The sequence below is a fragment of the Pinus tabuliformis genome, chromosome 6 (assembly GCF_031772625.1).
Source record: "Pinus tabuliformis cultivar Carrire ecotype Pingquan chromosome 6, CPIR1, whole genome shotgun sequence".
Taxonomy (NCBI): domain Eukaryota; kingdom Viridiplantae; phylum Streptophyta; class Pinopsida; order Pinales; family Pinaceae; genus Pinus; species Pinus tabuliformis.
In genome coordinates this window covers 1,405,562,518-1,405,634,606 of record NC_142292.1, presented here as the reverse complement: position 1 = coordinate 1,405,634,606, position 72,089 = coordinate 1,405,562,518, and positions in this window count along the sequence as shown.

Sequence of the window (72,089 nt, the reverse complement as noted above, 5' to 3'; positions counted from 1 at the left end):
CTCAGATTGGATACATATTCTGCAAAATGATCTTATTAAGCATCTGATAGTCAATACAAAGTCTCTAGGTATTGTCTTTGTTTTGTACCAACACGATCAGGCTCCCATAGGGTGATGAAATTGGCCCAATGTTCCCTTTTTGCATCAACTCCTGAATCTGAATATTAATTTGATATTTCTATAGAATAGAGCATCGGTACATTGGTACGTTGGGTAGCAGAGCACCAAGGGTTAGATCAATGTAGTTTTTGACTTGAAAGTATAGGGGTACCCCTGTGGGTGAGGTGAATATGTCCCTGTACTATTCCACATCCTTTTCCATCTGTTGCTTCATTGCGTAGAATGCCTGTCTAGAGGATGTGGATGTGACCACAATATTCTTATAACCCTAAGGGCGAATCATAAGGAAGAAAAATTTCCCGGTCTAGGAAATGATCTTACTGCATTGCTTTGTAGATATCAAAGAGATGGCGGTAGGCGATGTTATATATGGTATCTTGTATAACTTATTTCCAAAATAAATAATGACAGTGCGAGGCCTAGACTCATAAACAACATGACACTTCCATAAGTATGGTTGGCCTAATAATACATCACAAAATTAAAGAGGAGAAACATCACACAATACCTCATCTTTGAAGGGATTGATGTTGTAGGGAAGGTGACACTGTTGTCTGACACGAAGATCTCACCCACTGTTGTCTGATGTAGATATCTCACCCTTCATGAAGCCACCAAATGGTGTACATTGTAGGTGTGATGTGGTTGGTAGGCCCAACAGATTCACGACCTCCATAGAAATGAGGTTCTTTTGGTTTCCACTATCGACAATGAACTGTAGTGGATGAACCCTTCACCCACATCTATGAGTGTAAGAGTTGCTCCCCCTTCTCTCGATCTTCGGCCTCAATCTTCTGGATCTTACTGGTGGAAATGGTGGGAATAGGCTCAACATCAATAATATTCTTCCCTTTGTCATTCTCATTATCAGTTTCTAAATTAGAGTCAAAAGATGCAATTAATTCGGAAGCCTTTTTCTCGACCACCAATGACTGCTTGGCTCGACACTCACTTGTGTTGTGAGTGGGGATGTTATGGAACTCACACCATTTTCCTGTTTCCTTCTTTTTCTTCATGGTTTTTTTCTTTGCTTACAGCTTCGATAGGTTGTCTTGGGTCACCCCTCCTCAGCTTTGTACTTTTTTCTACAATTTGGGGGTGCTTTTCCGTTGCTTTAGATTCACAGATCCAAAGTCTCACTTCTTTTGTCTAAATTTTTACTCGATCTTGAAAACATGTCGATAGGCAGTGCCAAGCAAGGAGATGTTTAGGAACTCAATTTCATCCTAGATGTGCTTGTGTAGACAGCCGCGATACTTGAGTAATAGATGCCACTTAGAATCCTTGATACCCAACTTCATGTGAAGGGTATGAAAAATATTTGTGAACTTTAGACACATCTTGGGCCCTTCCTCACCACATCTTGGTCCACTTTATGTATTTATCTTCGTAGCTCTCGACAGGGTAATATTATTCCTTGATGGCATCTCAAAAATAATTCCAAGTGTGTGTGGTTGAAAACGGTGAGGATTCTCTCTCATCCTTTTGTTCACAGTAGGTTTTGCATGAGTCCTTGACATGGGGGGTGACTTCGAGGAGTGCAAAAGTAATATTTTCCCAATTGGAAAAGTCAATAACTGAAAATATCCTTCCAACAGATTTAACCATCTATCTATGGTGTATGCGTCTATTTGGCCTTCAAATATAGGAATTTCAAAGTTAAATCGTACCTTAAAAGGAGTGGTTCCTCTAGAGTGGCTGTTGGATGAAGATGTGTCACCTGTGGGTAGTCACCGAAGGATTTGGGACAAGTTATCCATCATCATGTTCCTCTCTCGCTCAAGTACTTCATCGAGAAATATTTTGAAAGGATATCCTGATCCCTCATCTTTATTTTCTTCCTCCATGGGAGGTCGTTGAGGTTTGTGAGGCTGGTCCTGCAGAGGTTCAACTAGTTCAAGCCCTAACTCCTTATACCTTGACCTCGTTGGAGACACGCAAAGAAAAATAGAGATTTAGCATACACTCTAATACCACTTATCCAAACTTATTTAGGAATGCAACAAAACATAGATATAAACATAACAATAGAGATGCAACAAAATAAAACTTCATTTCATTAATATCAAATAATTAAAATATTCTTACATACAGAATGGAAATAAACTACCTCGAGTGATGGTAGCTTATCTCTGAGAAGAGATGCGGTGGCTACATGCCTCTAAACTATGTTATAATGAGGCTCAAGGGCCTTTTTATTATTGAACAACAAAGGAAAACCCTAAACAACCAAAACCCTAACCCTAGGAGATGAAATGCCAAGAGTTTGTGGGCCCCGTTGGGGTTAGTTTGGCAGCCAACTTCTTGGGGTCCTAACTTGGTCATATCATCTCCATTTGGTGTATATGATTCCTCATTGGAAATATATCTCTAAGTACTACAATATTGTCTGTAGGCTCCTACCTATTATTACAAGCTTGCTGCAGATCTCAAAAAAAGGTCATTTAGGAGGTCAAAACAACTCTAAAAGTTTAGGGCCCAAAAAAATGCTAAAAATAGTAAATGTTGCTATAATTAAGGAAACAGATGAAACCTATTGGAGGTCTAGATGGAATAGGTGTGTGGCCACCAATATCCACCTAGATCAGCCCTACTACCTATAACCCTTCTACACCTTGGTATTTATTTTACCCTTAATCCCTAAAATTATTAACACAACATATCACCCCAAAATATCTCACCTAATACCTCTAATTAGATAGCCATTGAGACCTACAACCTCTATCTAATAACCTTTATAACGCATAACCTCCCTTAAATTCAAAACTTTCCATGTAACCCCTAAACCCAAACTGTTATAATATCTTGCACTTATAATATCTAATATATTACCCATACCACCCTTAACACATATTATATATAAATTTAAATTGTTTTGAAATTCACTTCTAGCCACCACAACCACTAACTCACATCCTAGATGTAATTATTTAACCTATAAAATTTACCAACATATTCTCTGACCCCACATTCCTATAACCCACCACATGTATAACTATTAACTCAATCCTATCACCCCAAAGATTATCAAATATGAATTCTACAAACCATAGCATTTTACTGCATGACCTAAAGAACCCTTATCTTATAACCACTATAACCCTAACCCCTAATTCCATAACCCCTACAACTTTTAAACCCAACTAATAACCATTATAAATACTAAACTATATAACACTTCTCCATAAATTATCAAATGTGTAGGTAAATTAATTCCTAACCGTCATCACCCCATACCAACATAATATAAAATAGATATATCATATAGAGCTTAACCCCCAACCAATAACTAATAAGCCCCATAACTCTAACTCTTATCCTTGACCTATATAAATTTTAATCATTATAATATGCGACCACTAACACTTAACAACTATAAATGTTAACTCATGAAATCTATAATCCATAACTCATAACCCTAATTATTATCTTCTAAAGATAATTATAACCACCTATAACACTTGTAACACATAATATTTGGCAATAACTGTAATCAATAATATTTGGCAATAACTATAATCCATCGTATGGTCTTTTTCATCATCATCACCTTCAAAGTTTGAATATTCAATTTTCATTTAATATTTAGTGCGAATGCATTGATTTCTTGTGGGGGATTTGGTGGAGTATTGTTCGTCGTAGCAGTTATTGCCACTACTACCTTCTTTGATGTGTGCGAGCTACTCCTATGGTTTTTTTCTACGGGTGAGTTTATGTTGTTGTTTATTCCATGTTGTCGTTCAAACACTAAAAACTAAACATTATAGCCCATAATTCATATAACTACCATTCCTTACAAATGCGTATCACTCTTAACTAATAACACACATACATTAACCATTATGACCCCTAACCTTTAAGAATATTACTTCTTAACAATTATGTCTCTTAATTGATAATTTGTATAACCCAAAACAATTATAACTCATAACTCCTAACACTTGTAACACATAAACTGCCATCTTTATATTTGCAAAACTTTAACCCTTACTACCACTAAATCTCATTCCCTAAAATCCTACCCCTAAAACTTATAACACTTTTCCGTTATAAACCATAACATGCTTGTTCACAACTAAGCACTATAACCTTTAACCCATAAACCTATCATATTTTTCTCTTATCCTCAAAACCATAACCCCTAAATTATATAACACCTACCCTAACTTAAACTAGCTTCCACCAAGCCCTTAGATATTATATGCTGTGTTACTCCTACGCATTAGAAACCCCCACTTGTATCACCCCTACACCATCAACTATGACCATTATCACTAAAAGGTGATCACCTAATAAAAATCACTAGGTGGAGTGAAATATGCCATTAGTATAGGTTTTACGTTCACTTGTAAGGAAATAGCCCAAGGAACTACTTTTCTTAAGATATTTCCATTAATTTAATTATTTACATGAGAATAACCCACAAAGTCATTAATTTTATGTTATTCTTGTAATTTTGATGTATGGTGTCTTGGATATATACTTTATGTCATGCTTTAATTCGATTATCAAATTAGGTTCCTTCTTAGGAGGTAACCTTGGAAACTGTTTGGGAAAAACATCCTTGAATTCTAACAAAACTGGGTGTTAATATAAATAGGTTCCCTTCCCATCACTTGTGCCTTTACTACATAGAACTTACATCCCTACCTCAAGAAAAATTTCACTTTCATTGTTGATATGGATCATAGAGAAACTTCCCTCTTAATACCATGGATCTTAATTAATCATTTCCATTATCTAAATAAATAAATTTATTCTTAAAGTATTCTATAAAAGCTCAATGACCTTCTAGCTAATCCATACCACTAATTAGATTGTATTCCCCTAGGGAAGTGACATATACTTTAAAGCTAGTTGTATATGCTCCTACATTTATAAATAATTTGTAAAAACTAGGTCCAACTACTTTCTTTACCTTAGAATGCATCTCAACCTAATCAAATTATTCATGGTCATAGGATTCCAACCCACATTTTTCTAATGCATATGGTGAAATAAAAATATATGTTGCACTATAATAAAAAATGATTTTAACTTTGACATGATTTAATGTACCTAATGACTCCACCACACTGAATTGATGTTCTAGCTCATAGTTATTAACCACTATATAAATTTGATCATTACCAATTTTTCTTCTCGTCAAGAACTTCACTTCTCTATGCATTCTTTTGCCCTGTGACTTAGAGAAATTGTATAAAATGTGTTACTTCCCAAAGAACTCTTTCCCCTACTAACAATTCCTTTAGAATGTCTTAGACACACATGATTTCTTGATGATACCTAGGATGTTACATTGGCTACCATTGAAACACCTTCCACAACTACTATAGGTGCAAATGTGTTTCCATACAAAGATGGCCTAGAACTTCCTTCCCCAAAAAACTTGGTTGTTATGGAATAATAGTTCTTAAGCCCCTTTTTAATATATATTTTTTCTATGTAATGGGAACTTTCAACTACTTCCACAAATGATCTACCTATCATAGTTCAATGTCCACATATGATACATACTTAACTAGCTTCGTGAACCTTATCTCATACTCCTCCACTATTCAATTTCCCTCAACTAGAACATAAAAGTATCCCACATATTGCTCCTCATAGTACAAAATAAAATACTCTTTATTAAACCTTTTTGTGAGCATCTCCCATGAGATAGTGTCTAGAGTGAGGTTCAATTATATTTTCAAGTTACCACACTAGTTCAAGACACTATCACTAAGTGAAACATTACCATTTTTAATTTTGGGGTGGAAGCATAATCGTTTAGTGAAAAAAATCATGTCATTCCTTATAACCATGCCTCTACATCTTCACTAAACAATCTAAGGAAACTCTAAGAGCATAAGTTTTTTGAAGCTCTCTATTAATGTCCTCAGGTAGAGGCCTCTATTCCAAGTTCATTAACTCTTTTGAGTTTCCTAACCTATACGGGAGGACTCCACTTCCACATCTATGACCTCGATCTCTTCTAATATGTCATACATTGCCTTTGGTGAGCACACAATGAAAGCTAGTTTGGGTGATGGTGGTTGTAGTAACAACACTAATGCTCCTTATGGTGGCATTCCCTATACCTAACCATAATGATTCACTAATTTTGCATCACAACCAAATTTTTATTAGTAAAGTTCATGAAATTCCAAATTATATTCAAACACACACACACATATTCAGGGGTAAGTGTAAGTTTTCATTTTTCTTTCTTATAACAAATGTCACTCACTTAAGGAAAAGTGGTTATAGGTTAGATGTCAAAATCATCTAAGCTCAGTAAATTCATCTAGTTATATTACCATCTCCCTAGCCTTGATAGCTACACTAGTGCTATTATGTACACTTCACAAATACCCTTACATGCTTCTTTAATGTGTATCTAGATCTCTACCACCCACCACCCCCCCCCCCCCCCCCAAACAATACAGTTTAGGGTATGTATACAAGCTTAATCAACTTTGATGATGTCATCCCTCCTCACCTTGATGCTTTGGTAGACCAATTCCAAGAGTTTTCGATGACACAACATGCTAAGTATTTGATTTGCGGGCATTATATAGGGAATTGGGAAGGAATGAGTAGCAAGTAGTTTCTATACATTTAGATGATTGTATTAGAAACGAGACTATGGTGTGGATTCCCATGGAAGAAATATGCTATCTACTCAAACCAAGTATGTGAAATTTAGCAAGTTGTTAGTCGTATGAGTACCAAGCAATTTCATTTTAGGAAATATGATTTCTCTAGTGTTAGGATTATCATTTTCCTTGATGAAACTCACCTTCATTTTGGGAAGTTGTTCCAATTTGTTAACTGGAACGATTTGGATATTATTTGGAAAATTAAGCCTAGAGTGGTGACTTTATCTTAGGTACCTCTTTTGAATTATGAAGTGTGTCTAAGACCAAAAATTTTGAATTGAGAAATTTACTTTGGGTCATTAAGTAATTCATCTCTAGAATTGTGCTTCAAATTTTTTTTATCTGAGTAGGAATTCAAAAATTGTGGTTTCTCATCATTGATGGTACAAGACTGAGTTTGGAAGGGAATTTGTTGTATTCTAACCTCACTATTTATTAGTTAACCCTAAACTTAGAAATAAAGGAATGTTGATCATGACTAGGAATATAGGGATATCAATCTCATGTGTTCATAAAAATCACAATTTGGTATGAAGTCTCATATTTGTGCTCTATAGGACCCTAGAATTTAGTTGCTTTATGGTTTCATGGGATTGTGGATATTTTCGTCAAATTTGGTTTAATTATGTATTGTGATTCAATGAGATTATTTAGTGGCGGGTTTTGACATGGTGTAAGTCGTGGTTGTATGGATCAGTGCTAGAATGTATATCAATTCCCTTTATGGTTTGAACACATTGGACCATCTTGTCCAAAGTTTCCTTTTCATGCTTTATGGGATTTAACATTTAGTATCTTTTTCTTAGACAAATTTTTGAAGAATGTGGCCAAATTAGGTTTAATCATTGTGACGAGAGGTGAATTCCACAAACCAATATGAGGGCAATGTGTGATTTTTTCCATGCTCAACATGGAGTTGACACGTGCCCTTCTTAAAATAAAAATGAAATATTTTTTAAATACAAAATCAATGTTAGCTATAACAAAAAACAAAAATGAATATTTGTATTTAATTAGTTTTAATTAGAAGAACTATAAACATTAATAATGGCAACCTCACTATGGTCACTTGATTTGTTGTTGTTACAACTAGCATATATCTATCTTAAGTCTAGATCTATTAAGCACCAAGAAAGATTAAGTCCCTCAAGGTGAAAACCTATTTTTTGAGTGCAAAAATTGAGAAAAGGTTTGCACATGGTGGGATTTGATCCCTCTCGACACTTAATAGATCTAGAGTTAAGATGGATCTATGCAAGGGAAAATTTTAAGGATGAAAATTTATCTTAAAGTTTAGAAACCTTGGCGAATCTTACTAGTCTTTAACATACAAACTATAAAATGTTTAACGATATGTTTGTAAAAATATTCAAATTTCTAATGATTTTATATAGTCTCTATAAAATTTTGACGATTTTAATAGTAAAATAATTTTATGATATAATATTTGGGTGAATATTTTTTAGGAAAAACGAAAATTGGCAAATCTTTTTTTTTGCAAAAAACCAACATAGATCAATCTTAATTTTGGATCTATGAAGTTCCAAGAGGAATCAAACCTTTGAAGACACAAACTTCCTTTTGAGTGTAGAACTTGAGGAAAGATTTGCACCTCGAGAGATTTGATTCCTCTTATTGCTTAGTAGATCCCTAGTTAAGATTGATTTACGCTGGTTCTTAATAATATTATTTATATTAATATAATTTCTATATATTTTTAATTTTATTAAAATATTGATTTAATCCCTATGGAATATCCACATAATATTTAAATATATCGCAAGAGTAATTATAATCTTTTTTATTTTATATTTAATTAAAAAATGTTATAAACTAAAATTAAAATAAAATATTTATAAAATATTTTGAGTGTGAAATGAGTTAGAATTTTTGGTCATATAGTACCATCACATCGTAACAAATTATATCTACAAGTTAATAATATCTATGGTAAATTGGGGGCAAATATTTATGGTTAAGAATATTGTATATTTTAAGTATTAAGTTTTTTTGTGCTTATTAATTAAATTTAAATATGGTTAAAAATCATTATTTTAATTCATATAGTAAAATGGATCTTAATTTATAGCTACTATTTATATGTTATATATTTTATGTGATATGTATATTATGATTTTCTTTTATCTGAAAATTTATTCGTAATTTTATTAATAAAAAAGAAATTTACAACATTACAAATTGAATTTTATTATTTTTATTGTTTTTGACCTTTTTTTAACATATCGATTAATTTTCTATTATATGAGTTGGATTTATGGCCATAATTATTTACATATTCAATTACAAATATTGCTTCTGTACTACCGACATCTTCAACATTCCAGTATATCCTTAACAAATACTTTTTTCCTCTTTGGGCCCTCTAGATTATAGTTCTACATTAATACCTTCCATACACTCCACAAAATTGACCCCAAAAAAAAACAGATTTACAGTACATTGACTATAATAAATTTAAATGGGCTTTGAAGGCTCAGCCTCAACAACTCTTGACTAGAGCACCTATTTCCCTTGATTCTTTCCATCACTTGATGTAGCGCCACCAGCTTGCTCCTAACACACCTCTGCATCAAGTGCTAACTTACCAAACATGAGCTATTCCACACCTACAAGGAGATCAATGTCTGAAACACTGACCTTGTTTGATAGCAATTCTGCCTCTAATCTTGCAAATTTCCTCTCAATTCTTGCTTCTGACCCCTCAGACTCCTCTTCTGTCAAATTGGCTCTGATCTCCCTCTCACTTTCCATGAGGTCCAACCTTCTAAAGACGAGCTCCTTCCTTCCCATCAATAGCTTAAATAGTATCTCCACAAATTTCTTCTAGAAAACCAACTTAGGCTTGAAAGCTTGAACCTCCTCTGAGACCATTACTAAACACTCCATTTTTAAATAGAGGTGATGAGAACACTAGAAAACAAGAGAAGGTGATGAACATATGCCACAAGGTTTCTGCATAAATAGCGAGTCCTCATCATTTCTCTCACGATTGAACAATGTTGCCTCCATCAAAGACATATCTCCACCGATCCACTAATATGATACAACCTTGAGTTTTACAATTCTCCAAACCAGCATTCCTCCTTGTGAATTTAAGAATATCATAGTAAGAGATTATGATAAGCTCTATGATAGTAATGAGCCTAGGTGAACTCCATTAAAACTAAATGACGAATCCATCCATCTTTCCAACCTCCTAGGATTTAAGAGTTTGGGAAGGAGTGCAAGGTATAATGGTTTACCACGTGAAGACCTAATTTCATTAGAGCCTCCAGGTGGACGATCCTTGATAATCTTATGCTGGCCTAAAAATATCTGTGGCAATTTAATAGTTTAATTTTCCCACAAGGTGAAAATTAGAACAAAATACCCCCACCAACATGTTAGGGCCTCTTCGTGGTAAGAAGTCCCAAGTAGACTTGAGGCCATTTGGAGTAGGAGTCCCAACAGTGAGTAGTAAAGCTATGCCTTGATTGTGATAGCACGCAAAGGTATGTGTGATATCTTTGTCAGAAGCATAGCTTTACTACTCACTGTCAGGACTCCTACTCCAAACAACGTGAGGTCTAGTTGGGACTTCTTACCGGGGAGATCCCTTGACATGTTGGCAGGTCCAACACCATTAACATTTCTGGCTCTAGAAGGAGGGCCAAATGACAAGCTGAGTCCTCAAAGTTTGTTTTGAATCTCTACGCATCTCTCATTACTAACTATACACTTTATCCTATGAGGTGTCTTTCTTATGGAAATGATTTTGAAGTCTCGGAGGATCTCTGCAATGACTTGTCACATAACACATATGATGGTGAAGGCATAGAAGCCTGGCTTAGACATAGAGCAACCTTTGTAGCCTTCTGTGTAAGGCATGAAATCCATGAAGATTACATTTCCTTCTCACTTTTCACATTTACACTTCGATGGCATCCACTGCAATGGTGTGTCACATTTCCCACAACATCCATTCACTCTCTTCATCAGTTGTTTGGAGAATTGGATCGTGCTTTCAATCCATTATGATTGTAAAACACTCAATAAAAAAATTCTGGAATTACAGAAAGCACCTAATGGATCTCTTGATAAATTTCACAAACACTTTCATAATATTGCATTTCAAATTCCAGAAGATGAAATTGATTGGAAATTTCTCAATGAAATATTTCAGTATATTTTTCACATATATGAGAATCCGCATATCTTAGAATTATTAAACCCCTACCATCATACCTCGGTGTTACAGCTTCTAAATCTAAGATGGACAAGGTTGTTGTCATAAGTGATCATTTGTCCTCTTCTCATTAAGTAGCTCTTGCTCTGTAGTGTGAGGTGGGAGAAGGTACACACACCACTGTTGAAATGCCACATCCTCCCACCCCACCTGCTCTGGATATCTGCACAGATTTGGCTTGAAAAACTATTGGTTGTCACAATGTCTCGTTTTCTCAACCTCCATCCTCTTGTTTTGTGGATCCTCCGGATTGTTCTATGGTGTGTTCTCCCATTCCGGACTCCACACTTGTTGTTCACAAGGATCAATTTGTCGACATAGTTGGTGTTAAGAAGCCAACCTACACTATCATTTATGATGAGTATGTGTGGGAATCTAAAGAAGAACTCGTGACGAATGAGGACCTCCTTTTGTCTGCACCTCATCTGCTGCTTCCTGAGATCTTTTGTGACTCTACCATTTCTGATTTGTCTTGTGAAAATACATCCCTGGATGTTTTTAATTCTCATCATTCACAGAACACACTAGATGTCAGTTTGTCATTTGATTGCGAAGAGGACACACCTTTCTTTGCAAATCCATTCAATATGTCATCTGTCATTTCCAGAAAAGTAGAGGGTGAACATTCTTATTTTTCATCAACCCCTCTATATGATTTGTTAGATCATGAGGATGCCAATGAACAAATCAAATTTTCTAATCATGGTTGTCATGATTTCTTCTCTCCTCCATTCGATCACGATGTTGATTTATTCACTATTGATCTTTATAAGCCAATCGTCTTTGATGATCTACCTGATGATGAAGTGGAAACCCCTCAAGCTATCGAGGTACTTCAAACCATGATGATGGTTATGCCAGGCCCGCTCTGTTGTAAGGTTGGTCCCACTTCTGATCAAAAGTTTGTTGAAACACCAAAGGTTCATCATAACTCTCCTATTTACATTGAAGATCAATCTAGTTCACATATTCCACATCCTCCACCTAAATCACATGATCTCATCGCTCATGCATTGGAGGAATTATATACAACGAGCACTCTTGTGGAACATAAGTTTTCTTTCTTTTTCATGTTTTCTCATTTGTCACGGTCAAAATAGTGTGCATGTTCGTTGTCTGCACACAATGTGTTGCATAACCATGATACATTTGTAGAATGCTTATTTTTCACTTCTATTCTTTTCTTTTCTATGGACATTTTTAAATTCAAAGCATTTTTGCCTTCATTGTTTTATCTTTATTTTTTTCTAGTTTACATGCTTATATTTCTTGTTCACCAAGCCTTCACCAACATGGGTCAAACAATGCGCAGGTGGCTACATTGGAAATATTAATTTACGAGAATAGACCCATTCATTGTTTAGTTTAGGAGTAGGAATATTGTTTTCTTTTGACTACTTTGTTCACATGTTTTCTTTTCTTTGTATTTGTGTGCTCTCTTGCTTGTTTACTTGGTTTTCTTTCTTTTACTTCTTCTCTTTTCTTTTTTGTTTATTTATTGCTATGCACCCATAGGTTTAGTTTCTCATGAAACCATGCGTGGCCCTAGAGACAAGCAAGATGAAGTACAAGAGTACTTATACAACTATCAACACTTGGTTATTTATTGTCCTCTCCCTTTATGAAGAGATTTTCAGTCGATGATACCCTGATGGAAAATATGTAATGTTCAGAGTGAGTCTTAGTGAAAGCACAATGCTTGTACTTTTAACTAGTACCACTTACTCTAATCGGTTTGTTTCGGGTTAACCCTTGTCAGTTCAGTCAAGTAGAGTAAGGTGAGGGGGAAAACCTTAACAAGTATCATCAGAGGTATATATAACATACTTCTTTGAAGGGATAACCTCTTCAGCTCTCAATTTTTTAGGATCCCTCTTCTACCACTAAAATAAATAAGTGCCTATGCACGATTCTTTGAAAATGAAAAATTAAATAAAGGCGAAAGAATAGAAAGGCTTCATGCATAGAGAGGTGATGCATGTAACTCTGCTGGGGTACTACCCAGGCTCTCTGGAAGTGGAGCGATGCTTGTGTTCCTATGTGACTCCATCAGGGTACTGTGCAAGCCTGCTGGAAGTAGAGCGACACCAGAGATGAAACTAAGACACTGATATTTATATTATTTGTGCACCAATATACCCCTCATCCCCAATTGGAACAACTTATTTGACTTGGAGTTGTATGTGTGTAGACTGATCAAGGGAATGGTAGGGACTATATATTTAACTCAAGCTTAGTGCTGAAGCCATGATGATCAGAGAATCGAACAATACTTCCAGAGGAGTTAGACTCACTTTACATGAAATAAGGTCCATATAGAGAGTTGTAGTTCTACATGTGTGTCGCCAATGTTGTAGCGACTACAACCACCCTCCAAAATTTTTCCTTCACTTCATTTTGGAGCCTCCCTCCTCAAAATCTTAGAAGCCATCTTATACTACGTGGGTACTTATGTTTCTGTTGATTTTATCTTTAGCTTAATAGCTTGTGTTCACTTACTCGTTCTGTCGACGAACCAAAAGTTGACTAGGCACTTGGTTCACAACCAATCTTGTGTTGTTTGGGAAAATTGCATCATCCTAGAGGGAACTTTCCTTGCACTCAAGAATTGCATAGAGTAACCCAGTATTTTCCCTGCACTCAGAAATTGCATGAAGCAGTCTAGCTAGCACTGCTCTCTAGAAATGCGTAAAGCAAGCCAGCAAGCACGACTCTCCAGAAATGTGTAGAGCAGGCCATCTAGCATTGCTACCCATAAATGCGCAGAGCAAGCCAAGAGCCTTTCTCTAGAAAATTGTGTAGAGTTGGCTAGCCAACCTCGGCCACCCAACCGAGAAACAATACAAAAGTTTTCCCCTCTGTTGTTGTCTGTTGCATGTGTCAGTAGGTTGCCGCGTTCCCTCCAGAACAGCACAATTCTTCTTTGCATGCATGGTAGCTTTACCTGAGAAAGAAAAAACCAAAAAAGTGAAAAAGCATCCTTAGATTTTAGGGATTTATTTTTATCACTGAGAGTTACATGCAAAGTTGATTTTAGAAAGTTCCCACCAAGTGTCACTTTTTCCTAGATTTGTGGTATGCATGTCATAAACCCTAAAAATTTTAAATCTATTTAAACGACACGCCAGAGCTCATTCTTCATATTCAATTTTATATCTCTAGCATTCTTGAGGCATCTAGGAACCTTCAGCATAGTCGGCACAACTTTTCCATGTAAGTTTTGCTTTTCATGTATTTTGCTGCTTTTTCTGTCGCTTTTGATTTCTTAGCGTGTGAGAGTGTTGTTTCCCTTGCTTTATTGAATGACCACTGGTGTTTCAATGTTTTTTTAACTTGTAGAAATGTCATTTCAAGTTTTTCATTGCATTTCCCTAGTGTCACATGCATGACACTATTTTTGCACTAACAGTCGCTGTTGCAACAACTCTCTTCATGACCTTTGTTGTTTTCCCGTTTGATTGATTTATGCACTTGCTTGGATTACATGCATGACTATTCACTCAGATCTGTACCATATTTTCACACACATTCAATAATTCCCATTTTTAGGTTACCCTTGAGAGGATCTAAGCTCCCTTGGCCCATATCTTTCTTCTACCCTTGGGAAGATCTGAGCTCCCTTGGCCCATATCTTGCTTCTCCCAGCATGCACTGTTCCTGGAAGTCAAGTCTCTGTGTTGCCTCCAAGAATTGCACAGAGGATGCCCACACTAGCTCCCAGTTGTGCTATGTGCAATCTTGAGAGGCAGTGTCCCAGTCCTACCTTGCTGAACTACGCATTGCACAGTTCCAGTGCTTAATCAACCTCTCTGGACTATGCAATGCATAGTTCTAGTCAGTATCAATCTTGCCCAGAAGTCACCCAGTTTTCCACATGATTAATTGCTGATTTTCTTTATGTTTTCAGCTGATGTTGGATTTCCGTGAGTGTCTTCTCTATCTCTAGGTACAATAGGTTTTTGAACAGCTTATCAGTAGTATAGGTATCATGGCCTCCAAGAGAGTTGGATCAAAAGACAATTGAAAGCAATACTAGGGATGTGGTTGAGCAGGGGTCTGTGAGCTTGCCCGTGTACACAGACACACTCCTGTTCATTGAGAAAGACATCAAGATCACATGGAAATACATCACCACTATTTTCTCAGGCAACTTTGAGGAGAATCTGAAGGACTGATAGGTCTATGTAAATATTCATAAGTCAGGATTGTACAAGGTTGTATGCAAGTTTCTCGTATTCCCATGTGAAGATGTGGTTCACTAGATTGTCTCATACATTGATCCTGAGACGATGATACTAAGCCGTGTCAGTGGAGCAAATCTTGGTACATTTAGGGCGAAATATTATCATCATATGTATCATTTTTCACTGCTAGTGAGCAGGATGGATGCATCGTTCTACACTCCCAACAACAACACTAATATAAGATACATATTGAAGTGTTGTGTAAGGGAGCTAACAAAGTTCAGGATGGAACCCAACCAAATATATAGGATGAAGAAACTCAAGTAGGCTTACCAATTCTTGGTCATCTTCGCATGCCTCTTTTATGGCCAAGGGAGTATAGAGACCTTCTCGTAGAGTTTGGTTGCTATGTTGGATCAGTTGGCAAGTGAAGGAAAACCTTTCAACTGGTTCGACATGTAGTCTCTCCAGCTAAAAGTGCATGTATCGAATGCCGAGAGTCCACCCAAAGGACCAAAAATAAATATTCTTCATGTCTACCTACCTATTCGATGCAATCTGTGCCCATCAATAGTTTCCTGGCATGGGCACCTTCAGAGAATGTTGTGAATGTATATTGCAAGTTTCTCATAGAGCGTAGCTAATGAGGAGTCATGGCTAGACTATATGACCACTTCATTTCTCCTTGTACATAAATATATTTGAATAAGATCTACCTTGAATGTCCCAAGCAGTAATGGAGGCGTTGCTGAACATGGCATATTGGTACACCTCACCCGATGGCACCTTCATCATGATGCATAGTGCAGAGAAGTCTCTGCATTTGTTGCTGAAGTTTTCCATGGAAAAGTTGGTCATGTAGAAGGTTGCATACCACATCTCGACAGGTTTATTAGCTAGACTGCACAGGAAGAAGAAGGCGTCATGGCCTATCCTTCCTTTGTGGATTGGGTTGTACACGATCTAGATTTTGAAGGAAGTGGATGGTGAGGTCGAGGAGTTCAAGAAGTTTCATTTCGACACCAAGAGTTTCAATCTATACAATCCACATGGCTTATTGAGGGACCACTAATCAAGAGTGTACTATCCTTAGATCCATGGGGCGTGTCATTTTCTAGAGGAAGACCCTTTGAGATATTGTTATAAATTCTCTAGGCTCAATGAACCAGACAACAATGCAGTAGAGTGGCTAGTAGCACTCAAGGAAGCTACACCAGAGAGAGCAACAAAACTAGTAGCAAACTTGTGCAAGGCAAAGGCAAGAGGAAGATTGTTGAAATTGTAGAGGTGGATCAAAACTACAAGTTCAAGGAAGATCCACTTGTTGAGATAGTACTGTTGGAGATAGAAGCAAGGAGGTGACAACACAACATGAGAGGAGCACGTAAGAGGAGAGATAAGAAAAGAATGGAAGAGATAGAGAGGAAGCTATAGGAAGTAGAGTAGAAGCTCAAATAAAAACAAGAGTTGCGTAGAAGAGAGAAGGAAGCGTAGAAGGAATAGGAATATGAACAGGAACAGGAGGAAGTGCAAGGCACACAGACAACAGAAACTACACCGATACAAGTTGAAGACTCAGATCCACTAGCAGCAGAGGATGAATAGGGTGAGCATCCGCAGGGGTAGGAACTTTCTTAGCAAGATGAACAGATAGTAGAATAGATGGACATAGAGATGGAATATTCAGAATCAGATCAGGACACTAACCTCATGCCAAAAGTAACCAAGGTCACCCCAAAGGCTCTACCACCTCCAGCAACAAAGCAAGTCCCAAGTGAATAAGGGGATACCATTCCCTTGAGGATGATCTGGGAGCAAATGTGTGTAACATAGCCTTTGATGAGTCACAACACAGAGTTTTACAAGCACGCAGAGCGCAAATCTTGGATGAGCATGCATCACCTGCACACTTTGAATAACAAGTGATTGTGTCATATGTACATAGACATCCAGCTACCCTCGCCAATGCTACAAAGGCTTATACTAAAGCCACGAGCTCCAGTGTGAAGTTCTTGATAGAAAAAATGAGCGCATGGCTAAGGAACTACAAGCAGAAAAGAAGAGAGAGGAGCAATCAACAGAATCCGCTAGAGCAGAGACGAAGAAAGCGACACTTGTGGAAGTATTGAGATAGTAATGTGGAGACTATATGACAGGTTCATCACTGTGCACAAGGAAGATGCCCATCTATATGGTCATTAGTAGTGTTGCACCAAGATAACATGAACACTCACAAATATACATGCTGATGTTGATCATGTACAAACATGGACAATGAGGTACAAGGGAGCCCTGCTTCACTTGCACAAGATGATGAAGCCGCAAATAGAGTTGGACAAAGCACACATCTGAAGTCTGATCCAAAACTACGAGGAACTCTCGTCGCTCATCACCAATGTTGAGGCTTCATACACATGGTTTTTTAGGAGTTTGGATGTCGTGGTGAGAAAGTATGGCACCCCGTCAATTGGAACACTCACCAAAGCCAAAGAGAAGATACAAGTCTGACTGGAGATTGACGTGTGCTTTGATCAGTTGATGCACATAGCCACCAACACGGATTTATAGATCAATGTAGATAACATGAAGATATATGTCACTGGTCTGGTTGTGCTCAGGACTAAGATTCACATGTTATAGGATGAGTTGGATAGAGGTTCTAGATCACTATACCTAGAAACGATGGAGGCAAGAGTTCGTTTCCAGAAAGACATCATCAAATAGTACGCGGACACCATTTTTCAATACCAAGCTTGGCATCAGTTCATCATTGAAGATCACGAAGAGGATGTTGATGAGTTGGACTTTCGACAATCGTCCGAGTCTTAGTGTTGTCTTATCTGGCTAACTCAAGGCTATTTTTTTCTCACATGGGTATATGTGGAAAATATATTATTATTGTAAACATGATGTAAAGTGAAATTCCAAGTGTCATTAGTGGAATACAAATAGTCATAGGTAATGTAAAGAGTTATATGTAATGAAGTTGAAGAGCCATTAGGGTAGTCCAAGAGTCACAAAGGGAAATTTCAAGCGTCACCCCACCCTTTGTTATAAATATAACTTCTATAACTCATAGAATAGGATTTTGGGAGCCAAGATTTTGCTAAGCATTACTTAGAGAGGGCTTGGAGAGTATTGTGATGAGCCTTGGTTTTTCAAAAGTGCAGAGCGAGAACATCTCTTTGGAGGAGCATGTAGTTTTGACTGTAACATTTCGCTATTGGGGCTAGTGGTTGTCATGGTTGTATGTATGGATGGAACTTTCACTTTATATATGATATAACAGAGCCAACATGTCTTCATGCATATGTTGTTATTGTAGTTCGACTATTCTGGTTACTTTAGCAATGTATGTTGTTTAACATACGCATTTTTCTATGATCTATTGCATATACAATTGTATGAATCTTTTTGAAGTCAAGTTGTTGGTTTAAACCATCCCTTTGGATGTTGACTATTCTACTTCTAGCTTGTGATGTCATTCAGCTCATGTGTTCTTTAAGGTTGTGTACTATTACATGCTTCTAAGGGACATACTTCCTTTTCCCTTCTATGTGTTAGAACCTAGCCATGCATCTCTCTTGACTCATTGCAAGGTCACACGCTTCCAAAAAAAAAACATGCTTACCATTGCGTGCTATCACATTCAAGGCATAGCTTTACCACCCATTGCTGGGACTCCTACTCCAAAAGGTCTGAGGTCTAGTTGGGACTTCTTACTGGGGAGATTCTCTGACATGTTGGTGGGTCCAACACCATCAATACTTAGGGAGATAAATCCACTTTTAGTCCTCATTTAAATTCAAGTGGAAGGCATTGCAAGGTAATAAAAGACCATCAAATTCAATCTTTATCTGAATATAGCCACCGGATCCAAGACACACATACATATATGTTTATGTGCAGTCCCATTCTTATTAGCTCCTAGTGCTTAATGTTTTACACTAGCTTCATGTAGAAATATTACCGTGATAGAATTTCAATTTCTCAAGAACTGTAATCTAAATCAAGAGACACAATTCTACTCTATTGATCTGGAAAATTTAATTCAAAATTTAGAATAACATTCGCGAACATGCAATAAGAAAAACCACACATGCACAATACTTTTTCTAGGGGAACCCAACTGGGAAAAACCCATCAAGCCTCTTTGCATTAATCAAATGAATAGAGAATGAATTACAATTGCATGCTCGCTCTGAGCTCAACTTGCAACTTAATAACCTTTCTCTGCTCAGTGAGAAGCTCTGACTTAGAATTAGTCAATTTATGCCTCCACCAGAGCTCCCATTTCCTTGCGCAAATCCTAAGGAAATAGGTCCTTAGTTTTTAGGTATTTTCTTCCAATTGGTTATGCAATTCCCAAGGATTGATCTACTGGCTGCATGCAACACTTGTACACTCAAACTAGTTTACAACTGTTTTTTACACTGCCTTGGAATCTCCACCATAGTTGAGGAACTTAAATTTCTTATATGTACTAGATGTTTTTATCTAATTGATTAGTTAACTTGATGATCACTAAGTTATACTATTTTCCCACTACAAAATTGACCTTCCACTAGTTCTATCAACAATTGGAACTAGTTTACCTAAATACAACTAGAAATAACTGAACTTGATTACTAAAATTTAGCAATCACACATGCTTAACTGAACTCCAATCCCTCTAACTTGAATATATTGAGCTAACTGAGTGACAATAGCCATGTCACCTTAGTTAACTACCTCCAATTTGTCTACTGATGTGGAAATTTGAATTTTCTCAATTTGACCAAGGTAAAGTCAAATTGAGACTTTCTTGCTACACTTCTCAATGCTCCCTCTTAGCAAGAAACATATTTTCAACCACCCCTTTCGTACACTTGTGGAATTAAAAATTCCTTCTTGACAAGGCCTTTGACAAGATTTTAGCATCTTTTTCCTCTGTTGGAATGTATTGTAGCAACATTATCCTCCTCAACATATAGTCTCATAAATGATGATACCATATATCTATATGCTTGGATCAATCATGAAATATTAGATTATCAAAGAGCTTAATGCAACTATGATTATCACAATAGATAAAAGTTGGATCCATCTCCTGACCAAATAGTCCCACAAGTAATTTCTCATCTAGATCACCTCATGTCTTGCTTGAATTACATCCATGTATTCAACTTTTGATGAGCTGAGCACCACAAACCTCTGCTTCTTGCTATACCACGAAACCATTGTGGATCCAACACTGAAAATTCCAGCTGATGTACTCCTTTAGTCAGATGGACTCCCTACCCATTCTAGTTCTATGAAGCCACAAAACTTCACTCCCTCTATCTGTTTGTACCATAATTTATACTAGGTAGTGCCTATGAAGTACTGTAAAGCATGCTTCACTACCTTCCAATACATTTTGGTCAGTTTAACCATAGCTTGGCTTGGCTAGTTGTCTGCATAGCACTTATATGTTCATGTGTCCATAAGATACATCAGTGAACCCACTAGATATTGATAAATAGTAGTGTCAACCTCTTCACCTGAAGTGGCATCCTCCTTCCTACATTTGGTCGCTAGAGGTGTCTCCATGGGCTTACAACTCTCCATGTGAAATATCTTGAGTATGTCGGTGGCATACTTTCCTGGAGACACAAATAATTCCCCATCACCTTCCCATACTTCCAGCCTAAGGAAGTAGTGCATGAGACCCATGTATTTCATCTCAAATTCCCTTGCAAGGTCCTTCTTGCAAGAGCTGATCAACTACTCATCACCTGTCAATATTAAATCATCAACATATAAAACAATGAAAAGCAATTTACCTTCTACCAAAATATTATAAAGGTTTGCATCCGCTTCACTTTTGGTGAAGCCCAAATTAGTGATATAATTGTCGATCCAAGTGTACCAAGCTCGTGGTTCCCATTTGAGACCGTACAAAGTTCGCATGAGTCCGCACACATGAGACTCCTGATCAAATGTCTCAAAACCTTATGGCTTCTCTATGTACAATTCCTCCTCAATAAAACCATTAAGAAATATTGTTTTTACATCCATCTAGTGGAAATTCCACCCCATCTGTATAGCCAATGCAATAATTGATCTAATTGATGAATACCTTGCTACATGAGCAAAGGTTTCCTCATAGTCAATTCCCTCAACTTGAGAATTATTTAGCCACAAACCTGGCCTTATAGTTCTATATGCTTCTTTCTACAACATGCTTAACCTTGAAGATCCATCTCAAACCCACAAATAATTTATATGTTGGTCTCAAGACCAGTTCCCAAACACTATTCTTCATGATGGATTTGAATTATTCCACCATTTCATCAACCTAAACGTGTTACCCAACTTCTTCTTCAAAAGAGGATGGTTCAATATCTACAAGCTCATTGATTAGATCCATGTATCTAGTGTACCTCTTAGGTGACCTCCTTTGGTTGCGCAAATTTGAAGGAGCTCCCACATGCTCCCTCGCATCTTTCACTAATATATTAGCTTCCCTAGTTCTTTTTCTACCTTCTCTACATGTTTATGCTTGAGTGGATATCTCTACTCTACCTCCTTGCTATTCCTCCATTTGTGGCTACTCCACAATTTCCTGAGGCTCCTCCTGAGGATCCTGCTTTAGAGCTAAAAGATCCTCTTATGGTGTGATCTGAAGCTCCCTCTCAAGGGAGCAACACATCGCTTTCTCCTCATCAAACTTTACATCACTTCGCACAATTGTATTTTCAAGGGAAGGTAAGTACAAATGGTAATTTTGTGGAGTTTAGGTGTAACCCACAAAAACACCCAACTCTTTTGTTGGCTCAAGTTTCTTCCTCGAATATTTGTAGACATGGAAGTAAACAGAGGTGCTAAAAATTCTGAAATGAGACACATCTTAATTTCTCCCCAAGAAAGCCTCCTCTGGTGTAATCATACCAAGAATCTGATGAGGACTCTTTTTTTGTAAGTAGACTGCTATGTTACATTCCTCTACCCACAAATGCAGTGGTAGGCCTTGGTCATGTAGCATAGCTCTAGAAGCTCCAACAATGCTCTGATTCTTTCTTTTAGCTACCCCCTTCTAGTGCAAGTTGTGGGGTGTTGCAAGCTCTCTTTGAATGCCTTCTTCTACACAAAAATCCTTGAATTAATTTGAAAAATAATCACCTCCATTGTCACTCCTAAGAGCCTTCACCTTTTTTCCGATCTCTTTCTGAACTAGGGCTTTGAATTATACAAACTTTTAGAAGGGCTCATCCTTCTTCTGCATGAAGAAGATCCCACACTTTCTTGAGAAATCATCAATAATAACAAAGTATTTATGTCTCATAGTGGAGGCTGTTGAGAAAGTTCCACAAAAATTAGAGTGGAATCTTTCCAAAACTACATGTGTTTTGATTTATCGAGCATGAAATGTCGATTTTACATACTTTTCCAAGGTATAATCTTTACAAATGCCCTATTGCTCAAATTCTCCTTTAGGGAGGCCAATGGTTATTTTCTAAATAATTTGTAGGGCACCATGATGCAAATGGCCAAATCGCTTGTGCCAGAGTTTACCAACATCGTGACTCTACACTTTCTCTATGTTACTGTTTAATGTAGTACAATCTTCCACATAAAGTTTATAAAGGCTCTTCACATGAACCTTGATCTAATTCACCTATCCAGTGGCTATGTGCCTCAGAAAGGCTTGACCTTTACTGAAGATCACATCATAACCACAATCTTCCAAAACTGTTACAGAGATGAGGTTGTTCTTTAGGATTGGAACAAACATGACATCTTTGAGGTGAAGAGGGGATCCCAACTCCCTCTTAAAGGTTATTGTACTAATCCCAATAGCATTGTACCTTCCATTGTCCCAGAGCTCAATATGCATATGTATATCTTTCTCCTCCAAGTCACTAGGAAACTCTCTATACCCAATCAAGTGGAACGAGGATCTTGAGTCCAAGTACCACACACTCCCCATAACATACATATGAGAGATATATGTAGAAAGGTGGAGATATGGTGTGGATATGGTATGGTGTTTAGCCATATAAAAAAAATAAAATCACATTTATTATATACACCATATCTAATGTATCAAATCAAATTTTAACCCCCTAACCTCTCGTTATTTTATTATAAAATAATACCAATGTTCCAGTGAAGGAACAAGTGAATTTTTTATGCAACAAGGAGTTTTTATGCAAAGGGTAAAAGTGACATAGTAGAACTTTGGAGGCTTGTTGTGGGAGTTTTAGGAGGTCTTTTTGAGTGCCAAAAGTTGCGTTGATTCATGAGGTCAAGAAAAACACAACAGGACTAGTCAATAGTTATTTTAATGTAAAATAAATTTAATTTGATGGTTTTTATTAATTAATAAAAATGCCTCCCCACAGAAGATGGGCCCATAGATGTAGGCTTTGAGATAGCCAAACTCTGTTATCAACTTTATGGTGTCATTTTCTCTTATGTGTTTTTTTGTTGCCCTTTACTTTCTACAATTTCCTTTCAAGTTCCCTATTTTCATTTAAATTGAGTTTTGTTTAATAGTGATTTTAAATACACGGAAAACACTTTTTGAATGTCAATAAACCAAGTATCAATTTCAATCAGGATTCAAATCAATTGGTATAAGAGCAATTATTGATAGTTTGGTTTATAAGTGTGCATGATCTTTAGGTGAAGAAGAAATTTTGAAAGTGGATATGGATAAAGGATTGAAAATAGGTAGGTTGAAAGAGTTGGAGGACGTTAACCACAATATTCAACTGGAAAATGAAAATCTCAAGAAATTGATCAAAGTTGCAAAAGAAGAGAAGCGAACATTGTGTCTCGAGCTGCAAAAGGCCAACAAAGAGAAAGTTGGATAAATTTTGTTAAACCTATTGTAAACATAAATGACGAGATGTGTGTACATTAGAGAACATCATACATTCCAACCACTCAAGATGAAATTGGGGATACCTTCTATGTGCCATCCATGCTAGAAGATTCACAAAAATATAGGTCTAGCAGTAAGGCATGTGAAATTTTAGGTGGAACAATGAACACATAATCTTCACTAAATGCATGCATTGGGGATGATCATCCAAGGTATGATAAATTTAATTGTTCCAACATTCCTTTTGATTTTAGGAAGATTGGTGATGTGAAAATGCTATGGCATAGAAAATCGTGCACATTTCGTGGGTTGACTAACCAGTGTGTTACTAAGTGTTGGAAGAGAAGAAATTTGTATAGGAAGATGATGGCCATTAGGAAGGAGGAAAATTATGAGAAAGTATTCCATGTTTTTTGACAAGAATAAAGATTTGAAATGATCTTGCTCGTACTACAAGAAAGATGTCCATGAAAAAGAACATTTCTGGAAGCTACACCCTGAACAGAAGCCTAAGCAGTTCCAAGAAAGAAAAGGGAAGTGGAAGGGAAAGCAAGAAGTGGGAAACATAACACATTAAAATCATGGACCCGAGTCTGAACATGAGACTCATATTTTATCATTGGGGATCAACAAAGGAAGCTTCCTACTCATGTCTGCAAAATTGAGGAAAGAAGTTGATCCAAAGCAAGAAAGTGAGATGGTGGTAGCAGGCTATGCTTCAGGAGACAACAACACTGTGACATGAAGTGTTGTCATGTAGACTTGGAAAGAAGGGTAAACATATTGGTTTGTTTAGATTAAAATCTTTATTCTTATTATTGCTATTGATGTGTTGTACATGGGTTGTGGCGAAAGAAGTGGAAACAAAAAGATGTGGAAACATGCTGAAAACTAACAATGTGTTTTCAATTGTGATGGTGGTTTTGAAAATAGATTGTCATGAGATAGGTGCACAAGAAAAAATGGTTTGTTTATATAGGACAAGTGTTAGGACTCAGAAATGTCACTTTTTCATCCACCTTTCCCTTCACTATTCCTTACATTCCATCATCCTATTAAACCCTTCATCATATCATTTTCATAAATTCATTTGGGTTTCATATTATTATTTTCCAATCTATTCATTTTAGTATTAAGAGTGAATTTATGATTAATATTAGAAAATATACATGTTTTCATATATATCTCAAATATGGGTGAGCTTTGTAATATGTAGGAATATGAGAATGATTAATTCAAAGAGACTTCTCGAATATCTCCTCCACCATTTCAGGGAGATAGTTATTCAAGCCTATTCTTAAGGAGAAGACCATGGAATGTTTGGTTGGCATATCTTATTTAAGATATGTAAAAGATGTGTGGAGGATTTGAAGGAACTATATTTTGTAATAATGGGAAAGTGGTTAAGAGTAGTTGAGAGAATAGTGGGTATGTAATTAATGCATTCTTATCTTATCTTCAAATACTCTCATGTATAAAGGAGAGTGCTCCCTCTCCATAGGGAGAGAAGGATAGTTGGAAATTGTAAGAAGATTGATTAGTCTTAGATTCTTTCATTGTTATGCTTTCATGTTTGTCATTTGATTATTGTAATATTGATTTATGGATGTGATCTCACATATGTTATTTGTTGTTAACTCTTCACTTGTTGTAATGCTTTTCCTTCATGCAAATCTCCATTCATAGATTAAGTTGATTTCAGCAATGTAGATTAGACTAGACTAGTTCTACTTCAGTCCTGCATATATCGTGCATGTGTTTCGTCAGCTTACGTACCCAAGATTGAAAGTTGGGCAACTGTACTACAATTTTATTATTACGATATATATTTTGCCTAACAAGGTGGAGGAACATTACCTTCACGTCAAAACCAAGTAAATTATTTTGGTGGTCCGAAAGGTCTTAGTGGGGAGAAATGATCCAAAATGAGCAAGAAATGATTTGGATTGATCCAAAAGGGATTAACGACTAAAATTTCAAAGTCATCAGATCTGAGTGAAACCTTTTCCATCTCATAGAGTTTGAAAAAATGATTCCAACGCAACTAGAATGGGAAAAATATGACTCTGTATGCATAAGTTATTCAAGGCCAAAGTTTTGGTCAAAGAAGGTCAAAGTCAAAGTCAAATTGGTAAAAGACAATGGTCAACTCATGGTTCTGGATAGGCCAGGGTCAAGGTTCTGATTGCCACATGGCATTAAGAGAGTGAGAAGTGGTATTTTTTTTATTGGAGTAAGATAACTAGTGTGATACTATCAAGGGGCAATTTATGATTGGTTGAATATAGGGCAATCCCACGATGACACGTGGCATTTCCTTACCAATTGGGATAATGATGGTTCTTCTTATGAATATCCCATTGAATATATATATATATATATATATATATATATATATATATATATATATATATATATATATCTATATTGTAATACAAATTAATATTTGACAAAATAAAATGGCAGAGCCCGCCATATCCATCACTCTCCATACTTATCACGACTTTCCCAATCACCTTCGCCAAAGAAAATTGAAAGGTCAAATGTACAACATAGTGGTAACCATATATTAAATATGGTTTAATATAGATGGTGGTGCATATTATATATGAGTGATTGTTATAATATGTGGTATGGAGTGATACGTATGAGAAATATACATGGAAATGTGACCCCTTGACCTCTCGATTTTTTATTATAAAATAATACCAACGCGTCAGTGAAGGCACAAGTGAAATCTTTTTTCCACAAGGAGTGTTTATTTAGATGGCAGGGTAGAAGCAACATAGTAGAAATTTGGAGGATTTTGTGGGAGTTACAGGAGGCCCATTTTAGTGCCGAAAGTCGCATTGGATTCCTGAGGTCAAGCAAAAAAAAACATGACTAGTCAGGAGTTCTTTTAATTAAAATAAATGTAATTTGATGGCTTTGATTAATTAATAAAGAGGCCTCCCCACTGAAGACCAGGCCCAAACTTCGTTATCAACTTTCTGGCGTCATTTTCTATGTGTTTGTTGTTTCTCTTTATTTGATACAATTTCCTTTCAATTTTCTTATGCCATTTAAATTGAACTTTGTTTAATGGTGATTTTAAATACATGCAAAAGACTTTTTGAATGTCAATAAACCAAGTATCAATTTCAATCAGGATTCAGATCATTGTTGGCCATGCATGTGATTAGGGTGAAGTCTATCTCTAACCATGAAGCCAATGCTTCACCTGCTACTCCTTCTGAATTCTTCTTGCTAAACTTTTTGTGTGGACACTTTTTAGCATAGTGCCTAAATTCATGACAATTGGAGCATTTTATTTTGGACAAGTCTTTCTTCTTTCCCGCCTTGGTTGGATTCTACTTTGGTTTGAGACTTGTTCCCTTTACCCTTCTTTCTCTTTTCAACCAATGCAAAATTTTCTTCATCCTCTCCCTTGGATGAGGTTCCATCTTTGCTATTCTTCTTTCAAACCATAAGCATTCCCAATTTGGCAATAATTTCTCCCTCCCGTTCACTGAGGCCTAGTAACTATGCTAGATTTTGGGAAGGCCTAGAAGAGCTAGTCTCAACAAGTCATATTTTGGAACATTCACACCAACCACTCCAAACTCATCCTAAACTTGTGTAAATCTGGTGAGATATTGAGAAACAATATCATTATTCTACATCTTCATAGTTCAAAGTTTTTCTTTGAGGGCTAGTTTTCTATGGTCACTAATATTCTCAAATAGCTCTGTGAGTTCCTTCCATATTGCAAAATGATTTTCCTTCCCATGGATATTTGAGACAATGTGGTCTTGCAGTTCCTCCAAAATTATTTTCCTCACCTTGGCTACATCTTTCTTCTATTGGGCTAGGTTATGTGCATCAACTGATCCTAGTTTTGGAATGTATGTCTTGACATATTCCAACAATCCTTTGTCATCAAGAACAACATTCATGTGGTCCTTCCATGCAATGCAATTTGATCTACCTTCAAAGGCATACTTTAATCTCAATCCATTGAAGGTCATTCTCTCAATTTTGAAGAGATCCTACTACATTGAAACTACAAATTCGAATCTCCTAGGGAACAACTTCAAAATTCTTGTTCTAATGTGAATCTTGCTCTGATACCATGTAGAAAAATGGTGATAGAATTGGAGCTGATCAAGAAATTTAATCTAAATCAAGAGACACAATTATATTCTACTGATTTGCGGAAATTAATTCACAATTTAGAACAACATTTATAAAAAAGCAACAAGAAAAACCACACACGCACAATATTTTTTCTAGGGTAACCGAACTGGGAAAAACCCCTCAATCCTCTTTTCTTTAATCAAATGAGTAGAGAATGTATTACAATTTCTTGCTCACTCTGAGCTCAACCTGAAAGTGAATAACCTTTCTCTCTACTCAATGAAAAGCTATGACCCAAACTTAATCAATTTCTGCCTCCACCTAAGCTCCTATTTCCTTACTCAAATCCTGAGGAATTGTGCCCCAATTTTCTAGGAAATTTCCTCCAATTGATTGTGCAATTCGTAATGATTTATCATCTAACTGCATGCAACACTTGTCCACTCAATCTAGTTTACAACTGCTTGTTACACTTCCTTGGAATCTCCACCACAACTGATGAACTTGAATTTCTTATATGCACTAGCTACTTTGATCTAATTGATCAGTTAACTTGATGATCACTAATCTTGACTGATGTACCACTACATAACTGACCTTACATTAGTTCTATCAAAAATTGGAACTAGTTTACCTTAATACAACTAGAAATAACTGAACTGGATTACTGAAATTTAGCAATCACATATGCTTAACTGAACCCTAAGCCCTCTAACTCGCATTTATCAATATAACTCGGTGACAAGAGCCATGTCACCTCATTTAACTACCTGGAAGTTTTCTGCTAATGTGGAAATTTTAATTTTCTCAATTTGACCAAGGCAAAGTCAAATTGAGACTTTCTTGCTACATTTCTCAACACTTCACGTCATGCAACCAAGCATCGTGACATAGTCATAACTTTGGTGCATAATTCTTAATCTATTTCGGACACATTTCCCAACCTTACATCATCCCGACCCATCCAAAAATGTGCACAATCAAATCTGCTTGGAGACAAAATGTGGAATGGGAAATTTCCATCAGTTACAAACCTTGAGTTTTGCCTAATGTGGATGTCATCCTTGGTCCTTTTCAAAGCACACAAGCCTCATCCTATCAGGAAGAGTCAACATTACTTGTGGGCCTTGTTAGTCTCATCATCCAATGTGATGGGTCCACTTCACCCCGACTCTATCCATGTTGGTCAATATCACACATTATCTCGGCACTGAGTCACCCCAACACTTCCCTTTGCTACACATTTTCAACTCCCGGGTAGACAGATTCCAAGAAAAGAGAATATTTCCTATCTCTATCCTATGAATAACTTCTGACACTTTTTCAAATGCATCACCCCGCTAGTTTCCATCTCATCCTAACGGCTTTGTCCACATCATCTTGATGCTTTACATGTTATCTGATTTCCATGTCCACCCGATGCTCCTTTGAAATATTCTCCTTTGTTCTTCCTGGGAACACATCACCTCGATGCCATCTCTTGACAAACTTGTTCTAACAAAACTCTGAGTTATGTTTCCCTGATATTTTTTATGTGACAAACTTTCATGGGCTACAAATAAATTAAGTCTTTTAGTCCTTTCTTCATTATGTTGTATATTGTCATTGCAATGATCCTACATAGGAATCACTCCATACTTCCATACACTCCTTTCTATGGCTTCCTTTTGGCCCTCTATAGCATCCATGCTTCTATTGTGCCTTTCATATGAAAAAATCTAATTAAATTGGATCTTTTATCCAGTTTGTTGATCAATGATCAATAGCTAATTTTTACCAATTACAAAAGGCCTTCAACCATGTATGCACTATTGCATTATTTTTCTAAAGGACTCTCCCTCCTGAGCTTCACTATAGCATGGTTGTAGCATAATTGTCTTAATACAAATACAAAGATAGATTCATATAAATAAGGAACACTTACAAACTATAAATAAGAGTTTAATATATAGAGCCAACACTCAAACAAAGAGCTCCTCTATTAATAAATATACACACAATATTTGCAACAAACCTCCCCCTACCAAATTTACATTGAATCAACCCTTCTTGGCATAGTTTCCTTACTTAGCCTCTAATCCTCTTGACACTTTCTCCTCATTGTGATCATTCTTATCAAATTCCCTTTGGCTCACAAAATATACAAAAAGGATACTGAACTAGAATTTGTCCATATCCAACTAATTGTTACACAGTATTTTTTCACACTTCCCGTACCATATCCTGAAGCATCAAAATGATGAAAGATGTTAGTGTATTCACCATGAAACATATATAGAAGAATTCCTCAAGAAAAGAAGAAAAATTACCTTGAAAGAGTTTGTGAGAAAACTTGTCAAAAACTTAGTTTTCAGGATCAATGCATTCTACACCACTAATGGCCCATGCTGATAACTTGTTACACTATGTTGACCTAGCACTGCCAATGTGACTTTTATAAGGAAAATCCATGCTGAACCTCTTCAGGAAATTTTTCCTAAAATGGAGGAGAAGATTCTCTAACTAGAAGTCTCGAGAATGACAAGTTGGTTACAAGAGAATAAGGATTAGAGCGAGATGTCCCATTCTTGGTCCTTGATCCTACTTTCATGGATCTTTCGCTTGAGTTGTGGAACCTCTCCCTCATTTTATGGATCCTTAACTCCCTCTCCTCCCCTATAAATGAAATCCCTACTATCCATAACTAGTTGGCTATTGCTTGGTTGCCTTCCTATGTTGAAACTATGCCTAAATGCTACCCATTTTGCTAACAAAAAAGGAGTGCTTGAAGGTCTTGGATAGGACTTCGAAACTCATCCGAAGGAGGCTTCCAACATCAAGGCTTAAGTGGTTATATACTTGTCTTACTTTTTGTTGATAATACATTATGTGTTTTCTTTCCATAAGTGTGTAAATCATTACATTTAGTATAATACTCCTTGATCTGTTATATGGTTTATATTGGAATGGTTTCTGCTATGTATGTGTTTGTTGTCTCCACGTGATTTTCCTTGCAGTTATTCATCCACAATGACGTAGAGAGAATTGAAGTTGAAAGAGAGAAGACCAAGAACAACATCAATCGGTGTTAACATCACAGTGAGGTAGGTCATCTATCTTCCTTTGTATTATCTGATATAAACTAGGAAAGTGTGCACATATTTGTCTAGTTTATTGCCAGATCCTCCCATAGAACTATAAGGGTCAGTTATGTCCACAGAAAGGTTTTCCTGCACAACAAAATGGTGAGCTTATAGCCCTTCAAACCTCCTTTTTAATTTTTCTCTTTTTAATTAGTTTGGACAACCTACTAGTGACATATAACTTAGGGTCATTATGGATCTGCATTCTGAGTAATAAGCCCTTTAGAGTGTCAAGTTTGAATCTCTTTTGATTCCTTTTTAGTTTCCTAAGTCTTTCTCGCCTAGTGCATTTTATCCAGGAACAGTTGCACTACCAGCGTGTTCTTTTCCTTTAGAGTAGCACTGAAATCCCTGTGAGAATAGATTTTTACTATTATAGTTGTGCTAATCCTTGAAAATCAAGATTTTTTAGGGTTTCTCCCAAAAAGGTCCAATGTGTCTTGTTCTCTGAAGTGTCTTCCTTCTCTCTGTGTAGTGAATTTTCCATCATTTTGGTTAATTTCTTATTTTTTTGGAAAAGTCCATCCCATTATTTGAGGTAGTAAAAATGAATCTTGATTGAGTCTTTAGGTCTTTAGGTCAATTAGATTTATTGTTTGCTTCTTGTGTGTGAGGAAGGAATACTGATTTGTTGTTGAATAAGGCATTATTATTACTTTTGGAAATCATAAAAGAGACGACATTTGCATTTGCTTCACTTTCATCTCAAAGATTACTTTTTGAATTGCATTGAAAAGTCATTTTTGGGATTATAATTGAGCATAGATTACATTTTTTAGTCCTGAAAGCTGAAAAGAAGTGCATTCTCATTCATTGAAAAAGAAAAGTGAAAAAATTCATGTAGGTGCATTTGAAAAGTGAAAATTCATGTAGTTGAATGTTAGTGAATTGAGGTTCATTTTACTTTTGTTGATTGCATTGGTATAGTGAAAGTGAAAGATCTAGTTAGGAAGATTTGTTTGATGCATAATTGATTTTTGTATCAATGCTTAAACCTCTTCCCTATGCTAGATATCTTTCATTGAATTGAAAAGAATCATTTTTGCATACTAGTTGCATCATAAGTGTGTTCAGGTGACATCGATCTTTGAGCCTTAAAACCGAAACTTAATTGAAGATCAACTTAAAATTTACCTAAATTAACCTAAGGAGAAATTGTCATTAATGAAAACATTTAGAGGTCTAGGATCAAGACGTGTTCCAGCGTCGTTAAATGTAGGAGCTTTCGTTATTTTCCAGTGTTTTATCCCAGGGGTGAAATCTTGTTCCACGTACAGAAGTGTATAGGACCTTTCAACAGTACTTCCGGGTATATCACAGGCACTCCATGCATGGTCAGTATATTGGAATGCTCTCATCGAATGGTTATGCATTAGACAACAATACCACAGAATGCACTCCCACATACCATCGTGTATATTTTAGGAGTCCCCAATAGGTTTCTGTCCATCCATAGGTAACCGAGTTTGTTGCCTTGTATACTATGATACACCAAACACAACATTCAGGGATATTGGTTACCGTACGTTAAGTCGTTGGTTCACCAAGGTGTATATTGCACTTCATGGTTTCTCGGTAAACCCTTATGCCTAGTTTACCCCCTTTTAACTATAAAATCGGTTTTAAGCCCAAAGCATTCACCAACACACATTAGTGATTTATTTTCTGAAAATAAATCATGCCAAAACCACAAAGAGTCCAAAATGATACCCTAGATATCAATGGAGATGCTAATGCACCTGATTCACCTAGAGTTGTAGGTTCCAATACTGTTGTTCCTGAATCCTTGAGAAACAAGGTGTTGAACTTGGTCTTGTCTAAAGTATCCAACCCCTTTCTTCCCAACCACTACTAGAGTCAGTAGGCTCATCTCAGGACTCTCCTCCTGTTATAGACATTTTTGTGCCTTACAGCATTGAGCATGAAATGTCCATAATCCAAGGGATCCAAAGTCCCTAAAAGAGTTGTTCCTGCCCCTAAAGGAACAAGGTCAACCAATGACAGCTTCTCCCAGAAGTTCTCCACCAAAAACCACTCAGAAACAGTCAATTCAGGATCAATTCAGATGCTCTTCTAGCTACTTGCATTGCAGTGCACCCCAGTACACTATCTGGGTGCGTTGCAATGCACCTAAAAGCACTACCAGGGTGCGCTGAGCGGGAAATGACAAATGGAAAACTCATTCAACGAGGTGGAAAGACCCTGGAAGCTTCCAGAATCTTCTCTAATGACACTTGCCTCAATGAATTCGACTAGTGATGAGTAAGAGGCTCTCAACCTCCAAGTGGAAGCAAGAACTGACAGAGAGAAGCCACAAGTCAAAACATAAGCTGACTCATCCTCTCTGCTTACATCTATATATGGATCTCTCACCCATAGGTTCAGGAGGCTGGAATTTTGTACTTTGCAGAGAATTGCTGTTGGTTTGAGATTGAGATTAGTACATTGGGTGATTTATGCTTTGTTGGAGGAGAGGAAGGGATTCCTTTGCTGGGAGGTAGATGCTGGATCGGAACTCACTTGGTTGTATCTCCTCTTGGACTTTCTTATTCTATCAATAAACTATTTGAGTTTCTCCTACATGCTGTGTATCAATGATGTTTTGCTATATTTGCATGTTTAGCTTAATCTGATCTTGAGCTTTTTATGAATGTATATCTGTATCTTCGTGTAGTTTCTCTCTCTTGTGATCTTGCAGGAATTCGGTGAAGCTGGGCCGGTGAGGGAATAGGGAGCTGGGAGCCACTTAAGAGAGGAGCGATTGGATCAACAAACTAGCGGAAGACACAGGTTAGTTACATCCTTCCTCCTCATTTACATTTCATAAAGAAGAAATACTCAAATAAGTTTCCTTGTTTGTTGCTAAGGCACTATCACACCTTAGAGTGGGATAGGGGCATTCTGAATGGATACTTTTCCCAACAACAAATTGGTGACTCCACTGGGGATCATATCTTGTTAGTTTATTTTTGTTTCTATTGTTGTTCTTCTGATAAACTCAGGAGTGCCGAATCGAACTGCATTTGCCATTTACAAATGCAAAGTAGAGATCTGCTACTCTAGTCCATTCACTGGGCCTGTTTTTATGATCTGAACAGTTGATCCACAAGTGCTCTAACAGCCCTTTGTGATAGATCTTAGTCCTCCTTTAAATCATCCTCCTAATTGTACCTAATTGATAGCTTTTATCCGGCCAAAAACTGTAGATTAAACTGCAAACCGTGACCCAGAACCCAGAAACAATTCTCGTTTCTGCTTCAGCGCAGACTCTGTGAAGAGGTTCTGCATTTCAACGTAGGTCCCGTGAAGGATACCTGCGCTGAAGATCAGTTTCTCTGTGCTGAGGGTGCGCTGATCAGCCTTTGCCTTGTGCAGCTGTGGTTCCCTGCTTCCTTTTGCTCAGTTTTATCTCTGTTTTTTGCAGCCTGTTATCAGTGTGTGTACCTATCTGAAACCCCTTTTCTTTGCCTCAATTCCACCTCAGTTGTATAAAGAAACTGTATTTGTTCTTTGTGTATTTGTTACATCATTTGCAGTTTCCCATTACAAAAGTAAACTAGTCATACTGTCGCCCTTAGATCTAGACCTGTCTTAAGTGTCGTTTTGATCTTAGGAGTGAGTATGTTTGTTGTTCATAGTTGATTAAGCTTTTACTTTTGTCGTTTGGTTTGAATTTATGCATTTCTAGTGTCGAAACAAGTAAATCATTAAGTGTCATAATCGTCTTTTTGATTTCGAAAAAGGAGCTTGTTTATGTTTTTCACTTGAAATCGAATTCAAATTTGTACAACAACTTTATTTTTAGGCATCAATATTAAGAAAGTGAAAACAAATACATGCATATGTGCATTTGCATATTGATAGTTTGCATGCTTTGATTTAGGAAAAGTGCATTTACAGTGTGCTCTATGCTCTTTGAGAAAAGATTGTGTCTTTCTTTTCCCCTTGTAGCTAGGATTTTCATTGTTGAAAAGATATAAAAGCTTTCTTATCATCTTTAGACTGCATTTAGGAATTGTATCATACATCTCGTGGTGATCCAAAAAGGCAAACTTCTAAGAAATATCAACCTAAAATAAATTGAATGAACTTAACAACGCATTGGAACTTAACGCACAACATAGAGGTCTAGGCTAGAGACGTGTTCCGGCGTGGTAAAACCTGGTGACTGTCGATCTCGCTGATGGTTGGGTGATTCCTCCTGAGAGACGATAAGCGCCAGTATGGATTGTGCTCCCACGTACCGTTGAGTATATATTGGGAGACCCCTATAGGCATAAAACCTTTATCCTTAGGAAGCCGTGTCGGCCGCCCTACTGATCGCAATGCACTGAACACAGCATTCGGGAAGATTGACCGCCCGTACCTTAAAAAGTATTCTGCGGTTTTGCGAAAAGTTTGGCACACCCTCTACCTAGAACTCCAGAGCAGTTCCTTTTGGCCTTTTTCAGACTCTATAACGGAAAAAGTCCATCCGAGCATTTGTCACTTCGGGCTCGTTAAAACATCGAAGGAGACTAGAGTCATCTTTTGCTTTTTCTCGACTCTTTAAAATTGAAAAAGCAAGTTGTGTCCAACCGTCGTTAAAATTTATTTTAAACGGAATATTCATACCCTTTTTCCTGCATTGATCTTTAGGTTGATAAAATGGAGCCTACCAACCAAGGAATTCCCCTTGGTGGAAATCCTAGTCCCTTCTCCTCTTGGGGAGATGTTGGTGCGCCCCATATGGCCACATTGTCGCTTCCAGGACTGGCAATTGGCTTGCCGGTCTGGCTCTTCTCAACCAATGTCATTCAGAACACCACTATTCCTGAACAGTCGAATCAGCAGTTAGACCAGTCCAGAGTTACCCACCAGCCTTCTACTTCCTCTAATTCTTCCTCTCCTCCTTCCTCTTCGCTTGATGGAACTGGTAAAACAAAAAACCAAGTTCCTAAGGAGAAGAAGGAAAAGAAGAAGAAAGAGAAGAAGAAGAAGGAGCCAAAAGCGACTGGGGGCAAACAAGTGTCGTCTAACAAAAATCCACACACAGCACTGACTAAGCCTAAATCGCCATGTGTCATATGCAAGGGAGACCATTTCCACAGAGATTGTCCCTGCATCCCTCGGATACTAAGGGACTGGTCTCTCCGTTTGCACAATCCGGTGGCATCAACCTCCGATAGCCATGTTGAATGCACACCGTCAACTAGCGAAAGTGAAGTCCTAGGACAAAAAGGGAGAGCTAGATCTCCCTGTAGACTGTGCGAAGGCAACCATGCCATCCACCGTTGTCCCTTCTTAGACGAAGCGAAAAGAGTTTTGGATGATCGTCCGGTTTCACCGTTACGAGTTCCTCCTGGATATAAAAAACTCTTGCCGAGTCCTTCGTTAGTTGGAAATCCAGCTGGCCCGCTCAAGTGGTCAGCTGAAGCGCCGGTCATTGAAGATGAACCAGCTGAATCCATACCCGACGAAAGTCAAAAGGTCGAGGTGGCAATTGACCCGGTCTTGCCTTCAGAGGTTTTATCTTCGAATGATACAGTCACTGAAAGAGGATAAAGATGACACCATCCAAATTCTCTTCATCAACACAGACTCCGACGAGCACGGGGGAAATTCCCCCATTCCTTTATCGCAGGAAGGAAGTTCGTCAGAGCGATACCCGGCCGTCTACTCGGTCCCACCACCAAGCAACCTAGTTGTCTCCTTCGACTGGAACCAACTAGGCAGACCCCGTTTGCCAGCAAGCATACCATTCAGAATTATCGTCCAAATATACAGAATGGTCATGGCTGGCACCATCATTAATGAGGGGGCATCTGTGAGTATCCTTTCCTCTATTGCTTGGAAAGCGCTTGGTTCGCCATCGCTTTTGCTTGAAATGAGAAATCTAACAGGCTTCGATAAAGGAACCAGTCGACCTTTAGGGATCCTCCCCAATGTGCCTATCACATTGAAAGGGAAGACCGTTCAAATGAATGTGATGGTCGTTCAAGGACCCTTGGATTATAACCTACTCCTTGGACGAGACTATATATATTGCATGGGAGCCATCGTCTCCTCACTCTTTAGAGTAATGTGTTTTCTGCACGAAGGAAGAGTGGTCAAGCTCGTGGACCAACTTTCATTTCCCGCATCACGCATCGCAAATAGTCATATACCATCCCTAAACAGTCTCTTCACGTAAGAAATGTCTCAACCCACGGTCCGTCCTCCCGATGAGCGCGAGTAATTCGGAGGGATATGACTGGAACCTAGGGGGCATGCGTCCTGGTCTGCTTCGGCAGGAAAACTTTGGGTATAGGGTAGATTTCCGCGGGAGAATATGACTAGTCTGTACCCCACCCATGCTGGAAGAGGGTTATTCTAGAATAATATTCTTTTGTCAAAGTTATGTAAGCTGGGTCGGCACCGCTTACCTTTGTTTATCTCGGTAGACATCGTCGAAGAAGTGTTTTGTTTGCTGCGCAAATAAGACAATCTTTGGATAACCTGAAAGAGGTAGGCCTTTCCTGGTAGAACAAATGTTTTATCTGCAAATTGAGGGGTAACCTTGAAATCGTACTTTATGCCTGGGGGCATGCAAACCTTTTTGAGTGCAAGCAAGGGGCGGCTATTTATTTTTTAAATTTTTAGGTCCTCCCTTTAAACCCATAGGTCTAACCCTTTAAACTCGTAGGATTAGTCGTTTCCAAACTTGCATAACGAAAGGATGCGGGGAATAGCTTTGTAAGGCGCAAGCTCCATATAAAATGGAATCTTACATGAGACATTCTTATCATATGACTGGATAATCGAGCAGTTTTAGCACATAGTTCATGCTCGTTAAAAAATAAACATAAGACCGAGTAGTGTTTTTCCGTGTTTGAGCTCGTTAAAAAATGAACTACCCTCCGGTAAATAACCACCGTGAATGTAACATTATCAGCCATTAAAGCCTTGGTCGTGTTTGCACCGTCACCTCCACTTTTCCATTGGCCGATCATTCACCTCCATTTGATTGTTTACCCATTTTGAGGAACAGCTGCGAAGAGTGATTTCACTAGCCATCCTTGTGACCCTGCCGTGATTGGAAAATTCCAACCCTTACCTGGAATCAGCTGCTACCCGTTTTATCACTCGTTCCTCAAAAGACGAGTCTTCTTTAAGCTCTTTTCATCTGACTTGTAAAATATGAAAAGATTGCCGAGTTTTGGCCTTCCAGCTCGTTAAAGCGATCGGAAGTGCTATCCCTCCTCTAGATTTTAATCTTTTTGGACCTGAGGGATTATTGCACAAAAATATCGAGCGCTTGTTTTGTTCGGCTCGTTAAAACTATCGAAAACTCATCCCTTCTGTATTGTTTTATACTTTTTCAAACTTAAGGGATTAGATGACGAAAAAGGAACTTTGGAGTTATATTTACGTACCTTTTTAGACTCTCTAAAAATGAAAAGGGACCGAGTTATCTTTGTCGTTAAACTCGTTAAAAAACATTAATAGCGACAAACTTGTCTTTAGACGAGAACGAGTTTCACTATCGCTAGGCTCGTTAAAACATAGCGATGGGTTTGCCCGAAGGGCGAATTATAGAACAAGCATATGTTATCCTCCTCAAGCTTGACAAAAATAAAGAGGTACTGGTCAGCAATGACTGGGGAAAAATTGGGAAGAAACTCAAAGAACTTTATTGGTAGCAAGTCACTCTTGAACATGACACTTCCACTCCGTGCCTGAGTCGGGTTGGGTTGTTTCATTCACCGGTCACATCACCATGGTCTTGCCATACCATCCATCTTTGGGGTAAATGCTACCAATCCATCACATAAGTGTCGCCGATATGTTCAAGAGAAGTCATCCAGAGAAGTCAACCGTGTCCCATCCACTACCATACATTATCCTTCATTCTTTCATGACCGCCACCCTGAACCATATATCATCAGATCGTTTTCACCTCCATGAAAATCATTTGCTCCGTTCCGTGTCACTGATCTGGGATACATTAAGGCCCTCCTTTGACGGATCGCTTCTTGTTGACATCAGCTCATTATCCAAGAAGTTGATCTAGGAACACCCCCTTCAGTACTTTGAAACTTGCATGCCTCAATGGCAAGTTTCTCACTTCCGGCGACAGGTATACATCAATGACCTTCGACCGGAAGATTTTGCGTGGTGTTCGACGCCAAGTCCTTTATTCACACCACGTGAATTGTACTGCAGTACCTTGAGGGTCATTATCATTATCGGTGATTCCTCTCGCGCTTGTTAACGGTTTACATCATTGACTGGTAATCAAGCGATGTCTTTCCATGTTCGAATTCAGAACATTTCTCACATGGATCGACTTGTACTTAGAGTGAAGATCGGACGAGATTGAAGACCCCAGATCTAGTTTCATCCATCCGGGCTGCGATAAATATTCAGGAAAAATAAAGACATTGACATGTACAGCATTGCAGCACAGATAATCATCCTACCAAAAGGATGATGATTTCATCAAAATCATCAGTCTACCATCAGACGATTGTCTGTTCTATGTACAGAAAAATGAATTTATAAAGCTGAGCATGGGAATGCCCGCCTGAGCTAGATCATGAAAACAGTATGAAAAATAATGTATTGTATTATATTTTATTACAGGTCTCCTCCCAACATTGGAAAGAACTTCGGTTCCTCCTAATAAAGCATTTCACCCGATAAACGGCCTCATACTTTAGGGGGCAACTGTTATAGACATTTTTGTGCCTTACAGCATTGAGCATGAAATGTCCATAATCCAAGGGATCCAAAGTCCCTAAAAGAGTTGTTCCTACCCCTAAAGGAACAAGGTCAACCAATGACAGCTTCTCCCAGAAGTTCTCCACCAAAAACCACTCAGAAACAGTCAATTCAGGATCAATTCAGATGCTCTTCTAGCTACATGCATTGCAGTGCACCCCAGTACACTAGCTGGGTGCGTTGCAATGCAGCTAAAAGCACTACCAGGGTGCGCTGAGCGGGAAATGACAAATGGAAAACTCATTCAACGAGGTGGAAAGACCCTGGAAGCTTCCAGAATCTTCTCTAATGACACTTGCCTCAATGAATTCGACTAGTGATGAGTAAGAGGCTCTCAACCTCTAAGTGGAAGCAAGAACTGACAGAGAGAAGCCACAAGTCAAAACATAAGCTGACTCATCCTCTCTGCTTACATCTATATATGGATCTCTCACCCAGAGGTTCAGGAGGCTGGAATTTTGTACTTTGCAGAGAATTGTTGTTGGTTTGAGATTGAGATTAGTACATTGGGTGATTTATGCTTTGTTGGAGGAGAGGAAGGGATTCCTTTGCTGGGAGGTAGATGCTGGATCGGAACTCACTTGGTTGTATCTCCTCTTGGACTTTCTTATTCTATCAATAAACTATTTGAGTTTCTCCTACATGCTGTGTATCAATGATGTTTTGCTATATTTGCATGTTTAGCTTAATCTGATCTTGAGCTTTTTATGAATGTATATCTGTATCTTCGTGTAGTTTCTCTCTCTTGTGATCTTGCAGGAATTCGGTGAAGCTGGGCCGGTGAGGGAACAGGGAGCTGGGAGCCACTGAAGAGAGGAGCAATTGGATCAACAAACTAGCGGAAGACATAGGTTAGTTACATCCTTCCTCCTCATTTACATTTCATAAAGAAGAAATACTCAAATAAGTTTCCTTGTTTGTTGCTAAGGCACTATACAACCTTAGAGTGGGATAGGGGCATTCCGAATGGATACTTTTCCCAACAACACCTCCAGCTAGTCCTCAACCTACTTTGAAGTTCTTTCTTTTTCCTCCTAATCTGATTTTTGAATCAGATCCTATGTATTTATCACCTCCACATCTATATAGTCCTTTTAATACTCCTAACGTACCTTTGAGTCCTTCTCGCAGAGCGACTTGAGTTGCCAACCGAGAATTGTTCCCAACCATGGCAACAAAAAGTGATAACCCACTTGTAGGGTTAACACCCCAAAAAATTCCTATGGAAACTTCTGGAACTCATATTCCAAGTACAAAGATTGATCCTATATTACTTCTTCCTCCTAAAAGTTTTCCTTATATTTCCACTCCCTACCATCTGATGAGTGGGTCAAGTACACCTTTCTTATAGTGCACCCTTGGTCCCACCAAGTTATAACTCTCTCAGAGATGCTTTCTATGACAATTCTGGTACAAATTCACTATTTCATAATCCTATTTGGTCATATAGTGTCACTCCTACTACCAACTCATTTATTCCAAACATGTCGGTAATTGCTCAGACCCCTACCCAACCTATAGTGACAGTAGGTGAAACACATGTTCCTCTTAATATTTATGCTCCTCCTACTATAGCCATGGTAACGGTAGTCCCCAATATGAGTGAAAAACCTACAAGTTCATATGTTCCATTGTCTACCTCTACCTTACATACCTCCTTCTTCTAGTGGAAACTATGCACCCCCTCCTCCCACATCAGGGGCAAGTCAACCCACTGGTGTTGTTTCTAATCCAGGTGGAACACCAGTTCCACCTGTATCAAGTAACATCATAAGAACCCCTTTACAAGGTGAGCAAGTCCCCTTAACTCAACCTTCTTGCCAATAGCCTTAGGTTCCTATTGGCTCATAATAGTTCCAAACTCCCTATCAGTAGGCAGGTCCTCAAACATAGTATGGTCCACAAATGTAGTATGGTCATGGGACTGATAATCCTCCTCCGCGGCCATAGATTCCTATCTAATCATAACAAGGAATTTACCTGTAGTCATATCTGTAGGTTTCTCATCCACACCCACAACCACAGGTTTCCTTCCAATCCCAACAGGGACCTTACTAGCAACCATAGCCAAAAATTCCTATCCAACCCCAGCATGGACCTTACCTGCAGCTGCAACTGCAGGTTTCCTACCAATCCCAATGGGGATCTTATCAGGAGCCACTGTTGTAGGTTACCTTTCAATCAAAACAGGGACCTTACCAACAACCACTGCCACAGTCGTAGCAGATGCAACACAGACCTTACTAGCAACAATATGGTCAATCTCCTTATGGACAAAACCCACCATAGTGGGGGTAGACCCAAACTCAGCAAGGTTGGTCTTGTAACATTATTCTAGATTTTACACTTATATGTCAATATATATATATATATATATATATATATATATATATATATATATATATATATATATATATATGTATGTATGTATGTATGTATGTATGTATGTATGTATGTATGTACATACATATATAGGGAAAAAGAAAATAAAATAAGTTAATGAAGTTTATTAGTTTAAATCACAATTATAATTATGATTAGTTAGTTTCTAATATTTTTTTTATTTGATGTGACTTGTTTGTCGTATATGGTATCATCCATGCTACAATAAAGCACCACGATATTTTCTGCCCATATCGACGACTCTCATCAACTTTAGACCCCCCTTGTCCCTCTGATAGTTAATCAAGGGGGGAGGGGGGGGGGGGGGGTTCTGAAAGGAGGATTCCCTCCATCTCGCTTTATGTACATGTCACTCCCTCAATTATTTTAGATGCCCCCTACCTAAATCACTTATTGCTCCCCCCCTCCGGAATCCACCTTACCTCATTCCCGCCTAGTTAAAAACTATCATTCCAGCTCCTGCTAGAATCAAACAACCAATCCTCCTTTGCCAAGTGTCCCATTCTTATTTCAACCATGATTTAATGTTTTTTTTTTCTAAGTAAGACTAATTCTATTATGGATACAAAAAAATAGAGTTACAAGGAGGCACCGACCTCTGTAGAAACTGTCTTAGAGAATTTTACTGTGTGTTTATCAAACAGTGACTAAAAACACTGCCCACGCAGGGAAACCAATACAAAGAAGGGGAAATCTACCCACGCAGGGGAAACCAACTTATAATGACCATGTTTGAGAGTATTCCAGCAAAACAAAAACCAAAAACCTCCACGTGGCAGCTATCACTTAAAAAACCACAAAAATAACCAAAGAGGATTTGATGACTAGGAACCTAGAAAACATGGAGCCTGCTAGGTGTCAGCAGGTGGCTGTGTCTCCTACATGATGAGACACCCATATGCATAAGGGTCATCATTGTCAGTTTTCTACTTGCCACTAGTCGTAGCATCCCGCTTCTCTTTGTCGTCTGGACTGTTCGTTCCTGCTACCACCTTCCCTTGACCATCAGGGGAATTGCTTGTCTTGTGTAAAGCTTCCTAACTGGAGTGAGCAGCTTTCGTCCGGTTCCGGGCAGTTCCGCCAGCTTCCATTCTGTTCCAAGCTGTTCTGAGCTATCCCTCGTGCTTTCATCCGTCCTGTTCCAAGTGATGTTGTCCATGGCAGAGGTGCGTTGTAGTTCCTCCCTGAATGCAACTGAGATTGTGGCGATTATATAGGGGCAGTTCAGGGTGCATCTGAAATGGAATTGAGTGGAGTGCGCGGGGTTCAACATTGGCTTAGTGTTGGTTTGAGGGGCCTGGTTTTCCTCCAAGTGCCTTTGGTCAACTCTCTGGTCTTGCCTTCTTCCACTACGAGTGTTGGGATAATGACCTCTACTATGAGTTGTGGTCGAAGGCAAGGAGGAGTCCGCCTGAGCTGAGATTGACGGGGACTGTGAGGGAGGGAAAATATCTCTCCCTCTACTGCTTCCGTTATAGCTTCTCATTCTGTGCCTGAGGAGGGGCATATTGATAGGTTGAATTACAGTGCGCTGCGTGTTTGGAGAGGCAGGAGACGGGGTAGAGAGGCTTGAGAAGGCAGGGGAGTGAGGAAAATAGGTTCCAGTGGCAGAATTGAGGCCTGGAACAGAAATTCTAAGACAGCAGAGTGGGTTATGGGAGAAATGGGCATCATCATTTATCTCAATGCAGTAGAGAAGCTGACATCATTGCCCTGTGGCCGTTCTGAGCTAGACTGAGTTGCTGCAGGAAGGTAATTGCAGGCAAGAGGAGGCAGAGCCGAGGAAGGCTGAGGATTATTCTCCATCTTAAGGTCCAGAGTTAGAAGTAGGTGGCCGCGGCTCTCTCCCTTCATTCATGAATTTTTGCTTTCTGGCTGCATTAAAATTCCATTAAGAATGGCGTTGTGGGAGGCCACGTGATCAATCCACTTGTCCGCCCAAAAGGTTAGTGTCATGACAGCACCATTAGTCACCCACATCTGAGGATTCTGCATCTCTCTGCACTAGATTGATGCATTCTTGTAAATGAGAGTTGTCATTTATAATGTCAATCGGTCCAGCAATTAGAACTCGATCACTGTTCACCACTATATTTGCTAGGAGATTTGCCGCTTTATTGCTTTCACGTTTGGTGTGTTGGAAAGTGATAACTCTATTACTTATGAGCCATTGTTCAATGAATTCTAATCGCTTCGCTAATCTCCAGCTACTTGCTACCTTGTGGGCATGGATACCTTGGAGAACGTGGTTGACCATGGTTATAAGGATTTGTGAATCTCCTTCAAATATTATAGGAAAAAAACCATGTTTCTGGGCCAAGAAAAGGCCCTGCCAAAGTCCTTCCAATTCCACTGAGTTGTTTGTATCCCATCCTATCGATCCATAGAAGATCAAGAGAGGAATGTCGTCATGATCCCTGAAGATTCCTCCATACCCTGCCTTACTTGGGTTGCCTTTAGAGGTACCATCAAATTTTAGTTGTACTATTCCACTGGAGGGTGGTCTCCAATGAATGGAAGCGATGTTACTTTGAGTGTTGTTACTAGGATGCTTAATGAACTGGGAAATACATAGGTTCCAGTTCTCCCATGTGTTCTTCTCTTGAGGCAAGGTGGGAAATTCTTCTTCCTTCTAGCTCTGAAGTGTCAAGGTTTCCTGTAGATTGGTGCAAAAGCTATTCCATAGGGCATCCAGAGGAGTGTATTGATTCTTAAATATTCTTTTATTTCTTTCTTTCCATAAAGTCCAAACAAGTAGGCCTGGGATAATTTTCCAAAGTGAATTTAGTAGCCTGCTTTTGTAAGGGTCTACTATCCAATTTCGGATGGTATTTGTGATGTCTTCTGGTATTATACCCTTCTTTTGGCATCTGAATTCAATTTTTTCCCACAGTTTGGTGGAAAGAGAGCAAGTGGTCATAAGGTGCTAGATTATCTTTTCCTATTGGCTACAATTGGGGCATCGAGAAGGCCCATTGAAGCTTTTCTTCCTTAGGTTGTCCCAAGTGAGAATCCTTTTGTGACACAGCAGCCATAGAAACGTTGATACCTTAGGCTAGATACCCAAAGACTAGATTTTCTCCCATATTGGGTATTTTCCATCCTACTGGCTCATTAAGATATTGTACACTTCTTTTGTGGTGAAGGTACCATGTGGTGTATATCCCCAACGTAGGATGTCCTTCTTGTCTGAGAAATGGATTTTCCTATTCATGAGTTCTGTATCTAGTGCATTATGAATTTTCTTTGTTCCTTGTCTGAATATCTGAGCTGCAGTGAGCCATTGCCTATATCCTTGATGTAGGTCTGGGGTCTAATGCTGATTGACTATTTCCTTCTGCTGTATTTCTTAGTCCTCTATTTGTGGAAGTTGAAAGTCATTACTAATCCTTGGCCTTTGATTCCAAGAGTCCATCCAGAATTGGGTATTATTGCCATCTCTAATTTTCCAGAAATTATGTTGTTATACCATGGTGCTACGTTGTTTTGCTCCATTCCAGTTAAGAGATTCCTTTTTGGTGGGAAGAAGTTTGATTAATTCATCTTGGGCTCTATTGTTTGCATCTTTGGTAGTCCATAAAGTTGCCCAAGGTGTTTGCAGTGCTGATAGCCATTTCCACCATATCCTTGCTCCCATGACCTATGTTGAGGGTCCCGGAGGCCCATTCCTCCATATTTTTTAGGGAGGCAAATTGTCGTCCATTTAACCAATGCCCATTTTCTATTTTGGCCTGAGCATCCCCAGAAAAAGTTCCGTTGCAGGTTTGTGATGCTTTTAAGAACCAACTTTGGGGTTGATAACACAGATAAAAGGTAGAGAGGCATCGATTGTAACACTGCTTTAACCAACACCAGACAGCTAGCAATATTGAGGGCTCTATAAGTCCAAGAAGAGAGGTGCCCTTCTAGCTTTTCAAGGAGCAACTGCCATGAGGCATGTTTAATGGCTGAGTCAGTCAAGGGTGCTCCTAAATATTGGGATGGGAGAGAGGCTTTGGAGAACCCGAGGATACGAGATATAGAGGATTGAGTGGGGGGGGGGGGTATGAAAGAAGAAAATTTGGGATTTAGCATTGTTTATGTTGGCTCCAGATGCTTACGAAAAAACAACAAGCATGGATTTAATTTTGAAGTCTTCTTGAACAGATGAGTGTCCAAATAGCATATTGTCATCTACAAACTATTTATGGGTAAAAGAAGGGGAGCCATGGATAGATATTCCTCTGATCTACTAAATTTGAAGAGCATTCTTTATTAGACATCCTAGCCCTTTAGCCATTAACACAAAGAGAAAAGGAGAGAGAGGATGTCCTTGTCATATGCCTCTTGAGGGCTGGAAAGGGCGAGAGGGAATGCCATTCACTAGGATGGAGAAGAAAGAGGAAGAAATCATATTCATTACCCATTTGACCCATGTAGGAGAGAAACCAAAGGCTATGAGCATTCTCTCCATGTAATTCCAGCTTAACTTGTCAAAAGCTTTTCAAAGATCAATTTTGAGAAGCATACCTGCTTTTTTGCTATGCTTTAAAGAATGGATTATCTCATGAGTGAGAATGATTCCGTTAATAATTTTCCATCCTTCTACATATTTTGATTGTTCTAGTGATATTAACAGGGGTAATAACGGTTTCAGGCGAGAGGCTATAACTTTAGGTATTACCTTGTAGATAATATTGTAGAGAGCTATTGGCCTGAATTTATCTGGTGTCATAGCATACTCATCTTTGGGTATGAATGCTATGAAGGTAGCATTTAAAGACGGAAGCATCCAATGCAGATTTCTAGATTCTTCTACCACCTGCTAGACATCCATTTTTATAAGATCCTAGAATTTGTGAAAGAAATTAGAGGTGAATCCATCTAGTCCGGGCGCTTTCCCCTCTTTTAGTTGATTCATAGCTATTTCCACCTCCATAAGATTGACAGTTCAGAGGAGAATCTGTGTTCCTCTGTAATAATTTTGGGGATATGCCGGAGGATCCTTTCAATTGCGAGTTGTCTGTTAATTTTTGGTTCTTGATGCATGCTTTTGAAATGATTCAGTAGTTCTCTTTCAGTGTCCTTATGTTGTTCTATCCTTTCTCCTGGCTGAGTCTGGAGTTGAGAAATATGATTGTGCATTCTTCTTTGAATGGTGGTGCGGTGAAAAAAAATTGTATTCTGCTCTCCCTCTTTTAACCACCTTACTCTGGATTTCTACCTCCAGAGGATCTCTTCTTGCTTTCTTCTTTCATCCAGTTGCTTCTATAGGCTCTGTTCTTTTTGAGTTAAAGTTTCCATTCTACCACCTGTTATTATAGTTTGTTGGACTTCCTTCATTTCTTGAGCCAAAGCTTCTTGGGCTTGGAAGATATTTCCATACGTTCTTTGATTCCAATGTTTGATATGTGCTTTGAGCTGTTTTAGCCATTGTTGAAATTGGTACATTTTTTATCCCTCTCGGGGTTTGAAGCTTTTCCAAATGGAGGTGACCATATGACTGAAGTCTGAGTGGGTAAGCCAAAATGCTTCAAAACAGAAAGGTCTTCTGGCTTGGTTTCCAGGTCTTTGCCATTGTAGCGATATGGGCCAATGATCTGATCCTGAAAGCGGCAAAATTAAGGCAGTGAAGTCTCCCCCTATATGAATTGCATTGTCAGATATAAAAAATCGATCCAACCTTGAGGTAATTTGCTGCAAACTTGATCTTTTATTGTTCCAGGTATAAATTCTGTTGTTGAATGGTAGATCTATGAGCCAATTATTTTGTATGAAGTCCTTGAAATGAGCGCTTTCCACTTCTAGTCTAGTTCGGCCACCACTCTTTTCTTCCAACTTAGTGATCATATTAAAATCACCTCCTGCAATCCACAGAGGATGGGTTCTGGTTGAATTGATTCTTTCAATTGTGCACAACAGAGCTAGTTTGTTTGCCCCATCCTGAGGGAAGTATACATTGGTGAGGTGTCCATGTATATTGGTTCCAATAATGTGAAAAGTTTCTTGAATGAGATTATGGTTCACATGGAAGTCCGTGAGGGAGACTACTTGGGTGTTCCATGCTATTGCTAGTCCTCCGGAAGCTCTTGAAGCATCTACCGCCATCGACTAGCTTCCTTGCCAGGCTTTTGCTAGAATGGTACCTATGGTAGTACTGTTACATTTTGTTTCTTGCATGAAGAATATGTAAGGTTTCTCTTGTTGTATCATGTTTTTTATCATTCTGTATTTCACAAGGCTATTTAACCCTCTTAAATTCCAAGATGTGTGCTTCATGATTCAATATTGGGTAACGACCTATAGTACTTTGTTAATTGGGAGTATCTTCCTGACTCCACCAACATTTCCCCAATGATGATGGTTCTTTGCAGGTCTGTCTTTCTTCCTCTTTTCTTGGTATCCTTGGGAAGATTTTTCCCATCCCAATGACTGCCTAGCTATATCCCTAGTGATCGCTGTTGGTGTTTGCGAGAGAGGATCACCTCCAAGATTTCTAGTTGTCTGTCTAGGATTTGATCAAACTCTTTTGATTTGCAAGCTTGCTTAAGACTGAATATGTCTAGATCCCCAATGTCAATACTTTCAGGCTCTTCTTCCATATGTTTGGGTTCACCACTTTCTGCTATCAAGTCGGTTGGATGGATTGGTTCTTGGATAGAGATGACCATTTCCATTCCATTGAGAATTGATTCAGATCCCTTGGAAGGTTTGAATGCTGGGTTAATCATGGTCTGAGAGGGCTTTGGATGCTTCCGAGAGACCAAGGGCTAAATGATTGCTGATGATCGAAGAATATTTTCACTATGGATAGGGGTTTCAACGTCTTTTGAGGCAGACTGAGCTAGGATTTCAAAGCTATTACTAGTAGACGGTAGGGCTGAGGTAGCTATGGGTATTTTGGGTCTAGAAGCGGGTTTTTTGTGATGCTTTTTCCTAGTATTGACTTTGGTGAATCCATCCTCATCAGCTTTTTTAGGGGAGGTTTTGGTATGGGGATTAACATTTAGGGGACAATCACGAAAAGGATGACTATGTGCATGGCATTCTCTACAGTGAAAGGGAACATGTTCATAGTCTATTGGCTGAGTTGATTCAAAATCATCGTGATAGATATTTACCGAATCCAGGAGCGCCTTATCAAGATTCATGTAAACACAAATGCGTGCATAGGAGGTGTATCTTCATAACTTCGTTTCTTTGGCTATCTTGATGAAGTACCCCATTCCATTTCCAATGTCTTTTAGAGATTCTTCGTCCCAATATTCTAAAGGAAGGGAATACAGGCAGATCCATACAGGTGCCCAAATGAATTCTTCTTTGTCCGGATTGAATCTTTCTATCCAGTCTCTGAGATACAAGCCAACGGAGTTGAAGAAATAAGGACCCCCATCCATGAATCTATTTCGATCTTCTATGTAGTTGAAGATAGCTGTGAAGAAGCCTTTCAGTCCGAGTTGTAGGGTCACATGGCCCTTAGGTTTCCATTTGGATGCAAACCATCCTTGCAGGGCTTTCTCTGTTGGCCATGTCACACGGAATAAGTCGATCTTGCGGACAAGATAGACCTTCCTAGAATCTAAAGAAGACCTAATGACAAGCAAACCAACCAGACACTATCTTTCTCTAAATATGCTTTTATAAATAAAGGCAAACAAGTGTTTTAGGGACAGAGCGGGTAGGTCCGCAGTTTTTGTAAACAGAAGGTGCGGGACCACAGGTAACAGTGAGAGAAAGTGCGGAACCAGAGTTTCATTGATTTTTATTTTCAAATCTTGACTTGAAGCGCTGAGGTCTGAGACTTTCCTAGGAGGATAGTACAAGTGATGATAGACCCATACTGACTGCAAATAATCATGGTGACGATATTTTTGTGTAACAGATTGCCCCCTAAAGTGCGAAGTCAGTAGTATATGAGGATTTCATTTATCATTTAGGAAGAGTGAAGTACTTTATCATTTCGAGGATCATCTTGTGGAGAGCCCGGTTGGAACCTGTAAAAACATTCAATGCAAGATATATATATGAGATCATATCATCGCTGAGGTAGGCATTCCCATACTCAGATCAAAACTGACGTAGAAAACTAACTACTGCTCTGATACATGAATGATCTTGTAATACATCACAAGTATAGACTCATGTGGACACAGTATGGACGCATCCATCTGTTTATGAATAGTCCATTATATAATGAATACAAAATTCCTCGCAACCTGGATTGTGGAAACTAGATCCAGGGTCTTCATTTCTACTTCCCGAAACAGTACGATTCTATCCATGCGAATGAATGTGTTGAAGTCGAACATGGTAGAAACCACTTGATTACCAGTCAATGATGTAAATTGTTAACAAGTGTGAGAGAAACCACCAATGATATCAATGGCTCTCAAAGTACCCAGTATAATCCATGAGATGTGAATAAATGTGTTGATGTCGAACATGTCACGGAATCCTTTGATCGAAGGTCAATGATGCAAACTGTCGACAAAGGTGAGAAACCTGCCATTGAGGCATGCAAATCCCAAGGTACTGATGATTTCTAGATCATCTTTCTAGATAATGAGCTGAAGTCGATAGAAAGCGATCCGTCGCAGGCAAGCCCACAACACAAAACCATAGATCAAGTTGAAGAAATTCAGTTGCAAGGACTGAATCAGGGATGGTCAAGATGGATGACAGATATTTTGCAGATGAATGGCTTATTGGCAGTGACCTCTTGAACACATAACGACACGACAGATGGCTTGGTGACAATTGACCCAAAGTTAATACCCAAAAACCGGCTGAAGACTTTCAATGTGGTTTGATCAACTGTTAGGAAAAGGATTTCCCAACCCAGGTGAATAAAAGTGTCGTGTTCAAGAGTGGTTACAAAGTATGACAAACAGGCTCATTTTTCTCTCTTTTCCCCCACTATTTCTGGCAAGTACCTCTTTATTTTTGACAAGCTTGAGGAGGATAACATTTGCTTGATTATAAGCTCATCCTTCGGATGAGTCCAACTTAGTTTAAATTCAAACCCTAAGAAGGAGTGGTTCGTTCCTGTTTGTAATTGAACAGGTCCTTTACTGTGAAATTTTAACGAGTCCAGTATAGGAGAAACTCGATGTTTTTCAATTTTAGAGAGTCTGAAAAAACTTAAGAAAACTCTAGGGTTGACCTTTTTCTTAAGTTTGTGTCTCCCAAGCCCGAAAAAGTATAAAATAATACTTGAGAGAATCGCTTGATCTTTTACGACCAAGGAGTACTTTTCTTCATTAGTTCCCTTGACCCGAAAAAGTAAAAAAGGGATCAATGACACGTCGTTTTATAACCAACATCGAATTTGAAACAACAAAAATCTGGCAACCCTTTCATGTTTATACGATCAGAAAAGAGTTGTAAGTGGACCATCTTTTAATTCCGTTTTAACGAGTTTAAAAGAAAAACTCGGCGATCTTTTCATGTTTTAGGAGTCAGAAAAGAGCTTAAAGGTGACTCTAATTGTTTTTCCATTGAAAATGATAGATTTCGCCTGAATAATCCTTTATCCTGAACAAAAACGCAAACATTACTCATACCTGTTTGAAATGGATAAAAATGTCGCAAAAATACCTTTCCAAAGTGAAACATAAACAAATTTGCAATTTATTTACTCAAAAAACTTATAAAAAGGGCCTTTGTTAATTCATTTTTACCATTTGAGTTTTGGGTGAGAAAATAGTGCTTTTGTTCAGAAAACTTCCCATGAAGATTGTGGAAAATCCAACCGTCGGAATCGAACGCCGTCTTCTCCAGGTAATCCACATCATCCTACTCTTTATTTTTAACTGTTTCATTTTTTGTTTTAGGCTTTCATTTTATTTTTTGGAGGGTTTTTGGGCTTAAAACCCGCGCGCGGGGGCCCGCAGGTGTACCACTGCTAGCCTGCGGACCCCGACCTTTTTTCCATTGGGAAAAAGTCAGGGGTCTGCACCTTCCATGTAGACAAGGTACGGTCCCACGCACTGTGTCTAACCTGGAGGGTGCGGTCCCCGCCGCAAGGGTTTTTAACCCAAAAATTCTCAAAATTGGACCAAACAAAATGATTTCTAGCATTTTAATTTATCTTTTTACTTGATGCAGAGAGTACATCATGCTAGATTGGCGTGAACGAGAGCATGAGGACGTGGATGCTACCGCATGGAATCATCAACCTTCACTTGATGCTTTAAGGGCGTGCGGTTTGTACAAATTCTGGGCCATTCTTGGCATGAGGGCTCAGGTGGATTTCTTACAGTGGCTGGTTGACAGATGGAGCATATAGGACCAGTGCTTCTTCATTAGTGGCCACCAGCTCGAAATCGAGCTGGCGGACATATATTTCTTGACTGGTTTGCCTAAGAGAGGCGAAGACTTGACTCTGTTTGGGGCTAGGCTAGGTGGCCAGTCTGTCGATAGCCTCCGGCTAGAGTTCTGCAACAGCCAGGCTAGAGACAAAGGGATAGACATAAAAACCATATCCCGTCCTGAACGCATGGTGATCGCGTTACTGTCACCAGACTTTGCGAGAGTTCCGCATTACATATTGCCACCAGATCCCAGATGCGTATGGCAGTTGATTGCTTTCGAGGCACCATCTTCAACTGGTGCGATGCTGTGTTGGCCAATGTGAAAGGCCAACTGACCAGGGCCAAAAATGGACAACTAAAGACCTTTGGTTATGGGGCTTTGGTTGTGAGTTTTGGTTTGGAGAGGGTTCCCATGTTGATCCTGCAGCACCTTACTGTTGGAGCTGGGCTTCCTCGAGAGCCCAAACTGATGCGATGGGTTGCAATTATGGCCCGTCACCCAAACGAGAGGACAGAGGTTGCTCGATTCAAACCTGAGTATTTCCAATGGTTGGAAAACCAGGTCTTTTCTATTCAGGACTTCCCTTACGCTGGGGTAGATTTTCGTGGCGACCCAGACATGGCTCTTCCACCAGGAGAGCAGTGGGATGACTCAGGTAAAATCATTTTCAATATTTTTCCTATTTAAAATTTTTATTATTTTTTCATCATCCCAAAACTGATAGCAAAAGTTTCAAATGCAGATGTGGGTCCACAGCGACCAACCACTCTCTGGCCTTATGAGAGGAAACAACTAGTTGCAGCCGTGCCAACCCCATAGGATGAATCAGCAGAGGTTTTGGCCGAGTTGGAGGGTCATCTCGAGCGCTTGACAAGAGATATTCCGGAGACCACTATAGATGACATTCCTCATCGACTTCAGCGCTATGTGATTGGGGTCCTGGGACCTTTTAGGAGGTTCCTTTGCAAGGTGGCTCGTGCAGTGGTTTCTTATCGAGATCATCACCAGTGATAGGATGATGGCCTATTGTGGGCACATATGACATTTTTGTTTTTTGTACTTATCATTTTTGCCGATCATAAGGTTTTTTTCAACCTATGATCGAGGACGATGTATTTTTGACACACTCCTATATATATATCACTATTACCAGCTCATCTTGTAAATCATGTTATGGAATTGTTTTAAATTTACATGTATGATTATTGCAAATGTCTACTTAACATTCGAGAAGAAATTGCATCTGCTAATGTATTTAAAGATCTTGGAATATGCTGATATTCAATATAATCAAATTCATGAAGAGACGCACTCTAAAAAAAAAATATTAATAATACTGGATTTCTAATGGCATACACTCTATTAAGCTGTAATACAACGAGTTCAGAATCTAACCTCACTATCAAACTCCGAATCCCGAATGAAATAGATTCAGATAATAACTCAATCACTGCACTATACTCGGCAATGTTGTTCATTGTTTGACTGAGGCTTACCCATGCATAGATACTAACTCGTCAGAGGGTGAATAGATAACCCAAGCTGCGGAAGAAATGTTCTGTGTATTACGACAAGCACCATCAGCAAAACTAATGTATGTTTGGAGAGGCATCGACATCTACAATATCAAGAGTAAAACCAAGATAAGCAGGAAATGACGAAAAAACACTCTCTAAGCTAAGCACACTTGTTTAAACTAAAAAACACCAGCTAGAAAGGAAAGCTATCCTAACTAAAAATCTCCATACCCATTCTTTAAGCATAATACCTCTTTGAGTAAAGACCATTTCTGGGTTTACCCAAAGAGTCCCCGTCAAAGTCTACCAATTCATAGGCCCCTTTTGCTAGCTTTCGCTTGACAATATAGGGACCATGCCACATAGGAACGAATTTTCCAGCGCCTAATTTATCATTAGCTTGATCGTAAACTAAGACTAGATCTCCTTCCGAAAAATTTCGAGGGGTCACATTTCGATCATACTGAGCTTTCATACGTTTTGCGTGAGTCTCGATTGCCAATGCAACATCACGTCAATTCTCATCTAATTGCGCCAAGTATAACAAATGCTTTTCCTCTTCGGAAGTGGCTGGAAGTAATTCGATGGCCATTTGCAGTGATGGGATTTCGCATTCAATGGGTAACACAACTTCCAGACCATAGACTAGTTGGAAAGGAGTGAACCCTGTTGATGTTTTTACTGAAGTTCGGTATGCCCAAAGTGCTGAAAATAGCATGTTATGCCAATTCGACCGATGAATCCCAATGATTCGTCGGATCATGATGACTAAAACTTTGTTGATGGATTCAACCAGACCATTAGCTTGTGGATAATAAGGAGTTGAACTATCATGATGCAAACGAAGCTGGCCTGTAAGTTCGGTCATCATAACATTTCGAAAATGATGCCCATGATCAGTGATTATGCTTGTGGGACACCAAACCTAGCAATTATATGATTGAACACGAAAACTGTAGCTATCTTGCCGTCTGCCTCAAATGTAGGCATCGCCTCGACCCACTTGGTAAAATAATCTACTGCAAGGATGATATATGCATGCCCCCCGACCGAGTGAGGGTTACATGTAATAAAATCGATACCCCATTTGGCAAAAGGACCGACGACAATTATAGGGTGGAGAGGAGTAGGTGGAGCGTGCATCTTTCGTTCAAAAATTTGGCAGTTGTGGCATTTTCGGACCGTAGTAATACAATCTTCAAACAAAGATGGCGAGAAGTAGCTAGCGCGCAATATCTTTTGGGCTGTGGCATACCCAGACATATGACCGCCACATGCTCCAGAGTGACAGTCATTTAGAACCCTTTCAACTTCCTCGTGAGTTAAGCAATGTCGAAAAACAAAGTCTGCCCCACGGCGATAAAGAGTATCTCCAATAATCCTGTATTGTTGGGACTGGAATCGAATTTTCCAACGTTCTGACCTTGAAATTTTTGGCCGAAAGGATTGGGTCTGGAGATAAACGATGATATCCCCATACCACGGATCTAAAGTACTGATTAGAAAAAAGGATTCGTCTGCAATGGGCTCCTCCGCCACTATTTCTGTATCAGTACGCGGGAAATCACACATTAACTCCGCAAAGACTAAAGATTTCTTAGACTTAGATTTCTCAAATTCCAAGTCGAAATCCTGCAGGATAATAATCCATTTAGAGTACTTGCCCCCTAGCAATTTCTTGGTCAAAATGTAGATCATAGGGTTGCAATCTGAAATTACTGTAGTTTTACGTAGTAAAATGTAGTGACGAAAACGTTGGACAACTTGAATAGCTGACAATGCCAATTTCTCCACATGTGAGTATTTTAGCTTAGTTGGATTTAAAGTTCGACTAAGGTAATATATCACATGCTCATTTCCGAATTCATCTTCCTGAACTAAGACCATTCCAATGGTGGAATGAGAGGCGGCGAGATACAAGAAGTAATCCTCGTTGTAGTTGGGAGGATGCAATAACGGTGCATGGGTCAACGCGTGTTTGAGTGCATCAAAAGATTTCTGAGCTATCTCATCCCAATAGAATGGAGTATTCTGTTTCAACAACCGGGTAAAACCCTTTGTAACCTTGGAGTAGTTAGGAATGAATCGTCGTAAAAAGTTTGCTTTCCCTTGCAAACTTTAGAGTTGGCGAAGACTCGAAGGAGGAGGCAATTTGACAATAGCTTCGGCCTTCGAGGGATCGACGCGAATGCCGGCTTTTGAAACTACAAACCCCAGCAATCGACCCATTTCTATACAAAAGACACATTTGTGTGGGTTCAACAGAATCCGATAATGCCTACACCTCATAAAGATTGCTCGTAAATGGACGAGGTGATCAGCTCGATGTAATGAATGAGCAGGCAAGTCATCGAGATAGGGTTGCACAATGTGCTTGATGTCATGAAACGCATAAGACATGGCCCTTTGAAAAGTTGCTCCGGCATTCTTGAGCCCAAAAGGTAACTTGCAATAAGCAAATGTCCCCCATGGACAAATGAAAGCCGTTTTGGTTGATCGGCAGGTAGAATGTTGATTTGATTGTATCCGGAAAAACCATCCATGAAGGAAAATATTTCGTTGCCTGCACAATCATCAATGATTTGATCGACATAGGGAGTTGGGTAATTGTCCTTTGGACAGGCTCGATTAATGTCCCTATAATCGATGCATATTCTTATTGTTCCCTGCTTTTTGTTAACCGGAACAATATTCGATACCAAATCCGTTAACGAGATCGGATAAATGAAACCTTCTTTCAGTAATTTTTCAACTTCTGCTTTAATTGCAGCAGCTTTTGTTGGGTGTATCTGACACAAACGTTGCCGGACGGGTTTAGCATCTGGGTAAGTCTTGATCTCATGAACAACAATCGCGGGATCAATTCTTGGCATTTCCTCATAGGACCAGGAAAACACATCGCGGAATTCTTGAAATAGGGCCTTATATATTTGAATTTCGTCATCTGTACACGAGGCACCTATATGAATTTTCTCAACAATTCCAGGCTTAACCGAAATGTAAATGGGAATAGTTCGAGAGATGTTTCCCAAATTTAACTCTGAATCGGGATGTTTTAGTGGATTCTGAGGTTCCTTGACATATTCAGTCGTAAAAATTGATGAAAAATCATTTTCAAAATGATCATTCTTAGGTAAAAACGAAGATCTGTGATTGAGATCTTCCCACGGTAAATCATCTACACATAGGATTTCACGAATTTTCTCATCAGAGTGAACAAGTTCAGAAAACATGATTAAATCCGAGCTTGATGCGAAAATTGATTCCTCACGGACCACATTCATGAAGTCATTTTCGGTTGAAGATGGGTCGGTAAACGATTGCACAGCCTCATACGCAATTTCATATGGACTCAAAGGCATGACATCACCAAATGAGTCTATCTCAGATTCAGAAGGAATGATCCAAGGATCATCATAAACAATGGTGTCTGACGTAATCATATGAATGGTTGCAAATGAAGACGATGCGTTGATCGAAGGAAAAGGAAAAGTTCCTAGTAAACCGGCATCTTTAACTAGTCCTACTCCAACATCCTTATACGTGATAGTCGTTTTACCGACATGCTGAATACTTTCAGAAGAGGCTGAGTCGGACGAAAAGTAAGCCAGCTGGTCTATTGTTACGATCTTTCCATTGTGAGGAAACTTTATAACCCGAAAGACCAATGAAACAACCGCTGTCATAGCGTAAGACCAACTTCGACCCAAGAGAAGGTTGTAATCTAGAGGGGCATCAACCACCTCCACATCTAGATTAACGGTTTTTCCTTCAACCCCTATAGGTAAATCCTGTAGAATGCCAAAAGGATGAAACCCATGGCCATCAAAGGCCTTTAGAATCATTGGGGATTGATTTAGCGAAGGGGAACCAAGCGATCTCCAACACTGTATCGACATAATACACGTTGAGGCTCCCTCATCAATTACAGTCCAATGAATAGGCCTGTTTTTTACTATCACTGGAATCTGGAAAGCCATTTGATGAGGTAAACGCGGTGTACTATTTTCTAGATTGAAAATCATTAGGTTCGAGTCCTGAATGTCAACAGCTCCTATAGCCGACAAAAGTAATTTGCGCTGTGCTGGGCATGATTGCAGCACCTCCAAAGCCAACATTGCTGAGGGTGAAACAGCTAAATCCTCAACAATGTTATAGTTCTGAGCCGTTCTCGCATGTGGATTGAAAGCTGACTTTCGAAGTATACCCTTGGCGGGCGGTTTGATTACCAAGTCTGGATTAGGTTTCTCGATCTGTAGTGGATCGGAACCGGGAGCTGAGGTTGATGGATTAGAATGAGAAGATTCTGCTTCTTTACCATCAACAGGACTTTTACTACCATAATCTTGTGATCGAGTCACAATCCTAACATGAGACATCATCAGTATGGGTTCTTCATTGGCACTCGAGGAAGAACCGATCATCTTACTATCTTGAGTTGGAAAAGGATCCTTCAAAACAGCAGGAGTTTGGGAACTTTTGACAATCTTCGCAACCTCTGCACGATGAGGGTAGTCTCTTGTAAAATGTTCATCGTCACAAATGAGACAAGGATAATGAGGTTTGCGCTTTTCATCATTGGATTCCTATTTTTCAGGTTTCTCCTTTGAATTTTTGTCCGCTTTATTCTTCTTCTTTCCTTTCTTCTTCCCACCTGATTTTGATTTGGCTGCAGATGACTCTACAACGTGAATATCGGCGGAAATCTCTGCAGAAGAATCTCCTGTTGGGGAATCAGGCAAGGTTATGATAGGAGAAGAATTCTTGGAAGATTTCTTCTTAATTTTAGTGTTAACCGTACCAATCATACCATCGGTGGCATGAGATCCCGAAGGAGCTGCAGCGATTTGATTTTGCTTGGGAAGATCGGGGATTTTGTCGTGTAACATACCTGACTGAGTATAGACCAAGTCGAGGTACTATGCTTGAGCAATTACTTGCTCCTCAGTAACAACTCTGGCTTTAGCTACATCTTCAGTGATCTTTGGCAACAAAGATTTTACAAACCACTCAGCCAAGATCTGATCCGGAATAAAAACTTTCACTAAACGCCGTCGACGTCTCCACTCATGAATATGATCTGAAATGTAAGTGGACGTCGATTGTTTTAACGAAGTTAACAATTCCATGCCATTGTCATATCGGACTGGAAACTAAAAATGAGTTAAAAACGAGGTAGCTAACTGACTAAAATTATAAAAAGTGCCTCGTGGTAACTTAATATACCACTTGGCCGCGAGACCAATTAGAGTGCATTGGAAAAGTCTAATATGGATTGAATCATCTGAAATGGAGTTAGACGCACACCAAAGGTGGTAAGTCATCACATGGTTCGACGGGTCCTCTCCTGATTTACCTTTGAACGTAGGAATGTCACTGGGCAACTTATTCGGCATTGGCGGCCAAAACGGAAGATAATTAATGGGATCATTCGTTAGGCGCAACATGTCAGGTAAGTCCAAAGTTGCGATAAATGGTAACTGATGATTAGGGTCCCTAAAACTCTGGGTCATGAGACCAACCCCAGGAGGAGGATATCCAAGATAACTTGGAATAGGAATTGAATTTGGGATATTATATCCTCCTGGAAAACCAGGATTAACCGGACCGTACTAGGGTTGTTGAGGTTGTTGATAAGTGTACCCAGGGTACGGTTGATACTAATAGACTGGCTGCTGCACAGCAGGACCAAATTGGTACTGTCCCTGGTACGGTTGATAAGTAAATTGTGGTTGACTTGTGACAACCGTACTTGAACCAGGTTGTCCTACAGGCATCTGAACCGAAGTTTGAATCGTGGATCCAGATAGTGGTAAAGATGTCTGAGGAGTAGATACAGGAACAATAGAAACCAGAGTTGTTGATACTCTAGAAGTAGGTGGGGTAGATTGAACAGATGTTGCGGCAGTTGTAGCAGTCATTTGAGGCGGAGTACGAGGCATACTAGGCCCAGGCTGAGAAACTACCGAAGGTACAGAAGTTTGAATGTTAGACTGGATTGGTTGCTGGGGTGTACCAGAAACTAAAGGTTGTCCAGTTTGAGATGACAACTGTACATTTGGCTGCAACACCTATTGAGTTTGCGATGGATCCCACACTATATTCATTCCAGGGTACTGACCCATAACAGATTGAGAATATTGAGGACCATAACCGGGTTGAGGGTAGGATTGATAATTTAAAGGTACATTTCCCATTCCTTGAACATACGTTTGACCGGAGGGTGGTTGGAAACCTTGGTTCGAGTACTGACCTTGGGGTTGATACCCTTTAGGCATGTACTGATACTGGGGTTGACCTTGGGGTACATATTGAGTCTGGGGTTGACCTTGAGGAACGTACTGTCCCGTAGGTATGTACTGTCCTTGAGGTTGCCCCCCAAATGCAAATTGGGTACCTTGAGGTTGCCCCCCAGGCGATAATTGAGGCTGCCCCCCAGGTGGTAACTGGCCACCTTGAGGTTGAGGATTGGGAATAGAACCTGACATCATGAGAATGTCTTGTACGCTCAATGGCTTAGTACCATTGCTTCCAGTTAATAACCCTTGCTCAATGGGTTGAGGAGATGCTCCCAAAAAAGTACCAAAAAGTGACTGATACCCAGAGGGAACAGAAGGACCTCCGTACAAAAAGGATTCAGGTGATTGAGTAAACATGGATGACTGTCTTGACATATTTAATGGAGGATAATAACCTCTAGGTGTTGGGTGATAAGGAACGCGAGGTGGTGAAAAACTTAACCCTAGGTTTTCTAAGAAATTAGTCAACGAAAGATACCAAGTACTGCTCCTAGGTGGACTGTAAAAAATTGATTCACACTCCCTTAGTTCAGTAACAGGTTGATTTTCAGGGATAGGGATGCCTACTTCTTCTTCCAGAGTAGCAAGTTCTTCGATAGCTATAAGTCCAGAAGGGAGATCTTGGGTGATTACTCTTTCTACCCTAGGTGAACCAGGACCACTAGAAGCTGGAGAAGCAAACCCCGATGTCGGAGTAGCAACAAATTCACTTTCAGGCTTGGATATTTCAGGTTCCTCAACTATATCACTAGTAGATGAAAAGCTACTAGTAACATTGGAAACAGACACTGACTATGGATTATAATCTGCTACTAATGCTTGAAAATCAGGATATACTATCAAAGAAGACTCTCCTTCTTCAGGTGACCTAGCTCCACTGTCTCTAGGAGTTACGAGGACTTTCAAGCCTTCAAGCTAGCTTGGTGAAAACTCAGGAGGTTGGCCCCGAAGTCTATGGGACTTCCTCGATAATTCAGCCACAGTTAAAAACTTTTAACTACTTCACAAGCAAACAAAGTAAAATCTCAATGAAAACCACCTAAAGCCTCTAAAGAACCAAACAAATTTGAATCACACGCCTAAAGAATCTAGGAGATCAAACGCACACAAACAGTAACTTTCCATACTGAAAACACTAGTTGGTGATGAAATACAACGTCGCAGAGTTCAATACAGAAATGGCAGTTGGAACAGTTACCCCGACAACCTGCTTAATGAATAGACTGGCACAAGTTCCTCCACTTAACCGTCTCGAGTGAAGAGAACCCCCCAAAAAATCCAAGTGAGTCTAGCTGACGTCTGCTCCAGGTACAGTGGGATCTTCCCACCACTGTCACCTCAGGAAGAATCCTAAAGAATATGGCCACTAAAGTTACCAACTGAAACAAATATACCTGGGGGAACAGTCTACGATCCGATACGCACGCAAGGGCAGAGTAGCAAGCTCAATACCCTTGAAGGCTCCTTGACATAATCCAAGGTTTACCAACAAGTGACCCCAGGCTCCTCGACAATGGTTAATCCGAGGTTTACCGTTTTTAATACGTGAATATCTGGCATCGTTCCCAATGAGGAAGGATTGATTCCCACACTAGTTCGGACACGATCTTGTGCTTCTCCTTTAAAAGGAGCTTTCCCAGAGCATAAATGCAACAATTGGATTTCTTCCCTACCACAAAATACAACTACTTGTTTGTTTTTACTGTCTTGGAGAGTTAATTACTCTCCTACTCCAAGACACTAGCCTAAGCTAAGTTGGTGTATTAGAGCCCTAGAAATAAAAATGTTGCTAGATGAATTTTACTTTAAGCATTATTTTTTATTGGTTTTTGTTTAAGTCAAAAGGTACGGAGATGAAACTCGTGGTATGAAGACTCGACTCAAAATCACTAAAAATGAACCTAAGATGATTTAAACAATCTTTTCTCTTCGATGAACTTCTAAACTAAGAGAGAGTTTGAGAATGCAAATACTTTATAAATACAAATCCTTCTTTAACCAAACAAATTAAAAGAAGAGCTTTTTTCCTTTCCAATGCACTCAAAACGAGACAACTAGTTATTTCACAAAAATTTCCCTTTTTCGTTTCAAAGCACTCAACCACTACAAAAAACAAACTTTTTTCCAAAAGAGATTTTTATTTTTTATAAAACACTCAAAACTATGCATAGAACTAACTTTGAGATCTATAAACTATAAAAACCTATTTGAAGTCAAAGCCTACAAGATGTCTTTTTTAAGGATGTTTTACTTAGCTAGATGTAAGCTAAGGACCAATTTATGCAGAATAAAAAATCAGTCAATAACAACCAATTTTGTTTCCTTTTTGAAAATGAAAATCCAAACTTTTAAACACAAGCTTTTCGAAGTTTTGTAAAGAGAAAACACAAAGCGGATTCCTCAACAAGGGGAGATTTCATAAATGGTCAGACTCATAAGAAGGCTGGTAGACACCAAGGTGACCTGAAGTCCCTACAGCTTCTAAGCTCAGAGCCACTACAAGACCAAAATGAAAAACAAGCCCTACAAGCAAAACTCCTAGGAATTTCACCTAAAACCCTAACACTAATGAAATCAACCTAAGGAAAGCTTCTGACAAGTTATATGCAGGTCTGGGCAGTAGAAAATAACTTCTAAACAAAAACTAAGCTGACTAATAGAGGAAATCTTAGGTTTTTCAAAATTTTGACAGGGTCCCCAGGCCCACCGTTAACACAGGTGCAGTCTCGCTCTGTGCTAAAAGCAAAGGTGCGGATAGGTACGCACTGTGTCAAAAGGCTAGGGTGTAGTCCTCTCCCAAAAGCTATGAAAAATGAAAAATAACCCTGGATCTACAAACTCTACCCAATTTTACACACAACAAGCCAAAAACAGAAAAAAAAAAAACACAGTTTTTCAGGTCAAAGTAAAAAAAAGGAAAAAATCAAGTCCCCAACGGAGTCGCCATTTTGTCACACGGAATAAGTCGATCTTGCGGACAAGATAGACCTTCCTAGAATCTAAAGAAGACCTAATGACAAGCAAACCAACCAGACACTATCTTTCTCTAAATATGCTTTTATAAATAAAGGAAAACAAGTGTTTTAGGGACAGAGCGGGCAGGTCCGCAGTTTTTGTAAACAGAAGGTGTGGGACCACAGGTAACAGTGAGAGAAAGTGCAGAACCAGAGTTTCATTGATTTTTAATGTATTTCTCTTATTTCCCAAGCTTGACTTGAAGAGCTGAGGTCTGAGACTTGCCTAGGAGGACAGTACAAGTGATGATAGACCCATACTGACTGCAAATAATCATGGTGACGATATTTTTGTGTAACAGGCCAGAAGCCAATAAATTTCCCTATGAGTGCGTGATCCTCCATAAATTGGATTTGGGCATTGATCCTATTCCTATGTAGTTCTATCTTGGTTCTTTTAGCTATGATGGGCATGCAGGTGGCCGAGGTAGCTTTGGGGATCTCGTTGTTCAAAGCTGGATTCTCTTGCTGCTGTGTCGGAGGCAATACCTTGCATCCTTTACTGTTTTTTGGGTCTCTTGTTCAGTTGAGTCAGTTTGTTGAACTTTTTTGGTTGGCTTTGTCATGTCAAAATCCTATTCAACCTCATGTTGAATCTGTTTCTTACTGCTATCGCTTGGGGAAGGCTCTGCAGCCTCCCCCAGAAGGAGCCCCATATTAGTGGACCCAAAAACTAGGTTTTGTGGTTGCCAAAGGAGATCAGAGTTTGTAGATCTATTGATGTTCAGAGATGGTCAAGTGTTTTCGAGCTCATCCAAAATGCTAAGCCGCTTGTCTCAGTTTGACTATATCCATGATTTAATGTTAATTATCCATTGAAGGATATAATCATTGTTGAATTTAATGAACCCGCTCCATTAATGGATACTTCTAAATGGTAAATGCCTTCAGTTATAAAATAAATAAATAAACCTTGTTCAGTTGTTCCTTTATCTATAATTTTCTACAAACTGAGCAACTGAGCTTGCTACTACAACCAAGAAATTCAACCAAACAAATTTCTTCCTCAAATATTGCAACCAACTAGCTCCCTCATAACTACAATCTCCTGTTTCATTTGTTTTCTTTCAGAATGTCTTCATAGGGTAAATCTAAAACTGTAGTATAAAACCCTATGCTTCCTCCTATAATTGACCTAAATCACCAACCCTTAGTAGGTCAAAATTACAAAATCTCTGAAACCAATTGTGAGTTTGATCTCTACAAACTCCATGTAGAAAATATGATGTAGGTTAACCCAGTAATGTAATATAAATCAAAGCAGAATACTATAACCTACTTCTATTATCAATTTATGGAAGCTTAAATATCAAGCTGAAAAATATAACCAAAAGAAGAATAATCAATCGCAATACACATGAAAATACTTTGGGGAAAGCCTTAGCTAAAAACCCTACTATATGTATTATCATACATGGTGGAAATACATAGGAATTATACAAAGCCTTAGCTCTCACAGCTAGCCAGCTCTTAGTACAATCCTCATAGATGCTCACAAGCAATCTTGGATTCTCTACAACCTTTGTCTCTTCCCTCCAAGCTCCTATTTCCTTGCGCTGTTCCTCTAGGATGATTCTCCTATTACCAAGTGGAATACTCCTCTCACACACTTTAAAACTGTGCAATCCTCAAGGAATGATACCTTGAATGTATGCATGAGTTTTCTTTATAAGAAAACACATGCAACTAATAGTACATTGTCATTGTATTTAATCTCAACTGGGTCTTTCTCAGAATAGACATGCACGAGTTTCAGATGAGGGAATCTTCTGTTAACTGGAGTACACTAGTTGAGTGCATGCATGCATCAACTAGCTGTTAACTCACCATTAGTTCCTCAAACAGTTTCGAACTAATGTAACTAGACTTAACTCAGTAAATTGAGTTAACTAATTAGAACTCAAATATAACTCAATATTATCTCCTTAAGTTAAGGGATAACTCTTGCATGACTTCAGAAAGACTTCTAACTTGAATTTCTCCAACTAATTAATTCAAAATGAATTAATTAATTATTTCCAAGTAGTTGTTAAGACTAAATTCGATTTTAATTCACAATTTAATTCAAGGACAATTAAATTAGAATATTCTTGTTACCACATTTCAACACTCCACAATTGGTTAAAACAAAAATTTGTTGATCTCAGTGACGAATTGAGTTTGTGGGTCTCCTTCCTACATCAATTCGTTTTCCACAAACTCGCCATTTCCCATAATTTGTCTCATGGCGCCATTTCAAATACATACCTAGTCAGAGAGCTATTGTTGCCCAAAACAATGACATCTTATTCAGAATTACCCCTAAATCCATATGTCAGTTGCTCCAAATCCAAAATCCAGCCTCTCTGCACCCTTTCTCTGTAGACTCCCTTATGGAACTCTACAAAATCCTAAATTTTCCACACAACACTAAAAGTTTTGAGACATTTCTGCCTGAAAATGTTCAATTGCCAAGAATAAACCCACCTTACTCATCCTCAATGTTTCTAGAGATGACAAAAAAAACATTTCTTTAGCTCCCTGATTGTTGGGCTATCAAACCGATGAATGGGTTGATGAAGAAATTATAGGTTTCCTATCAATGTTCTTAGCAAGAGAAAATCCTTCAGTTATTTTTCATTATAGTGAATTCTTAGCAAAGGTTATCCATGAAAAGTTTCTCAAATTTTCTACCGAAGGAGTTTTGAAGCATGCTTCAGTCTTGGTTTACTTGTTCTTATTTCATCAATCAGATAGATTTCAATTTCCAATGCAGAAACTATATGAAAAAAAAATCCACAGTCTGTGATTCATTGGACTTCCTTGGTAAGGAAGAATACCAATGAATTCACATTCAATGATTATATGGATAAGTTTTTATACAGAGTTTCTTGCCTGCTCAACAATGATGTTGAACCTAGAATTGGACCTGAGATTAAGAGAATTCTATATGTCAGTGAACAGACAAAGACAGGTGATTGGTACCTATATCAAAACCACACAAAGACCAGAGTATATGGATTTGAAATTTCCTCCATATAAATTGCCTAAGTTTGTTCCTATAAGGATTTTTTCATTAGAGTATATTAGGAAAATGATAAATATGGATGAGCTGCACTTTGTGTCAATCAGAAAGAAATCTCAATTTAAGATTAAAACTCAGGTTGGACCTTTCATTTGTAATTCTAGAACAGTAGAAAATGAAGCATATCCTCTCCTTAAACAAATGAAATTAAAACTCAGCTTTACACGGTCATATGATCCTTTAGGAATTGTCTCAAAGTTGAGTATAGAGCATAAAACTACTCCTTATGCTCACACTAGGGGACCTGAAATTGAGCAGTACATGAATCAAGATGAATGGTAAGAAAATACATTACAGGAAGAAGAGGAATACGTACTTTCTTCTACAACATCACAGACTCTATTGTCATAGGAAAAGCAGTATAACTAACAGAGGGAAAGTGTTTCTGCTCTAGTCTCACAAATTCAAGGAAAATAATTCCAAATATACAAAAAGAAGCAAAAAACTAATCCTACAGAAGACTCTTTTTAAGAAGAAAACATACAGACTATAATATTCTTAACATGCCCTTATGCTACTACCTTCCCTCGAAATGAATAAATTTTTATAGGGTCACCAACATCTTCAGCTTCTCAAGAGCCATTGGAAACATCTCAAATAGAAGAATTAGCCTATGATCAAGCTGAACCAAGTATATTTGCAAGATATAAGGAAATAAAAAAGAAGAATGAAATTTTGAATGCTATAACCTATTCTCAGTTCTGGAAACAAACAACATCATCACAACACATATTTCTCTCTACTTTTGATACCGAGAAAGAAAAAATGCAAATAAATTTCCTTGAACCTAAAGTTCCTTTTCCTCAAACTATAGATGACTACAAAAAATCCATTTTTTCTTTTGATATTGAAAAAATCCATCCTATTGATCAAATGGATTTGCATAAAAACACAGGTGAAATGCTATATTCTAATCTAACAAATTCAACAATGGAAACATCTAGACTTCAAGTTTCAGTAAATAATATCCAATCTTAATTAAAATTATAAAAAATATCTTGTTAGGCTAATGACACCAAAATAAAGTCTTTAGAGGATTTGGTGATTAAACTGGGATATGATCCTAGTAATGTAAAAGTTGTTGAGGAGATAATTAGAAGAAAACATGTTGATATTGCAGCCTTAAGGAAGCAGCTCAAACTTCCATCTACTGAAGATCCAAAAATAACCAGGGGAAAGAAGATATGTTCAAAATCATCATTGAACAAAATGCACAAATTCAGAAAATGGAGACTGAAATAGAAAAAATACTAAAAGAGAAAGAGCAATAATGAAATCAATCAACACTCATTCCTCTAACAATAGTTCCAATCACATGTATATCAACAGCTGGGGATTCTACTTTAGAAGCTACTACAACATTGGAGACACAGACTACAAATACAACAACTGAATTAATCAGAGCTATGGAAAATTTATCTATGAGAGGGCAGGAGATTGAAAAACTGAAATCTCAGCTTAATAATCTCCAAGAACAAAAAATTAAAATTGATAATGTTTATTTGTTAAAGCTTCAGAAAACTCACAGATTAACTCAGAGGATTGAATTTCTAGAGAACGAATCTGTTATGGCACAGACAATTGCATAAGGAGAATATTTGGGTAGAGAGTAATGAATCATTGAATCAAATTTGGCCTTCAATTGAAATCATTTTCATGCAAGAAGAGTTAGGGAAAAAATCAAAGAAGGTCATAGAAGATGTAAAGGAAGATTTGGGTCAAAAACCAGGAGAAGCTACTGCTTTGATAAGAATTTTAAATTCAAATACAAGAGAAGAATTGGAAGAATATCATATTGAAGATAGAACTGAGACCGTCCTTAAAGTAAGAAGAGTTCTTACTAAGAGAAATTTAATGTTACAATTAGAGAATAAATGTCATAATCTGGAGGCCAGCATTCAAAAATTCCACATAAAGTTTAATATACTGCATCAAAAAGGACTTCTAGGTTTAAAAGGGATAAAAGACAAATTAGTTAAGCTAGAAGACTATCAATGAAAAATATATTCTATAGCAATAGATAAGTCCAAGTTTTCCACCATAAGAGGAAAAATTACAGGGAAGGTTTGCATGGAAGGCTTAAGTTTTGACTTATTGATCAAGCATGAAATAAAACATCTATTTATAGTCAAGCCCACTTTCGAGAAATATACCGAAGTGGATGAAACATATAGAAAGTTAATTAAATATTCCATTCCAGAGAGGAAAGATGGGATAAATTATGGCAGCTTCTTGATTAAATAGGTATTAATCTTCAACAACAAAGCAACAACCTTTTCAGTCTAAGTCATCACCAAAATCCTTGAAATCAGTGCCAGAAAGCTTGAGTAGTTTAATTTTCCTATATTCTTGAACTACTTTTGTAAACAATGTTTTCTATATTTTGCAAAGAAATCTTGATATTTAAATAAAGATATTTTGAGGAAAATTTTATAAATACTTCATAGATCAAAGTACAAAGGGTTGAACCCTTGGGATATGCTATCAAGCATAATTGTATTCATCTGAAGTTTTTCTTATATTAATGGAAGGATTTTGAATTTGATCAAAGAAACTTGTGTTCTTTTGAGTTATTTGTTGTTATTTCATTTCATATTGTAAATTTATGCATATGTTTAATTTTGAATGAAGAAATCTGGGTAAGATAAGGTTGAGTGTCAACCTGTCTAAAATCCCTTATGAAGTTATAATATATTAGAGAGATTATTTTATTGGAATGTTTGCCTGAGATAACTCCTCTACATCTTCTTCATCAATTTAAATATATTTTAGTTGGGTTGTAAACATTGGTTACATGCATATTTTCCATATGGTTGATTAAATACTTTGTTTGAATATTTGGCAGACCATAGATTCTTTGATTTCTGCCTTACACATATATTTTAAACTAAATTTCTGCCAAGAGGTGGGGAAGGAGCCCTTTTCTTATATCATGATTAATTAAGATTCAACACATGTTTGAATTAGTTTAGAACATTGGTCATACAAAAATAAAAATAAAAACAGTATTGTGATGACTCCGTAAGACATAAACAGACAAAATGCAGATCGCAAAAGCCTCAAATCTATTATTTTAAAAACCAACTAAATATTATATATTGTTTGGCATAATTCTTGACATAATTTATCTTCAGAGGTACAACAGTTGAAATACTCAGTTTGGTACATACCAGAGACCTTACACCCCATATAATCCATAACAACTATTTTTGAAAATGTTGGAATTGTCGAATGTGTCACGACTTACAAATGGCCCAATACTGCACTCACCGTATTGGCCCTCGGTACCAACTAAAATACCAAGTGATTGTCCTAATTTTGAAGGTAAATTTGGAGAATACCTCAAGCGCATGTTATGACTTACCACCTTTGGTGTTCCTCTAACTCTTGGGTTGATGATTCAATTCGGTTGCACCTTTTCCAGTGCACTTTGATAGGCATTGCCACTAAATGGTACATCAAGATCCATCGAGGTACTTTCCAAGATTTCAATTCTTTGGCCATGGATTTCCTCACCCATTTCCAATTGCCTGTCTGAAACGAGACTATAACCCATCTCTAGAAATCTTTGCAACATACCACTTCCACTCATATCTCTGATCATATCCATGAATGGAGACATAGACATCGTCTCATCAAATTTGACATCCTAAATCAACTTTTGACTGAATGGTTTACCAAATCATTCATCCCTCCTATTTCTAAAGACATAGCCATGGGTGGCTATGTAATTGAGGAACTAGCCACCGCCCATGCCCAGTATTTGGATCTTGCCTATTCACAATCTAGCACGTTGTATGAACTCCTACTTGGTGCCCAGCAACCTTCTAATAGTCCTACATCTTCCAAACTCGTAGATATACCACCCATTGATGGTATCAATAGATGTATTTCCCAATGATCTAGTAGTACCCCATCCACTTCTACGAAACCTAAATCTTATCAGGCCACTGCAACATCTAATACTAGAGACAACTCAAAGAATCCTAGTAAAACCTCAGAGGTAAATGTTTTCTAGTCTACCATAGTAGAAAGATCCTCGAAAGGAAAGAAAAAGGGTAAATCAAAAGCTAAGCAGGATACCCCTAAACATGATTCCCAAAAATCATCGGTTGACAATTCATCAAAGAGAAAGCCTAAATATCCTTTTCTTATTTGTGATGAATATCATTACACTAAGGATTACCCCTGACGTGGTGAAGTAAGTCGTCTTCTCAAAGGCACCATTGGGATGCCAGTTCTATTGAAGGAACCTTTCCCATCTTAGTAGATGAAAATGTTAGACCAACCCTACGGTCATACCTCTAGAAGCTCTCAAGTGTTCATGAGTGGCTCATAACCTATTTTTGTAGTCACCAGATCAAAATATTATCCACCTCTTGAAAAAACTGTGGTGGAGAAATATGTCAGTGATATACCCTCTTCCTTCATTTCACCAAATTTTGGTCCTCTCCATATTCAAAAACCAAGCACTGATTCCATAATCCAACCACCCCCTAAACGTTTTCTTCCTAAATCGTCTTATAACCCAAATGCGCGAGATGCCCAACACTACAATATTGTAGAAGATTTGGCTCAAGCACCCTCGACGATGTCGGATTTGGAATTCCTCCATACATGTCCATCACAACGGAAGGATTAATTATCTGCCATTAGAGGAATTGATCCCACAGATTCCATCTTGATCACTTTTGATCTTGAAAATCATGGCCCTCACCTACCACCTCAACTTTCTTTTCTCATACAAATTATCGTTATGGGAAAAGCCATTCACCAAATTATTGTTGATGAAGGAGCCTCTACATGTATTATGTCCATATGATGTTAGAAAGCCATTGGTTCCCCTCTTCTCAACCAGTCCCTGAATGTTGGAAGCTTCTGATGGTAGAGGTTTCCAACCGTATGGTATTCTCAACTCTTTACCCATTCAATTGGAAGGAAAAATTATCAATTTGGAAGTAGAGGTTGTTGACGCAAATCTCAATTATAACCTTCTACTTGGGCGGAGATAGATTCATACAATGTTTTGTGTGGTCTCTTCTCTTTTCCATGTACCTTGTTTTCCCCACCAAGGGAAAATTGTCACAGTAGACCAGTTGGCCTTCTCTTCCTATGACTCTTCAACCGATAATGTAACTTATTTTGGGAAAACCAGTATTCCTTATGAAAGTGTCAGAGTGGGTATCTTCAAAGACTCTTCCTTAATGGGAAATTTTTCCCTTCCTCCTCCCACTAATGTTGCCTCAATTAATATGATCTCATCTAGTAATGACCCTTGGATCATCCCTAGCCCTGATTAGATTGATAATTTTGGTGACACCATGCCACTCAACCCCATCGAACAAGCTTACCAAGCTGTCCTTATGGCCTCCACAACTGCATCTGAAATCAATGACCGATTGAGTATGGATCTAGACTCATATTCACCACCCTCTTGGTTTGGTTCTTTGGATTCTGACGATCCTTTGAATGAG